Source organism: Maniola hyperantus, chromosome 24 (genome assembly GCF_902806685.2).
Source record: "Maniola hyperantus chromosome 24, iAphHyp1.2, whole genome shotgun sequence".
Lineage (NCBI taxonomy): Eukaryota > Metazoa > Arthropoda > Insecta > Lepidoptera > Nymphalidae > Maniola > Maniola hyperantus.
Genome location: NC_048559.1, coordinates 3,872,041 through 3,943,351, shown reverse-complemented (window position 1 = coordinate 3,943,351; position 71,311 = coordinate 3,872,041). Strand labels below are relative to the sequence as shown.

Below are 71,311 nucleotides of genomic sequence, written 5' to 3'. Positions count from 1 at the left end.
GTGAATCATTTAGTTTTATGGGGTGTCCCTATCACCCAGAGGAGGTGACACCTAACAACCTATGAGACGTCTCAAACCTAGCGCGCGCTTCTTCTCGTCATCTTCAGACCGCCAGACTCGGGGAACGGTCTCAGACCGCCAGACTCGGGCAACGGTCTATGGAGCAGGAACTTGAGATGACCTTCATCAGACCACCAGACTCGGGCAACGGTCTCAGACCACCAGACTCGGGCAACGGTCTATGGAGCAGGAACTTGAGATGAACTTCATCAGACCACCAGACTCGGGCAACGGTCTCAGACCACCAGACTCGGGCAACGGTCTATGGAGCAGGAACTTGAGATGAACTTCATCAGACCACCAGACTCGGGCAACGGTCTCAGACCACCAGACTCGGGCAACGGTCTATGGAGCAGGAACTTGAGATGACCATCATCAGACCACCGGGCTCGGGCAACAGTCTATGAAAGTGCATCTCAACCAGCCACCGTTGAACTTCCCTTGAGGAGTAAAGCATTACCGTGATTTGTTTAGTCATAGCACAAAAATAGATGTCGTGGATCAGTCCGTCAGTAGATAAGTACGTAAGGGAGCAAGCAAGGCCTTTTTAGTAAGGAGGGTGAGAGTTTTGGGGCTATGATTAACAAAATCACGACTTTCATCTTCACCACCACAAAGTAGTCAACAAGCTGAACTCACATTCGAAGAAAGTACCACACGCATCCGGGTACCACTCTCCTTGCCAGGGCACCATGCCCTCCGCCGCCACCTGAGCGGTCTTGCCATACGACCCACTCAGCAGCTCCAGCTCGTAGCAGCCGATTCAGGACCTTGTATGGACCTCACATGCCAGAGTCAAACTTCCCCGTTGACTGGGAATACTTGATCACCAACACCATGCCTCCAGCCTTCAACACGCGAGGCGGACGACGATTCTGGTTAGCATAGGCATCCTGCCGGGACTGATTTTACCTCAGCAGCTTACTTGCCCTGGAGCGTCACGTTTCACGCCATGCCACTCGATCAAGCCCTGCAGTTTCAGCAACCACATTGTTGTGTGCTGGTGAGGAACTCTGGAGACCTGCTTGTTTGATATACAAACCAGGTAGTGAACCGCATGCTTGACTACGAACTCACGTAGCCCAAGAAACTAGAGGTACTTCAGGGTCAGGTCCAGAGTCTTTTCGACAAAGACTTGCAGCAGACTAAGACGGTATCACGAAAACCACGCTTCCGCTCCTACTGGTGAGTAGCGGTAATAGAGCTTAACACTTTAGTACACATACCGATGAGAGTCTAGCTGTCCCACTTACAGATACTCGACGAGCGTGTCCTTATCTGCGACCTGCACCATCTAAACCCAGTTGATCGGCTTGGTGATGCCGTTGACTTAAAGGGTTGCAGCTAAGATAGTCGCCATAACACATCATCGTGCGCTTTTAGTACTCAACGGTGAAGATGAATTCATGGAAATAAATCCACTTACGGGTAACGCGCACAAGCAGCAGCGCTCGGTGGCTGTGAAAGCGTTGTAGTTGGTCACACCCTTAAACTGAAGACAAACCAAATGGTGGCGGAAGTCGCTTCCAGCACGTAGGAGTACTACCTACTCATTGCACCCTGGGTAAATTAGCAAAGATTGCTACCTTGGACTCAGTGGTGAGTCGCTCAGTGATGTTCTGACGTATCTTTTCCTGTTCAGGGCCTCAATGAAAAGGAACCTTTTTTTTTCGTCAAACGTGCAAGGCAGGTTGTCTGAATAGCATACTCCTCAACGTAGCGCCGAAAGTACCCAGCTAGATCTTAGATTGCCAGATTTGTTTAATGTACTCAAGGGGTAAGGACTTTTACCTACGTTATGGCCTTGTCCTAAAGACTCGGCCTCGCCTGACCCTAACAAATGAATCTCATAAAAATGGTAAACTCGGAAACAATCGGTAACGGGAATTATCAGATTTTCTAAAAGAGTTGAATCTACCCACGTTACATTATTTACGAACACACTACAGTGCGTCGCTGGCTAGCATGTCATACGAAACACCTTCAAGTCCAAGACGGTATGCGTAGGTCACGTGCTTTAATACAACACGTGCCTATCGAAATCATGGACACTAACTTTAAAAAAAGAACATTCTCACCAATCAGCTCGTACAAGGGCTTGGCAGCGCTTGTATTGCCCCACGATGCGCATGGCATCGTGCCACAATACCAGTGAGCTGAAACGTTCACGAAGGGCGCCGACGCTTGGAGCAGCATGCACGGCTTGGCACCGAACACCAGTGAGCCACCATGCTCACGAGAGGCACCGTAGCCCGCAGCGGCGCACGCAGCGCAGTACCACCAGCGCGCCGTCTGGCTCGCCAAGAGCGCAGAAAGGCGCGGCAGCGGCGCGGCACGGCGCAGAAAGGCGCGGCAGCGGCGCAGCAACGCCAGCGCAGCGTCACGCTCGTGCAGAGCGCAGGAAGGCATGGCAGCGGCGCGGCACGGCGCAGCAACGCCAGCGCACCGTCACGCTCGTGCAGAGCGCAGAAAGGCATGGCAGCGGTGCGGCACGGCGCAGCAACGCCAGCGCACCGTCACGCTCGTGCAGAGCGCAGAAAGGCATGGCAGCGGCGCGGCACGGCGCAGCAACGCCAGCGTAGCGTCACGCTCGTGCAGAGCGCAGAAAGACATGGCAGCGGCGCGGCACGGCGCAGCAACGCCAGCGCAGCGTCACGCTCGTGCAGAGCGCAGGAAGGCATGGCAGCGGCGCGGCACGGCGCAGCAACGCCAGCGCAGCGTCACGCTCGTGCAGAGCGCAGGAAGGCATGGCAGCGGCGCGGCACGGCGCAGCAACGCCAGCGCAGCGTCACGCTCGTGCAGAGCGCAGGAAGGCATGGCAGCGGCGCGGCACGGCGCAGCAACGCCAGCGCAGCGTCACGCTCATGCAGAGCGCAGGAAGGCATGGCAGCGGCGCGGCACGGCGCAGCAACGCCAGCGCATCGTCACGCTCGTGCAAAGTTCCAAAGCCCGCAGCCAAGCGTGCAGCATTGCGTCGGAACATTCGAGAAAAGAAAGATAAATGTGAGCACTATGTTCGAATCGTGTTCGAATATAAGTATTTCCCAGTTGGTTTAGTACAGTCCTTATTACGACAGATCCACCTATTCATACAACGATCTAACACCATATGAAGACTGATTTCTAATCTTGTTTGTTATCTCGTGGCAAAAATAATTGTTCAGCAAAAACTCATCTACCTACATTACGGTTACTCTTTTTACAAAAAGAACAAACTGCATCAAAACCGATGTTTTTGGTTTTCGATAAGTTTTAACTTTTTGTACAGTAGGTACACTCTGTGATCCTAATTTTCACTCAGAAAACAGCGTGAGTGGAAAGTACTATGACTAAGACTACGCTTTCTAGTCTTAAACTGCGAATTCAAATTGCGGGTATCTTGGTGAGATAGAATAGAAGAATAGAATAGAATAGAAGTTTATTAGTTGATCCGACACATGATAAACACAAACACAAATATTTACAAAAAAAACATTCCTTAAAATCTAATAGGTACCTATTATCTAAAATGTGTCGTGCCAACGAAAAGGCCCGAACTCAGCTGAATGTTGTGGTGATACTTCATGAAGTGACTAATGGACCGACATAGATGTTCTTAATCTCAATGTCTACCTCTCGTGGGCACAGTGGAATAAATTCCGTTTTAAAATTGATCTAAGACTGATCATAACAAAAACCTTTTGTACAAGTTCCACTTTACGAAACTACCTCCCGGCTATGCCATCGGTTGAGGTTACGAACATGATCAACTTTTTTACACCATGCATCAACATCATTAAAAATCGAGACCAAAAATAAAGACATCTACGTTCCACTAATTGTACGACACCGACTAGCACGCCTTTGTTCATTATTCAATTTACGTGAATTACTTTTATACTTAAATCGATTAGTAGATTTAGACGACGGCATTATTAATTCACAAAAACACGTAGGGTAGACGTGAAAACTTTTAGACAAAAATTCAATTTGGATAAACACACTTGAACTAGATACGTTCGCGTGGCCAATACGTGCTTAGCCATAAAGCCAAAGGTTTAGGTACTTGATTTTAAAGATTTAATTGCAGTGACTTCATCTTGTGCGGAACAAGGTGCGGAAACGGGAGTGTTGCATCCTGTTTGAACGGTCACAGTGTTACGGAGACGATAAATATTACACTCGCGTGTAGTTACTACCGAGGTTAAACTATTTTCGACAAGTCTCGACACGTTTTACTATCGCGGAGTATTGAGTGTAACGTTTGGATAAAAACACGACTAAGTGCGTGATCTCGCGACCTATATCTAGGCCCTGCTGTTTCACATCAACGTGGTCTGCTTCGAAAACTTCGAGTTTGATCACGGCACATCACGGCTACGATCGCGGTTACGATACCCGCGATCCGACATTGTACAAGAAAAACAACAAAAATTTAAAGGTTAGAATTTTGTTCCAATTTAAGCAAACTGATTGTCAGTGACTAGATTTTAACTATAGTGGGCTATTGAATAGGAATCCCAGTTCTGAATTTAGGTACAGAAGTAAAATTCAATTAAAAAAAACACAATTTATTAACACAAAACCAAATACTTTTACAATTATCAAACTTTTAATGATTGGAACAAAATTTAACACGAAAGACACAAAAAGTAAAAGTCAGTAATAAAGAAAAACATAATTCAAACCAGACCACGATGAATACAGCACAAAAATCAGTAGCGAAATGAGCCCAGTGCTCGCGCGCGCTCAGCTTTTATAGCTAAGCTCATTAAGAGAGGTGGCGTGACCTAAGAATATTTTTAATATTTATGACTAGCTTATGCTCGCGACTTCGTCCGCGTGGACTACACAAATTACAAACCCCTATTTCACCCCGTCAGGGGTTGAATTGAAAAACCCTTTCTTAGCGGATGCCTACGTCATAATAGCTATATGCATGCCAAATTTCAGCCCGATCCGTCAAGTAGTTTGAGCTGTGCGTTGATAGATCAGTCAGTCAGTCAGTCAGTCAGCCAGTCAGTCACCTTTTCCTTTTATATATTTAGATAATGATTATAAATCCACAAAGACTGTCTCGCTCAATTTAACATAATATTCTCAAACGTTTTAATCATAAACGTAGGGTAGGTAATGCAGTGCAGTAAATCGACAGTAAATTCTGAATTCTGATTGATGCAACATTAAGAGGGGTTTATTTGCAGTGCGCTCCACTCAAACGTAGTTTGGCTCTCATTTGAATTAATAACCATTCAAACTCAAGATATTTGTAGATACGTTCTATAGTACGCGACTGACTCCATATATTTGACCTGGAAACCACCGTTACTGCACAATTCGTCAACCCGGTCTGCTCTTCGATCAACCCCTAGATAGGTACACATGACAGGTTGGGATGGCAATCGGGGTATAAGGCAGGATGCACGTCACTCGCGCTATCCCTCACCGGCTGCTCGATTGCGGTAGAATGACAGCTACAATGCCACGATCGCAATCAGCTCTGATTGGTTGACGCTCTCTCACTATCAGCTACAATGCATTGTTGCAACAAGAATAGCACAAATTCAGCCAATCACAACAATTGAGATTGTAATTGTTTGCGTAATAATTATCACCACTATATCTTAGAAATCCAACATCTGACCATCAAAAAGAGTTATTAATTACCTATTTTGAATAAATCATTTGACTTTTTTTACTTTTAATAATGCTTGATGTAGGTTTTACGAAATTGACCTACGGGTTAGCGCGGGGGCTGTGCGATCGCCATCTCGACCTGTCGCGTATCATACGTTTGTATGGAGAGAGTGACAACAAAGACCGCCGTTAACATATTCTCAAACCTCGTCATAGTAAATGTAGTGTAATGTAGTGTAGTGTAGTATATCGAGCAGTAAATTCTGATTCATGCAACATTAACTACAGTGTGATAGAAAAGATTTTCCCGAGAATGTGCAGCTGTTGCTTTGTAACTTTGTCAATTTTCTAGTTAGTTGACATATACCGGGTAATCGATATCGATAATTGGGTCTTGGACTGTATGTAGTAATAAAATGAAGTGATTTTTTTGTATAGAGATTGTTCATAAAATAATTCTCTTTAATAATTAATTCTAACTCCATAGGGCGAGAATTAAAGAGAATAATTTTAAAAAATCGCAATTTTTATTCGTTTTTTCATTTCTAAAATAAAATTAATTATTAACGTCACGCTGTATGGAAAGTGCGAAAAATAGAAGACTGGCCTTCCACTCCATTCTACGTATATAATTCACGACAGGTCAACATGACAATCGGGGTGGGGACACCCCCCACACCCGCAAGTGACGTGCGAGTGTGCGGGGCATCCCTCCGCCTCATACCCCGACTGCCATCTCGACCGTCGCGAACTATATAAGTACTGACTATACCTACGAGAGTTGCGCCTAAAAGTGCCTGCCTACCTAAATCATCGGCAAATCGATTCCCCCGTCATTTCCCGGTACGCAAGGGCGCTGAGTTGGCATCTATTAGGATTTACTGCCTTATATATCCTCCATTAGCTCTTGACAGCTACGCGTAAAAGGCTAAGAGATCGATGATCCAGGCTTAGAATGTGTTATCCAACTCTGGTTTACTGAATTGATTTATGTAGGTATTATACCTACTAAACTTGTTGACCATAACTTATCTCGGTGGAAACGGCATTCCGAACCAGTGCAGTGGTGGTAAGTTATTTTGACGATTCAAAAGCACTTGTAAAAGTTTATTTGAATAAAGATATATTGTACTAGCTTAATTCCGCGACTTCATACCACTACTTTACCCCTTTAAAGGTAAAATTTTCAAAAAGCTATTATAGCTATCTGCATGCCAAATTTCTAGTAGTAAAATAGTAGCATTAAATAATATATAAAATTGAAATAAATTACAAAGATATAAGATCCAACTTTTCAGACACTTTTCAGTCTTTCTAGCGGATTATAACAAGGTCTTATATATTTTTTAAACATGTTCAAGTAAGGCTTATGTGTTATAGATATGAAAATGTAATGTAGCTAAAACATTAGGCCATGGGGAAATCTAGCGAAAAATTGCGCATGAAAGTTCTATTTCACGCATCCCTAATACTTTCACAATAGGTTCCTCTGCTACATAACAACGAAACCACAGGGCCTGGCCTTATACGGGGTGCCAGCAGGTAACCTCCCAGTGTGCCTGGGTGCTGCTGGTCCCTTTTGGATGCATCGGGCATTCGAGGGGAAGAGTAGGATTCGGGCCGGTGCACCCCGGTAACATGGCTAATAATCTCTCTTCAGGGATATTGTTAGCCATGGCTAATGACCTGGCAGAGGGGAGGTTTCTCCGCGTGTCCCTCTGACTAGCAGAGGCCACAGCGGACGAGGCGGAGGATGGGACGCGGGCGACGGGCGCGGGATTGCATTGTCACCCGTTGGGTCCCCGGGTCGGGAGGCGCACGCACTTTGGTCGGTGCGCCTCGGACGTGCGGTGTGGGGACCTCGTGAGCGGGGTCCCCGGTGGAGGGTCCGCCTCGGCGGATGTCGCTGGCTGGGTCGCGGTGGTTTGCTTCGGCGTTCCCTTGACGCAATCACCAAGCGACGCGCAGGAGCGCCGCTGGGTTTTAGTGGGTATTCCGGTCGCCTCTCGGCCGGCGAGTCCCACATACCTTCTCCCCAGTAGCTTGGCTGACTGGTTAGCTGGCTGGCTTCCAGGAGGGGGGGATGCGTAAACGCATTTCCCAGCGTTAAAAAAAAAGGACCTGGCCTTATACACTTAGATTAAAGTAATATACTTAAAACTCAATCGGTCCTATCCCAACTGACCATCTATTTGTAATCTTTAGCCCGTAAACCAATTCGGCCTAATCCAAAATCTAAGTCCGTGAAATTTAATAGACCTGAACAAACCAAACATTAGCTGAGTTCACACAATATTATTCTTTAAAGTAGATAACAACTGGGTTCAAATTAGTTTATAGTCAATCTTGTTTAAGTCCTTTGGGATTATTTATAGGCTGGTCGTTTTCCTCTTCGATCAGAGTTAAATGTATTTGTAATGCCTACCTTACCTACCTACTATCTATTATCTCGTATCCTGTTTGTTAATTTATTTAAGAGTAAGTACATAATAGCCAAATAATAGCTAGTCATAAAAGCTTCGCTAGAAAGGTAGATACATATTTCGACGAATCAACAAAAGTACCTATAGTCCGCAACAGGTCGAGATGGCAATCGGATTATGAGACGGGGGACACCCGCTCACCCGTAAGTCACCCGGCCCGGCCGCGCTCGCCCGCACCGGGTTAGTGCGGGGGCAGTGCGGGTGTGCGGGGTGTCACCTCCCCGATTGCCATTTCGACCTGTCGCGAACTTTATGTAAAAGTTTATTTGAATACAAATCTTTCTATTTCTTCACTTCTGTCGTCAGTCCCCCACTGACAGCAAAATTATTGTAAGTAGCTAAGTATAGTTCGCGACAAGTCGGGATAGCAATCGGGGTACGAGGCGGGGGGACGGCCCCGCACACCCACGCGCCACCCGCGGTCGCCTGCACCGGGTTAGCGCAGTGGCGTGCACAGGATTCAAAGCCAGGGTAAGCAGTAGTTAGGAAGGTATACCTACTTACATTGAGCATTAAGCTATTTCAACTAGGGTAACTATTTCTTGGGTAAGCAGTGTTTATATGCCTCTATGAGCTGTACGCCACTAGCTGTGCGGGTGTGCGGGGCGTTACCTTCTCGATTTCCATTTCAACCAGTCGTGTATTATAGATGCAGCAAGCTGATGCTACTTTGCAAAATTGATGAAAAAGCTTTGTGCAATAGTATCCTGTTCAAGTAATGAGTATGAAATATGAATTCAAATTGGCTTGTACAAGTTCCTTTGAACGAAGAGTCAGTTTTGAGCTTTTGAATCATACAGCAAATGAGAAGAGCTGGAAAGCGGATGTATGGCACGCGACAGGTCGAGATGCCAATCGAGGAAGGAACGCCCCGCACACCTGCACAGGCCCCGCGCTGACACGGTGCGGGCGAGCGCAGGTGACGTGTGGATGTGAGGGGCGTGACCCCACCTCAAACCCCGATTGCTATCTCAACCTGTCGCAGACTATGCATACAGGTGTAACCAGAACGCTAGCAAAAACTTAGCGTTATTGGGGTCGATTCTGTTGTACACAATTTCTAAACTAAACTAAATTAACAGTTATAAATCTAGTGCTATCCTTTTCCACAAGCAACATTATGATAGGGATACAAATAACCATTTGCCTCATTTTTGTAATTTTAGTGATTTAGTATTTTTCAAACCCGCCATGTAAAGCGTGCAAAACTGGAGTCAATGCCCCACCTACGACGCGGCATTGACTCCGGGTGGCCTACTTACGCAAACTTCGTTGATCTCTAGCGTCAGTCGGATGTTTTATTTGCAATAGTGTCGTGAATTCTTACAAAATATAGGTAGGATGTTATTTTTATTGAAAGAAGCTATGTGTTTTTAAAAATCTCGTGGGAACTCTTTAATTTTCCGGTATAGAAGGTTAATCATGCCACAAGTCATGTATTTAAACTAACTAGATATTCATGCACAAAATCACTTTGATCCGTTGCTCCGTTGCGGCGTGATTGAAGGACCAACAAAAAACAATCAAACGCACTTTCGCATCCTAAAGTAAGTATTTAATGGTTACAAATAATAACTAATTGTCTACCTAGATTAGGTATCTGCTATATTTATATTATTTATGGAATCTACTATAGGTACATATTTTGTCTGTAAAGCAATTCTATCTAATCTAGTTCTGAAATCTAAGCCCGTGACATTAATGGGCCTGAATAGACAATTTGTTGAACAGATATTTTGAAACTATTAAAGCCTTTATTCTTTTACCACTAAGGGCTTAATTCCTGTGAACATTTCTTTATCATGGACGATTTGAAGTTCAATGTTGCAGTTATAAACTTGTTATGTATGATAAGTTTATAGAGAAAGTTTTAAGGCTGCCTTTCCACCAGGATTGTGCGATGTACTGAGTGTACTGAGATGTGTGCTGTGCTGAGGCCGCTGATGGTTGATCATGATGATGATGATGATTTTTTTGTTTAATAGAGATAGCGAGCAAACGAGCAGGCGGGTCACCTGATGTTTAAGTGATTTCCGCCGCCCATGAACATTTGCAGCACCAGAGGAACCGCCGCGCAGATGCGTTGCCGGCCTTTCAGGAATTTGTTGGTCCGCCCCTTGAATAACCCCATGATGATCCTGTTATGGTGCGATCGATAACTCTTATGTAATCAGCAAGAAATGATTTACCTAGCCAAAAGGCTAATAATATTATTTGGATTAAAAGAAAACCTTCAATAATTTTCGGATCAAGTGTACCCAGAAGACCTACAAATTACAAAGAATAGAAAACCCAATAGCCATAACTGAATCATTAGAAATAACAATAACTTTAGCAAATATTATATTTTTTCCTAATATATTTTTGCTAAAATTATTGGATGATGCCCACGGCTTAGTCCGTGTGGATTAAGGTTGCTAAAAACCCCGTGGGATCTTTTTGATTTTCTGGGATAAAAAGTAGCCTTTGTCTATCTGCGGGGTGCAAGCAAACTAATTGATTAAGTGGTAACAGACAGAGAGAGACATACTTTCGCATTTATAATAGGGTCTTGGACTGTAGTAATAACATAATGCATGACAAATATTTTTCAATTTTTTTTAACATAAAATTGAGTAATTTCCGCTGGAAAATATTTATGTTAAAAAATTGAAAAATATTCGTCGTTTACTCATTGTGACGTCATTGTTCGTTTTCCGTACACGCGGTGGCGTTAATAATTAATTTTGTTTAAAATAAATAAGAATCATGATTATTTTAAAATTATTCTAGGCCCCGCCCCATAAACTACCATTATACAAAAATCATATCATTTTATGACTATAGTCCAATACCCTATATAAGTAAACATAATATAACTTGATATAGCACGAAAAGTGTAAAAAGATATAAAATTTCCATATTATATTCAATTTTCTCATACGTATCTATCTAAAAGAAAAATAATAAGATATATACCTCTCCAGGGACCCAGTGCGGGCGTTTTCGATAGAGCCGAAGAAAAATATGCCGATGTTATTCTAAAATACGTTCAGAGCCGCTGTAATCTACGTAACTCCTTCATCCTTTTAGGGGTCCTTACCTCATGATGATAAAACGTAAGGCATCCATTTGACGATAGGTTCTGCACCATTCAATAGGGTCTTGGAATGTAGTAATAAAATTAACGGATTTATTTTTTATAGTACACTAATGATCGAATCTTGACCATAAATGACCCACAGCATATCAGAAAATCTCTGTAAATATCAAAACATTCCACGTCATTAAACTACAGACCTACACTTTAAGGTTTAAATTAATATGATTTGGTTTACGGTCAGAGTATACTTATAAATAGAAAAGCTAACGAGACAACATTTGATTGCCGATTCGGACCAATTGAGTTGCAGCAAAGGACAACAGATTGCATAAAATCAAAAATCTCTGCAAATATCAAAATTCCATGTCATTAAACTACAGACCTAGACTTTAAGGTTTAAATTAATAATTTGGTTTACGGTCAGAGTAAACAATATAGATAAGCCAACGAGACAACATTTGATCCCTGATTCGGACCAATCGAGTAGGGATAGAGGACAACAGATTGAATAAATTAAGCCATACGTTAACTGAATAACAATTGTGGTAAACTTTTTAGTTGACCTAAAAGGAGACGGTCCATTTTTTATTTACTCTTGTACCCTATACCGTGAAAAGCGAAAAATACAGAGACTTCATCTAAATATATAAAATGACAAGGCGACTGACTGACTGACTGACTGAATCAACGTCCAACTCAAACTAATGTAGGGATCGGGCTGAAATTTGGCACACAGATAGCTATTATGACGTAGGCGTCCGCTAAGAAAGAATTTTTGAAAATTCAACCCCTGAGGGGGTGGAATAGGGTTTGAAATTTGTGTAGTCCACGCGAACGAAGTCGCGAGCATAAGCTAGTTTAAGCCAAAATTGTTGTTGATTTACCTATTAAAAAAATTGTAACATATTTTTTTTGTGATGAAGAATACGATGCAGTGAAAAATTATCGATAACTAGCTGATGCCCGTTGACTTCGTTCGAGTGTATTTAAGGTTTTAAACACCCTGTGAGAATTCTTTGATTTTCCGGGATAAAGAGTATGTATACCTACTATGTCACTCTCCAGGTCTCTGAATCATTCCAGGATCTGTGAAAAATCATCTCGATCTATAGGTCCACCTGCCGCATGATTGAAGGACAAAAAAATAATATTTAAAACAAAATTTTGCACATTTTAACCATTTATTATTATAATAACTTTTTATGCAGTATGTATCTACAATAATATTACGACATTCAATATTGCAACAAGACTCGAAGATAATTTAACAATATTTTATTTTCAATAATAATTATGATAATAATATTTTAAATATTATACACAGATATTATCAAGCTTAATGCGGTACAATTATTGCTTTTAATTTCTCATTTTTACATTATTTACAATTTTAGATATTAATTTCTTTACATAATATTAAGATCTACATTTGCATAACTAAGTTACTTACTTACTTATAAGGTTAGAAGAATAGTTTTTATTTCAACGTAAAAAAAATTGCCCAAAATAAGGACTAAGCTGCAAGAGACAAAGCCGTTTCAAATAAATTAGATTTTTCTGAGTTACCTTTATATAGTTCTTCTGTAGGTAACTCTGAGAAGGTAAGAAGAATGTCAAATCTAGGAATGATCTAGGCTACCTACATGTTTTTATCCCAAAAAACAAAACTTTGAAGAGATTTATAAAAAAAAATCTTAATCCAAGCGGACGGTCTGGTGGGAGGTTTCGGCCGTGGCTAATTACGACCTGCCGGAAAAAACGTGCCATTGAGTGTTTTCGCGTCCCAGTACGATGCCGCGTAGAAATCGATTAGGGGTATGAATAGGGTATTGGTATATAGGATATGTAGTAATAAAATGAAGTTATTTTTTTGAATAGCTGCAGTTTATGGGGCTGGATGTAATCTACACTAATATTATAAAGAGGAAAACTTTGTTTGTTTGTTTGTTTGTTTGTTTGTTTGTTTGTTTGTTTGTTTGTACTGAATAGGCTCAAAAACTACTGGACCGATTTTAAAAATTCTTTCACCATTCGAAAGCTACATTATCCACGAGTAACATAGGCTATATTTTATTTTGGAAAAAAATAGGGTTCCGTAAGATATTTGGGTTTTTCGGACACAAGGTGTAAAAAATCAACCAGAAAAGTTACTTATTTTGCGTACGCTGCCTAAACTATAAAAGATAGAACCATAAAATGTTCTAATTAATTGTAGATCTTATAAATATCTACAAAAAAGTCCGCGACACACTATACCCATCTATGTCGAGTGAGGCACAGCAGCCATTTTTTTATTTAAAAATCTTGAATTTTTTTTGGACTACATTTAAACGCGTTTATTTTACTCATGCTATTAATCCTTATCAAAATAAATGATTTCATCACTAAGAACAGTTTATGGAGATAATATTTGGTCTTTGAATGATTAAAATTGGACGTTTGGTTTTGAAGTTATGGCGAAATTAAAATATTACGATTTCTGCTGCACGGCCCGTTGTATTATATAAAGAGGTAATGTCGTTAAGTTTGTTTGTAGGGGGTAATCTTTAGAACTACTGAACCGATTTTAAAAATTCTTTTACCAGTAGAAAGCTACATTATTCCTGAGTGACATAGGCTATACGGGATCTTTAAAAACCTAAATCTACGCGGGCGAAGCCGCGGGGATCAGCTAGTTAATTATTAAAGAGAATAATTTAAAAAAATATTATTAAATTTTTTAACATAAAAATATTTTTCCGCAGAAATTACTCTATTTTTATGTTAAAAATTTTAAAAAAATTGTTGTCTGTCGTAAAATCTTTGACACGCTCTCCTTTAAAGTTACAAAAAAATGAGATACGATGTTTTCCGTTGCAGATGTCGATATAAATGACAATCAAACAACGGACATAAGTGAGTAGTCGTAAGTATCTATAGCTATATTCCAGGCATTCTGAAATCATTACTTAAGGAACTATTGAAGTATAAAGAACTCACTTTAATAAGACTAAGTACCTACCTACCTATACGTTTTCTTAGTTGGCTTGTGGAGCTGTTGTTACTACTTGACTTGTAACTATAGTTGACTTGAGATTGCAGGCAAACTTTTTAATAACTAAAAACGTACTTACTTAGGGTGAGATCTATAGAGCGCACTCTGACTTAGCTTAGACTTAAGACACAGTTAAAACGAGACAGACCTATATAGCTTTTACATTGAATCTGTCTCGTTTTAACTCAATCTTAAGTCAGCAAAGTCAAAGTGCGCTCTATAGATCTCAGCCTTAGCCACAGGCAAGAGCTAGTTCTATAATTTATTTCTACTTACATAATTAATTATTAGGCTATTATTTATTTTTATTGTTATTTACAATTTGCGTGCTTTTTAAACTCTGGTTATGCTGTGCAACCATTAGGATTACAATAAGGACGAAACTTTGTATTATGGAATTAGGTTATAATTATTATTGTAATCTGTTTTGGATGCCAATAAATAAATATAAAATATAAATTATAAAATATAAGAAATAATTTGAGAATGTCTGGAATACAGCTTTATTTACGTCCACCCGTTCAATTATTTGTCTAGCTTACGACTATACGAGTAAGAAACAACGTCCTTCACTTTTCTAAGCCTAGTCCCACCCTACTCATTAAGGAGAATAAAACCAAGAGTCGTTGACGATACCTACTTGAGACGGTGTTTGTTCTGTAACAATTTTATTTCTTTAGTAAGAGGATTTATTTGTTACACGCAATTTGTATTAGTATTAGCACAAAATGGGCTGGGTACTACCATGTTATATTATTTAATCACTAGTTAAAAAAAATAATTAAGAAATATGAATTTATTTTTAATTAAAGAAGTAAATTAAGGTCGGTTACAGACTAGCGTTTTGTCTGCGCGTATAACGCTCGTTTTAGCATGGGTACGCGCTTATGAATAGCCTGCAGTGTGCTATTTTTCAGACTGAATTATTATTGGACAAATGTAGCGGATGCGAAACGGGATAAATATATCTTTTTTGACCTACATTGGAATAAAACCGTTCACATCAAAAATTCATGCCGCTGAGGGCAGCCGCGGACCAAGCCAGTTTGAGGCCCGGGCGACTTGACGGCTTCACTAAAAGAGGGCCTGTTGTATTTTCGGGGCTTTGACTGCAAGAGTTCGTAAAAGCAACTATAAAAACAATCAAATACAAACGCGATCGAAGCAAGCCCGAATTTTCCCTTATTTTACTTTACGAGCAAAGTGAGCAGGATTTGTTATAATATCTAAGTTTTGCAGAATAACCGCTAATTGGATTTAAAAATGAACGAGAAATATTAGTAACTATATCGTTGAATTTTTTTCATTTATTCCACAGAATTAATTTTATGAATTCAATTTTTTTACGTATACTTTGACGAGCCAGCTTTCAAATATTTTTTACGTATACTTTGACGAGGCCCTCCAACTGAAAATTTACTCTTATTTACTGGAAGTATTTCGGTTATTTAGGATTATTTGACTAAAGGATTTGTATGTAGGTCCCTTCATCAGAGGCCTGGAACAGACTGCCTTTTCCACTCCACCAGTCCGCCACTGGCTGGGGGACTGGAGAATTATTGGTAAAACCGAAATAACGAAGATCACGAATTTCAACGCTGCGGGATTCGGGTCTAGATCAATTTGGAAATGGTCGCACCCTAGAGACAATGATTATATCTATAGGGTTTCTATTGCATATTTAATGTCTTGACATTAATATCTAGATATTACATTTTAGTCTAGGGACAAATATAGTGAAATTGATTTGTACCTAAGCTTATTTGGTTTTTGTAAAGGTCGTAATTTTTTATATTACGATACCTAGTATTATATTTCTTCTCTTATTCTTCTTCAGATCATTATTTATTCTTTACATAACAGAACAGATATTTATTTTCGCTAGTGGGCTACGTACGCAGTGTTAAACAAAGAAGTAAAAATATTTACACGAACTTCCTAAAGTATTTCCTAAAGTATAATAAGCTTTGATTTACTTAAAACTTAAGCGATTCAATACAACGACTACAAAAAAATAATACTCTCTACTTTTAATGTAAGAATCTGGTTGCTAGGAATAAGTATGATTTTTATATCTATGATAGTAGGTAATTATAAGAAACAGCGTTCATAATATTCTTTATAATTCAACTATATGTACACTGAATCATAATAACTACAACAGCCAATAAGTGAAATATTATGTTATAATATACTATATTCTATTCGTTATTGATTCCACAATTTATGTAACTTAAAACGTTCAATCAACGCTTAATAATTACGTATTTGTTTTCCCCTTTTGCAAATCAAACAAAATAAACTAAAATTCCTTAATTTGTATTTTAAATTATTTTCTAGGAAATTACCAATATTTAGCTACTTACAATATGAATGAATTTTTTGGACAAAAAAATAATACTTTTTTTTACTACAGCAGAAAGATTAAATTAAATATACTAAATACTTACAATATTTAACACAATTAGGATATCACAACACGTATTCTAAGTTAATTCTAACTACAATTTTATACATACCTACATTATTAAGTAGAACCGTTACTTAATCACGCTTAATTAGTTTTGGTGCAACTGGCCCGATTCCCTTAGGTAAAAAGTAAAATAACTTAAATAACAGTTACTATGAACATACATTATTTAGTAGAACCGTTACTTAATCGTGGTTAGTTAATTTTGGTGAAACTTACCCGATTTCCTTAGGTTAAAAGTAAAATAACTTAAACAGTTTGTTACATATTGATATTTTTAAACATTTTACATGTAACAATTTTCAAACAGTTATTTTATAAATTGTTACAATATTTCGTGTAGTGTGCGCTAAACTAGAAATTCAATCTGAAATCTGAATACGAGGCTAAAGACTGCGTATAACAAAGCCGGGCTTTTGTATTTAATCATTTCGTACTTAATAGTTCAGTTGATCATGATGATGATCAACTATCTATTCAACCTTATATGCTTTGCCAATGCCAGATTAGGAAAGTTTATTGATGTTCATTAGAGGTAAGTATCTTCAAGATACGAGTCCCTAGAGCGAAGGCGGTGATCAAAGAAAAAGATAAAATACGTCGTAACTTCAGTAGGCATAATCTTTGAGTGCTATTGGTAACTGATTTTCCTAACGGCCTATAAATAAATCATTTAAGGTATTGATCGCACTGCCGACGGTCTAGCGTTCTGAGTTCAGAGTTCTGTTGCTTTAGTTGACTGTGTGCTCTGAAAAATAGGTATCTTGCGGTTTTTGTAGTTAATTTTCTAGAAAACTTCGGCTCAGAAATACCTTGCATCCTGAAGACGGATATATACTAAGTACAGTACGCGGCAGAAAATAATGTACATCGGCCTTTAAAATGGCATTTCGGCTTTGTAGAGCCTTGTCTCTATCACTCATACAAATGTGACGTTTTGTCGGTCTGCAAGTTACTGCCAGTGCTAAGTAAGGTTAGCCTGGCGATCCTGAAAGAAGAATATCATAACATAAAGCACCTAACTTGTAAAGAGAGAAACAGAAAGCTGCGCATCTTACCAAACTACAAGAAGTTTAAATTACCTAAGAATAATAATAAGTATGGAACTAGAACATGTTCATATATCTTAGCAAATATAATGAATAACTTACCTTTAACTCTGCAAAATACCTACAGTAAAAGAGCGATTTTTATAAGAAATTGTAAGAGGCACTTCCTGGATCTAGGTGCCTCTTTGGATGCCTAGTCTAGGTCTAGGAAGTGCTTCATGTAACGATATTTTATATGTACAAATATGCACTAATTTACAGCTTTTAATTTTTATAAGTTTGTTACCTAGATTTTATTAAATTTGTAAAACGCGAACTCGCCATCCTCACATAAACTTTAACAGTTTCTAGAGGATGGCGAACTGTTTATTTTAAAATGTATTTTTGAAATTTACGTGATCAATAAAAAAAAAAAAAAAAAAAAAAAAAACGACAGAGACAATGCTCTACAAATCCTCTATTTCCTTCTAAAGGTCGATATACATTATTTATTTACTGATGCGTACTGTCATTTTATCCCGGAAAATCAAAAGGTCTCAATGGGATTTTTAATCACCTATAGGTACCCACGCGGACAAAGTCGTCGGCGTCATACCTACCTTCTAATAAAATACTTAGTCCGAGAAAGCTTCCATCAGCCTCTTTCTATAACAGGAAAACTATCTATCTCAGACTGGAATCGATTTGCAAATGTGCCAAATCCGGCATTCGGAACGAAATTGTACGTCTCTCTATCCTCTGATTGCCATAATATTATGTCCGATGAGACTAGCTTATGCTTGCGACTTCGTCCGCATGGACTACACAAATTTCAAACCCCTATTTCACCCCCTTAGGGGTTGAATTTTCAAAAATCCTTACTTAGTGGACGCCTACATTATAATAGCTATCTGCATGCCAAATTTCAGCCCGATCGGTCCAGTAGTTTGAGCTGTGCGTTGATAGATCAGTCAGTCAGTCAGTCAGTCAGTCAGTCACCTTTTCCTTTTATATATTTAGACTAGCTTTGAGTAGATAAATGGCAAAAAGTGCTCTTACGTAGATATACAGCTTAGCGATCCAACCATCCATCCAGCTAAGCTATCGACATTTTGTGATTTTTCTGTGTACGCAAGTATTTTTGTGATTTATCCGCATATAATGTTTTGTACGCAGAAAATAATGTACATCGGCCTTTAGAATGACATTTCGGCTTTGTAGAGCGTTGTTTCTGTCACTCATACCTATATGACGTTTTGTCGGTCTCAACGATAGAGACAATGCTCTACAAATCCGCTATCTCCTTCTAAAGGTTGATGTGCATTATTTCTGCCGCGTACTGTAAACCTACTTAGCAGGTATGGATGAATGTGCAGCACCCGGACATTAGGATCCATTTAGGAACGTATGTATCAGTAATGTCATGATTTTCAAAAATATTTCGAAATTCACATGTCCAAAATCTAAATATATAAAAGGAAAAGGTGACTGACTGACTGACTGACTGACTGACTGACTGACTGACTGACTGACTGACTGACTGACTGACTGACTGACTGACTGACTGACTGACTGACTGATCTATCAACGCACAGCTCAAACTACTGGACGGATCGGGCTGAAATTTGGCATGCAGATAGCTATTATGACGTAGGCGTCCGCTAAGAAAGGATTTTTGAAAATTCAATTCCTAAGGGGGTGAAATAGGGGTTTGAAATTTGTGTAGTCCACGCGGACGAAGTCGCGAGGATAAGCTAGTATAATATAATTTGGTGAATAAACAATTTCGCCTTGTAAAATAATATAATTTATTAATTTTAACATTAATTCCAAGTGCTGATAAGCTAACTTATAATTCCTTCAAATCCTTAAATTATTGCCAAGTTACTATTAATACCTACTATAACCTCGATTATTATCTTACAATTTATCGACATATTATACATTAATTTATTTAATATAATTTTTATATAATTATTATTAATCTAATAGATAGGTAGGTACCTAACTATCACAACGAAATTATTAGTAACCTGTGTAATTTATACAGGCTGTAACTATATGTAAAATGATGTAATTTGAAATTCCTTGTAAAATGTGCGATTGTGATTGACGTCCTCCCTGGCGCAGTGGTAAGCGCTGTGGTCTTATTAGTGGGAGGTCCCAGGTTCGATTCCTGGCAGGGATTTGGAATTTTATAATTTCTAAATTTCTGGTCTGGTCTGGTGGGAGGTTTCAGCCGTGGCTAGTTACCACCCTACCGGCAAAGCCGTGCCACCAAGTGATTTAGCGTTCCGGTACGATGCCGTGTAGAAACCAAAGGGGCATGATGGGTTTATTAAAAACTGTCATACCCCTTCCAGGTTAGCCCGCTTCCATCTTAGACTGCATCGTCACTTACCAGCAGGTGAGATTGCAGTCAAGGGCTAACTTGTATTTGAATTAAAAAAAGCCTCATATTATACTTAGTTCATAAATTTTGAGAACTCGCTCGCCATATTATTTGTTCTATGTGTCAACTCATGTCATGTCAAAAGTACGATTCAAGTCCTTAATTTAAGGATGAACTGTACTTTTGACACGACAGTTGACACATAGAGGATATAAATTATGGCGAATGAGTTCGCAAAATGTTTGCATTATACCCATTATACCAATATTTTGGACTGAGCTTTGTTCAGATATGATCTATAATATTATAGTCACGGCAAAAAATACAATTCTAAAAGATGGTCTATTATAATTATTATTGCTTTGACATTTACATTGTTACATTATAAATACTTTTACTTTTTACTGTTCTAAAAGTAGTAATTGTAATTACTTACTCTTAGAATATTTAGGTACCTACTATGGTCATGGTCTTTGAAATGCAAATAAAATTCGTTGTGTTATTTAATTTTTTAAATTGATAATAATATTTTATTGTAATAGTGAGTAGTCCCACTGTATTGTGTGAACGTTTAATCATTTTTATCATGGAAAATTAAACTAAAATATTTTTTCATCGATATATTCATACTAGGTTAGAACCTCCGTAAAAAGCTTTCTAATAGGTGAATTTTTTTTTGTTAAGTATACCTACTTATTTAAAACACTACCAAAGATATGTCCAAGAATATTTTGTAATTCAATACTACTTACTGTTTCAAAAACCTGTCTGTTTTATATGTAGCTGACAGACTCACAACTACTTTATTATATTCAATCTACAAAACTTATAAACACGAAATCAAATCAAATAAAAAAAAATGATTTTTAAATAAAAAATCTGTACCTATCAAAAAATTATACTAACATACCACTAAGTTAGTTAGTTAAACTTTATCTTTTGGCTTTACTACATTCCAGGTATGACAATAAGGCGCCATTTCCACGGAGCAGAGAATCGCAGCGCAATATTCTCGCCGTGTGACAAAATTCGATACAAACTATCGATACGATATTATCGCCCTGTGGAGATAGGCCCATAGAGTTTGTATCGAATTTTGTGACGACTATCGCCGCGATTCTCTCGTCCGTGGAGATGGCGCCTAAGGCTGAAGCCAGACGAGCGTCATTTTGCGAGTTGTGTGTACTTACTGACTACTGACACGCAATTTGACACATGGACAACAAGTAATAAGCTCCATCTAGTGTAATAAATTGATTAGAGAAAGACAAGGTTTCAGTGTGTGGCTGGCTTTGTGGTGGCACCGCTTTCATAGGATACCTACTCTAGCTTTAGTTTATTCACAGCTCATAAAATTACGCTCGCCATAATTAAGTAATATTCTACAAACTTCACAGTCCTCATTTACCTAAAATAAACCTATAATATACATTACTGAGGACTTAAATGCAAGTCTATCACACAAAACCCACTTAGACCTGTCTTTCCAAAACCTTAACCAGTAAGACAGCACATCAGCACGATTTTAACGCGTCCCGAAACTGGCTATTAAAATACGCATAAATGATCGGTTTTAGAACTGAGTTAAAAGTTTGGCTTTTAGAACACTCGAGATAATAAAATTTATATCAAATATAACAAATATTATAATTATTTAATATTCACCGAAGTTTACAGTCTTTATAAAATATTTTTTATCACACAAAAGCCGTCGCGCCCGTGTCTTTCCAACAGCTGAAGCAGCAAGGCAGGGCGCACATGAGCGTGTTTTTAAACGCGTCCCGAAAGTCGCGGTTGAAATATGCGTAGATAAGTGGGTTCAAAGCCGAGTTGAAGTAGCCGATCCAGAATAGTACACCGACTACCACGTCTGGTGTCTCGCATGGTTCACCGCATACATTTGTTGTCACGTACCTGTAAAAAAGGTTTTTGTTATTAAAAAATTGGTAACAAGAGATTTATGGTAATAAGAGATTTGGTATATGTGAGTGTAAAAGATGTTTAGAATGGACAGCTAACGCAGAACAGAAACAAACAAACAAACGCGGTGATGAACACCTCATTGACTTCTTCTTTCTTTCTTTATAGTTGTACTCCTCATTGCTGAGGGTCGTGATCCCTTTCCATTCATTTAAAAGACAAAAGAGAGAAAATGCAACAGGCAGCGCGTGCTTCCTATATATTTTCATGCTCTTTAATTCGTTTCATATTACAATGTGTAAAAACTTCACTTCAATCAGGTATCTCATAACTTTCGTTTTTTTTTTGCTAGCTATATTGGTCTTTTAAGCATATCGTGGCAAAAATGTCGTAGCTAAAATGAAGAAAAATAATATTTACCAAAGAAAAAATGGCAGCCAACACAACAAGAATGCACCGACTATGATGCCCAGTGTGCGCGCTGCCTTATGTTCAGCTCGCCACGACTTGCCGGCCGCGCGAAGACTGGCACCTGTAAATTTTAAAATCTTTTATATTATGTCGCAGACAAATAATATCTATATACTATATCCAAGGAAAGAAGTTAGTATAGGGCTCTCTCTGATACAAATGACAAAGACCAAAACTGTAATAAAGCTGCATTGTTAGTTAGCGATAAGAACGTCTATGCTCGCTGATGTGTCGCTTACGAGTTTCTGTGAGAGACTTGTTTACCTTTTAAGTCAGGTAAGGAAAAATAGATGTTGCCCAACGTGTAGGTGTAATAAAGCAAAACCTAAAAATATTTCAGTAAAACAATTTCACACAATGCGTAGAAATTGGTAACTAGTATTGCTACTAGTACTTGTGGCAGGCGACCCCGCTCTTCCATAAACTGTAATACAGCTGCATTGTTTAGTCGCCATCAGATCGTCCTATGCGCCGTGCGTGGCGCGTCGCTTACGTGTTTCTAGTAGAAGCAACTTGTTTATCTTTTAAGTCAGATAAAGGAAAATAGATTGTGCCCTACGTGTAGACGTGTAATAAAGCGTTACCTATTCATGGTTCCGCTACAAAATTGCACGATATCGATAATCGATATGGAAATCGTACAGCATCGCAGCTTACAAATGAAGCTAGACATTTATTATTGAATTCTGCAGCTCTCTCGTTATTTACCGGTTCCGTGCAGAATGGAAAGAGCTAAGACAATAGAGTATGTACTTATGTAGGTACCTAGTCTATAACATTAGTGTTCTTGACACACACTTTGTGTAAATAAATCTCTTTGTATAGTTTTAAACAAAGCCCATTAACCCCATATGTTGAAAATGTTACCTATGTGTTGCAACTGAGAATGGCACCGCCCGCCGCGCCGAGCTGTGTTTGAAATGTTATATTAATTTTGTTAATAAATTCAAGATTTCTTTATTATTTTGGTTATATTTTGTTGCTTTTCTTTAAAAATAAAAACATCAAAACAAGTTAAAAAAACCGGCCAAGTGCGAGTCAGGCTCTCGCAATGAGGGTTCCGTACTACAGTCGTATTTTTTCGACATTTTGCAGGATAATTCAAAAACTATGATACATACAAATAAATAAAAATCTGTTTAAGAATGCACAAGTGAAAACCTTTCATATGATACCCCACTTGATATAGTTATCTTACTTCGAAAATTGAAAATACTAATTGTTAGTTCATGACCACAACTTAATTTTTTTTGTGGAATGTATCGACAAATTCACAGTTTTCAGATTTTTCCCGAATGTCAGCTATAAGACCTACTTACCTGCCAAACTTCATGATTCTAGGTCAACGGGAAGTAGCCTGTAGGTTTCTTGACAGACCGACAGACAGACAGACAGACAACAAAGTAATCCTTTAAGGGTTCCGTTTTTGATTTTAAGGTACGGAACCCTAAAAAAAACAGTTTCAAAGGAGAATTATATTGTAAGTTACCTACTACAAAGCATTTTCTAAATTGAAATGCATAGTATAGTATTGTGTTTTATATTGCAACAGTTGACAAGTTTCATTTCAATTAACCCAGTGATATTTGTGTGTGGGTACACAAATTAACAAACAGCTCACAAACTAGTATTTAAATAGGCGATCGGTTGGGTGGTTGTATGATAGAAGGTTAACCGATTTAGTCGAAAGGTACAAGGATAGTAATTTATATCCCGAAGACATTATATAGGTTTCTTTTTATCCAGGAAAAGCAATTAGTTTCCACTGGATTTTATTATCAACCCATCGTCAGCTTATAACTGAGCATGGGTCTCATCTCAGAATGAGAATGGTTTGGCAATAGTCTACCACGCCAGCCAATTGCGGATTGGTAGACTTCACACATCTTTGAGAACATTATAAAGAGCTCTCATACAGGTCCGCAGGTTTCCTCACAATGTTTTACACCTTTAAAGTAAGTTACTTACTTAATTGCTTAAAGCACAGTTCCGAAAACTAAGTGGGCGTACTCAGGATCGAACCACGGGCCACTAACTTACTTAACCACTAGGCCGTCATCGCTTATTTAGGTACCTACATGGGATTTCTAGAAAAGCTAAACTCACGCGGAAGAAGTCCCGGGCATACATTTGATTATAATAATATATTATTTCCATTTGATTTGCAAAACTTCTGAATAAAACATAATGAATTCCTGAGGGTGATGATAGGAAAGTCAAAATGTTGAGTTCATTTGGTCGGATAAATCAGTTTGTCATTTCTCGAGCGAAATCCTAACTTGGATATGTATGGAATAATTGTAACTTCCCCAAGTCTATCGAGATTACGGTCTTGGATAATATTATGTAACATTGCCACTTCAGCTTCGCAACCCGTTGAGCTATGTCGGTTACTCTAGTTCTCCTACGGATCTCCTCATTTCTGATTTGATCACGTAGAGAAACTCTAAGCATAGCTCTCTCCATCGCCCGCTGAGTGACTCTGAGCTTTCTTATGAGGCCCATAGTTAGCGACCATGTCTCGGATCCATATGTCATCACTGGCAACACGCACTGTTCGAAGACTTTGGTCTTCAAGCACTGAGGAATTTTGGACAAGAAGACATCTCGAAGTTTCCTGAACGATGCCCAACCGAGTTGGATTCGGCGGTATATATAAGTATAAATGTTGTTAAATTCCAATTACATGAAATGTTGTTAGATTAGGACTATTGTCATAAGAAATTGAAAAACATTGGGGTGCGAGCGATGGGAACGAAGATAACAGTAGGTATTATGCTAAAAGACTGTAGGAAAATTCGGGGAGATGCTTGATAAAGTTATCGGGCATAATACCTACATATTGAAAAATGCGCAGTTGTAATCGATACGTAGATCCAAAATAACCGACATAGCCCAACGGGTTACATCATCATCATCATCATAAATAACCCATCACTAGCTCACTACAAAGCACGGGTCTCCTCTCATAGTGAGAAGGGTTTTGGCCGTAGTCTACCACGCTGGCCATGTGCGGCATGGTAGACTTCACACACATTTGAGAACATTATGGAGAACTCTCAGGCATGCAGGTTTCCTCACGATGTTTTCCTTCACCGTTCAAGCAAGTGATATTTAATTACTTAAAACGCACATAACTCGGAAAAGTTAAAGGTGCGTGCCCGGGATCGAGCCCCTGACCTCCGATTAGAAGGCGGACGTCCTAACCACTAGGCTATCACAGCAGCACGGGTTGCGTAGCTAAAGTGTTTAGTTGTAGTTTTTGTTTGTAGTCGACTAGCAGACTTTACTTTTTATAAACCAAATCACAAACTTTTTTTATTTATTTATTCAGATAAGTACAAGTAAGCCCGTGACTGCAATCTCACCTGGTGGTAAGTGATAATGCAGTCTAAGATGGAAGCGGGCTAACCTGGAAGGGGTATGGTTTCTACACAGCATCGTACCGGAACGCTAAATCGCTTGGTGGCATGGCTTTGCCGGTAGGGTGGTAACTACCCAAGGCCAAAGCCTCCCACCAGACCAGACCAGAAATTTAGAAATTATAGAAATCTAAACCCCTGCCGGGAATTGAACCCAGGACCTCCCTCTAATAAGACAACAGCGCTTATCACTGTGCCAGGGAAGTCAGACTCAGTTTTTGTCAAGCAACTCTTAAAAAAACTCTATTGGCTCTTAGGCTATATTATGTTAGAGCGTTGAATGGATACCCTGACATTTAACATCAACATCAGATAGACTCACTTTGATGTCTGTTCGTATAGTTGACACGATCATTATCTCTATGTAGTGAATGTGCTGCTCTTGATTAAACTTGTACGGGATAATGGATTGCTCGATGATACCAGACCGACAGACCGAAACAATGAGTTTCTACTTTAATTTGCAACATGAAGCGAATCCACATCGGTGGCTATTGAAGTAATTAGGTCCTTTTCACGGAACTAATTACCTCATCATCATCATCATGATCAACTCATCGCCGGCTCACTACAGAGCACGGGTCTCCTCTCAGGGTGAGAAGGGTTTTTTGGCCATAGGGCATAGACACACCTTTGAGAACATTATGGAGAACTCTCAGTCATTCAGGTTTCCTCACGATGTTTTCCTTCACCGTTAAAGCTAGTAATATTTAATTAATTAAAACGCACATTAACTCCGAAAAGTTTGAGGTGCGTTCCCCGTATCGAGCCACTGACCTCCGATTAGAAGGCGGACGTCCTACCCACTAGGCTACCACAAATTACCTACTTTGAGAATTTTATTCGCGTGTAAGTTGATAAGCGTGCATTTCAGTAGCAGATTTCGTGAAATAAAAAATCTATTTTAATTTTTAGGGTTCCGTACCTCAAAAGGAAAAGGAAATCTTATAGGATCACTTCGTTGTTTGCCTGTCTGTCTGTCGTGTCTATCAAGACGCGTCAATGGAATCAAAAACTTCGCGTTGATATAGAATCATCAATCAGGAAAGTTGGCAGGTAGCAATGCAGATAGCACAAGAAATGGGAAATATCCGAAAAAAATGAATTTGTGATTAAAACACAACACACAAAAAAAACAGTTTTTTGTACGATGGTACGGAACCCTTCGTGTGCGAGTCCGACTCGTACTTGACCGGTTTTTATTTTTATAAAAAGTGCAATTATATCATTAAAATGCTCATTCATGAGCTGACTTACCTCTTTGGTTCGTCAGGTTTAGACATTGGGCTAAACAAGCGCTAACTTTTGTATTATCTGAAACGTTGTGACGGCATTAGATTTTTGTCCGATTTTTCGTTTTGTAAGTATATCAGGTAAAAGGTAAATCAAAACATGACTAATGTACCATGCATCGTCAGGTTTGAGGAGTTCGAACTTGGAGTGTAATCATGATGCCGTTGCTTGATACTTAAAATCAAAAACATGACTATGTCTTTCCCGTCTAACTACTTAATCTTTAGAGTAGGTAGGTATAGCAAGAGTCTAATAAATTTTAAAATTAGCACTGGTATCTTCGAAAATCGACTACTTTAAAGCTTGGTAAGTTCTAAAATTCGACCCTGTTCCACAGAAAGCGTCCAACTCACATAGAAGCTAGTTATGGGTAATCAACTTAAAGCTCAACTTAAAGTTGAATATCCTGGGATCCTTTCTGCGTAGCTGGACTAAATTGGACTAATTAAGAGTTTCGCATTTCTCTCCAAACTAAATGAGCTGAATGAACTTTATTATTTCATTAGTTTTAATATTTCAGTTTTTAACAACTAAGTACATCTTTTAGAAGCTTATAACTTCTAATCGGTCGTGAACTGGCAAAAAGCATCGACCAACCTGTGAAAAAGTAAATACCTATTGCCTGCATTTTAAATCTATTTGGTCTTAAAATAAGACCAAGAGACCATGCGAATAACAATAGCCCATAAAAAAACTCAGTGGCGTGCAGCTCATAGAGGCATAAACGCACTGCTTACCCTCATTGTAATAAATAAATCCTTATTTTTCATTATAACCTGCCGTAAAATAAGTTCATACCTAAATGCATACCCTGGCTTGAACTCCTGAAGATACTAGCTTATTCCGGGTCCGCGTGGACTACAAATATTTCAAACCCCTGTTTTACCCCTTTAAGGATTGAATTTTCAAAAATCCTTTCTTAGCGCATGTCTATTGTCTACGTCATAATAGCTATCTGCATGCCAAATTTGAGCCAAATCTGTTCAGTAGCTTGAGCTGTGCGTTGATAGATCATCAGTTCATATTAATATTATTATTAGTAAGTAGATTGGATAGTCAGTCAGCTTTCCTTTTTATATATATTTAGATTTCAGATCTATTTAAATATTAAGGAATGTTTGAGTACCTTGCGAATTTAGCTCTGTTGCTGCTCTCGCTAAGTCCCTAGTTGCAACAGCGGATGTACAACTGGGTCTCCATCCAATCGGAGGCTGTCCACTTGACGACCTCTTGTTAGATCCACCAGAACAATACCCCGAACTCGCTGTATCACAGCTAATGTTTACTGATTTCCTTGGACTTGCTTCTTTGCTTGGACATATGTCTCCCAGCGCCATCACAACTTCTCCACTAAATTCAGTCTCTTCAGGTCCTACTTCTGTAAATGTGCTGTAGTTAGGACTTATGTCTGACGGCCTTCTATCAGGATGTAGGTAATGTGAATGGTGCGCACTGTGCGATGTGTGCTTTATATGGACAGAATTCAAAAGGATATTCGATGACGTTCTCGTCAGAGCTTCCCTTTGTCTAACCGCTTCTCTAAAAATCTTACAGTACATCGATATCATGACTATACTTGGTATCCAAAAGGACACGCTCGACGATATAATCGCATACACCATATTGGCTTTAAAAATACAAACTTCTGGATGCATTTTTCTGTATTGCCGGTGTTCTACCGTCGTGTACCATCCCATGAATATTGGAACGAAGCTGATAAATGCTGGCCATAACCAAACATTGGCGAGCATGAAACAAACAGTTCTGTGCGTCATTGTCACGGGATACTCTAAAGGCCGGACGATAGCGTAGTACCTATCAACCGATATACAGCACAGATGGAGGATAGAAGCGCTGGAGAAGTACACGTCGAGGGAATTGAAGATATCACAGACTAGAGGCCCGAACAGCCAGGCACCTGTTAACTCAGCGCTCGCATTGAACGTCATCGCGCATAGTGCAACCAGCATGTCCGCGACTGCGAGGCTGACGACGTAGTAGTTGGTGATGACGCGGAGCTTCCTGTGTCGGTGGACTGATATGATGACGAGGGCGTTCCCGAGCAGTGCTCCGAGGATGATGACGATGAAAACCAGGCCTTTGAGGATGAGCGAGATGGTGTGCAGGGTTTCGGGCGCGGCAGGCGGCAGCGTTGAGTGCAAGTCGTTGAGTAACGCTGGCTCCGTACCGCGCCCGCGCACTTCTACCTCCCCCCGAAGAGCACCATCTGTTGACAAAAAAGAGAAGCATTTAGTACCTTAATTACAGTATTGTTAACGTGTCCGGGTGAAGGATAACATCGTGAGGAAACCTGCATGCCTGAGAGTTCTCACTAATTTTCTCAAAATATGTGTGTGAAGTCTGCCAATCGGCCCTTGGCCAGCATGGTAGACTATGACCAAACCATTCTGATAACCCATAAGTGATCAGTAGAGAGCCGGCGACGGGTTGATCATAATGATGATGATGGTGAAGATGATAATTGTTATCAAGAAAGACGCCGCCCCTCAGCTCTGTTGGTTTGCATTTCTCATAGCATTATCATGCTACAGATAGGTAGAGACAAACAGACAAAGTACATAGTCAAACTTATCACACCCCTCTTTTTATATCAGTAGTCAAACACAAGGTTCTCTACGACTCTACCAGTACTACTGACCTAAAGGATTTCTTGTTTTTGAGAGGTTTATGCATATTCAAAAATCCATTACCCTGACGTTTGCAGAAACGTCGTCAAAGTAAAATCTGCATTTCTGTGTAATTCTGGACTATGAATTCTCAAGATTTATCTTTTTTAGGGTTCCGTTCTCAAACAGTGCCAACGGATATCTCTTACATACGGGCTATCTTCTTCTTTTAAATGGGCTTCCATTGAAAAAGGACCTCGGATGAAAAATAAAAAAATCTAAATCTACCCCTAAGGGGCTTAAATAAGGGTTCGTAAACGCGGGCGAAGTCGCGGACATCAGCTAGTCTATACTCTATATATATAAAAGAAAAGGTGACGGACTGACTGATCTATCAACGCAGAGCTCAACCTACTGGACGGATCAGGCTAAAATTTGGCATGCAGATAGCTATTATGACGTAGGCATCCGCTAAGAAAGGATTTTCAAAAATAGGGGTTTGAAATTGGTGTAGTCCACGCGGACGAAGTCGTGAGCATAAGCTAGTGACTTATAAAATGGTATTTTGTTTAATGTAAATAAAGTCTAAGCTTTCAGAAAAGGTCATAAAATAAGATATTTTTAAAGCAGCTCACACAGAAACTCGGGTTCCATGGAGAGCGAGTTTTAATGAGGGCCTTAATTATAGACTAAGAGACGAGCGGAAATTTCTTATCATTAGTAGAATACATCGACGAAGGGTTGCTTCCCTTAGCCAATGTATTCTAATGATAAGAATTTTTTTTTTGCAGAGATTTTGTTTTCTAAGTGAAAATAAATGTGAGTAGGTAAGATTTGCTTTAAGTATAGATATAGATACATTTTACTTGTATTACTTAATTTAATTTAATTTATTTATTTTTATGGTTCTTATCGCAATAGGCAGTAGGCATTCCGAACAAGATTTTTATGGAAACAAACAGTTACAATTACATAAATAGTTAGTACATATTACATAAAATTTACTACTTAATCTACTTAACATATTACTTAAACCTAAACAGTCTCCAATGAAAAATTAATACTTGTTACAAAATTATGTCTACAACTAAACAATAGGGTATAGCACACGCATGAAAACAAGAATGATAGGTTTTTGGGTAATTTGTTTTAATATTTTTTGTTCTTAGGTAAATAAATCAAAACATGCAAACTAAAAAAAAAAATGTGGCTAATTCTATTGTACATAATCTTAAAACTAAAATGGCAGATATTACAATTTTGTTAAAATATTTTAGCTACGCCACGGTCTTGCGCCACCTAAACCCTGCGGCTCCCTGCGACTCGTTTGATCCACTCGTCTGTCCACCTAGTGGGCGTTCTTGCAACTTGTTCATTCGAGCACCTTGTGGGACCCCAACGTCTATCGGTTTTTCAAACTATGTGCCCTGCGCATTGTCACTTCAACTTCGCAATCCGCCGAGCTATGTGATAAGAGAATAACAATACATCTAGAGCTGTCAATTTAGTGTAACTTATTCCTACTTAGATAGTTTGTAACAGAATTTGTTTTGAGTCAGTAATATAACTTAGCTTCTTAACTTAGATAGAGTATACCTTCCTAACTTAGATAGAATACCTACTAGGTAACAACTATCAAGCTTTGCAAGCAGGATGGCTTTACAACTCAAACAGAAACTCACGTATACATCTGCCGACCTATGTTTATGTTTACCAAACTATTATTAAAATCTATACTTTCATACCTAGCACCTTTTCTACACAAACATAGTTTGGTTCTCATTTGAATATAAAAGGAAAAGGTGACTGACTGACTGACTGACTGACTGACTGACTGATTTATCAACGCACGTACGCGACAGGCCGAGATGGTAATCGGGAAGGGAACGCTCGCACAGCCCCCGCGCTAACCCGGTGCGGGCGAGCGTGGGTGACTTGCTGGTGTGCAGAGCGTCCCCTTGCCTCATACCCCGATTGCTATCTTGACCTGTCCCGGACTATAGAATCATTTTTATCTATATAATGTATAAAATTCAAAGTCCTGACTGACTGAGTGACTGACTGACTAATAAATCAACGCATAGCCTAAACCGCAGGTCCATGAAATTTAGAGGGTGTGTTCTTTGTAAAGACTAAGAAAGGATTTTTAGAATTTCCACCCCTAAGTGGGTTTAATGGGGGATGGAAGTTTGTATGAAAGTCCGTCATTTTTGAAGTTACATCGATGAAAATTGGTATTTGGGTTTTTGGTCACAAATGAAGAAATACGAAGTTTCAGGATTTTTGGAAGTTCAACCTCCACCTCGATTTTCTATATTCCACCCGAGCGAAGCCGGGGCGGGTCAGCTAGTATTTTATATAATTAGAAGGATCCATGGTAGTAGAACTGCGACGGTAAATTCACGACAAATGTAACGCTTATCTCTTAAACTATCATGACGTGGCGGAATACTATTCAAAACTATCTCGGGTCAGTGAACTAGGAAATATGAAAACCCACTCCCGACGTCTGACGTATTACGTAGTGGATTTTTTGCTGCACCAAGCTACTATAGCAGAGGCGAGGTCGAGTAATTAGATTAGGAATGCATACATTTGCCGTCAAAAAAGTCATTCTGAACCTATCGCCGGCGCACTACTGAGAACGGGTTTCCTCTTATAGGTATGGCAGTTTTTATTAAACCCATGCCCCTTTGGTTTCTACACGGCATCGTAATTCGTACCGGAACGCTAAATCGCTTGGCAGCACGGCTTTGCTGCTAGGGTCCTCAAGCCTCCCACCAGACCAGATCAGACATTTAGAAATTATAAAATTCCAAACATTTGCCAGGAATTGAACCCGGGACCTAATACTACCAAAACGCTTACCACTGCGCCAGGGAGGTCGACGGGAGGTATACGACGCAGAGAAGGAAAGAGTGAAGAGTAGGTACGATACGAAGCTTAATACCTACTTAATATAACTCAAAATGGATGTCAAAATGAAATAAAATAAACATTTTTTCTACTCACAAAGCTCCAAAAAAGCTCACAATGCGACCGCAAAGCTTTCAACAACGAGTGCTTTTAATCCTGTTAAAGTGCTTCGAGTTTTCAGCACCAGTTTACGGCCTAACTTATTTTCACAGATGTATTTAACATTAATATGTTTAGAACATAACTAGCCTTCACTGCCGACTTAGTAAACGATAATATAAGTCCCGCAAATTGCTAATGCCCGTGGCCGCCATTTTAGTGACGTCAGCACTAGACTGAAGTTTCGAGCTGATGCACGAGCTGATGGTATATTTTAATTTCGGGTGACGTCAAAATGTCGTTTTTTTGATGTTAATGAGACATGGTTCCAGCGCAATAGCAACCTAATTTTTAAAATGATTGAAGGCAAGTTTGGCTATCGTAATTCGTAAGTGCCAAATTATAGTCCGTAAAAAATGACACCTCACGCGCCTTTTTAACTCTATGGGTCAACTGTCATTTCAAAAGTACGATTCACCTTTATAATAAGGACTAAAATCGTACTTTTGACATGAAATTTGTCACAAATAGTTAAAATGGCGCAGGAAGAGTTAAAATTACTTCACTTACGATAACATGTTTCGCTGCTTACGATAAAATTTCATGTTGCTTACGATAACATGTCGTGTTGTTTTTGCTTACGATATTAATTGATTTAACACTTACGATATCTTTCATTTTCAACTCTGAGGGTCATGCTATTATCATACTGTTTTAAAGCCTTTTACGACTAAACTCGTAGCTGGCATTTTTTGAAGATTGCAGTTGTTCGTAGTTGAGTTTATTCGTAATTATTGGTATCAATGGGAGTCAATTGGTTAACTTATTTTATATATTAAACATCTGGTACCGACAGATTTAGTGGACATTGAAACATTATTTATTTGGCAAAGTGAGACGTTATCTAACCGGGCGTTTGGCTCGACAGCTTGGCAATAAGCCAGAGGTCAACTTAATATCACGGGTAACAGAAAAACTTGAAATCGATTACCGCCCCAAAAATTTTAATAAGCTATTTTCCACATTAAGTTATTACTGTCAGATGATTGCCTTCAATTAACTGAAAAATTATATTACGGACGTCTTTCATACTTAGGGCGGTTTCAGACTAGCGTATTATACGCGCGTAAAAGCTCGTTTTTGGAAGCGCATGTAGGCGCGTATAGGCGCGCCTTTTGGTACACGCTCAACTCGTACGAGCGTTGACGCGCCTAAGCTCGTAATAAGCGCGAGCCGCGAGAGATCACTACCCACCGAGCCACACACGCCGAAATATGCCCGTATGCGTGCGTCCGGTTTTTTGAAGCACATATGTAGCGCGTGTAAGCGCGTATGCAGAAACGACCGTATACGCGCAAAAAAATACGCTAGTCTGAAACCGCCCTTAGTTACACTCGACGTAACGTTTAATTTTGAGTATAAATATATAAAACTTGTTATCATCATCTGTCACCGGCCGGCCCACTACCGAGCACGGGTCTCCTCTTAGAATGAGTCATAATAGATACACATCGCTGGCCAAGTGCGGAATGGCAAACTTTAAGAACACCTGTGGCCTGTACGTTTGAAAGCCCCAGCAAAGCTATTAAAACTTGATTTAGTTTCAACTGCCGCGGCTCCCGGTCTTGATGCTCTCTTCCTGATATGACACGGGGCCAATGTGTCAACCCAAGTTGCGTCCCACATTAGCGCCCGTCCCCGTTCCCAGGGAACCAGCGTCAATCCATCAGGTCTCTTGCCATCATTCCGACTAATCCCTGTCGGCTCAATGAGCGAAGGAATGTTTATGGTGGCAAGAGCCCTTTTGATCTTATTGTTATTTAAGAGCCATGCCTAAACAGCCTACCAGAGCTCCTCTGGCATGAGAGTCTGTGATTTCCAAATTTATTAACCTCTTTTCCACACGGACATCAGCTGTGCTGATGGCACAGTGGTGTTCCCAATCTGAGACCTAGAGCCACACAAAAACTTCCGTTATCTAAAAGAAACTTTGCCTTACATTTTAATATTTTTCGACATTGACTTATACTTATTTGATGGATATCACACCCTCACATGATTCTGCAGTTTGGCTAAGCGCCAAAGGTCAAGTTCAGAACACGGGTCACGAAACTGATTAGCGTCAAACCCAAGTGGCGCCTCGTTGACATTGTTATCAACAAGATAATTGATTAATATTTTAAAAGGTTAAAAAATTTGACTTTTTCAGGAGCATACCTACTTTTAAATAAATAAATAAACGTTTATTTCAGACCTTCATAGATCCATAGTTTGTTAATATGTTAGTTACAATTTTTCCTTAAATAGTAAGTTAGTATTGTTAGTTCATTAGTAGGTAGGTACAATTAATTTTATTTTACTGACCCAATAGCTACCGCCACACAGTGGTGTAGTATGGGACAGTCAGGCCTGGCAGCAATTACTTTTAGGATGCCGTTGTCGCTGGTACGTAAGCGCTGCAGGAGAGATGTCGCTTTTTTGCGCATTATGGCAAAAAAGTCACTGGTGTGAGCGTCTGCAAACATTTTAGATGCGCTACAGCGCCACGGCAACCTCAACAGCATCCTAAAAGCGTTATTATATTGAACACGCAGGGCGCTGTAGGCTCGGCGTGTATATGTCACCCATAGTGCACCGGTATAGAAGGACTGACAGAACGCTTTAAATAAGGTTACTTTCACGTCTGCAGTGCATCGGGCAAACCTACGGGCGAGCATATTGCCTCTTACCGCCAACGCCCTGCGTTCTCGTTCAATATCCTCATCATCTCTTAGGTCACTCGTGACAATATGACCAAGATATTTAAACTTATCCACGACCTTAAGAGGTACACCACCGAGACATACGGGTGGAACATGGCGTGGCCGTATTTTCGGTGCCTTAAATACTAATAATTCACTCTTTTTTGAGTTATATTTTAGGCCATGCTCCTCCGCGTATGTTTCGCAGATGGAAAGCAGCTTCCTAAGTCCTGCTATTGAAGGACTGAGCAGTACCATGTCGTCAGCATAGCTTATGTTGTTGACACATATGTCATCGATGTGTCAGCCGACATGTGTGCCACTCAGTCGTTCAATAAGTTGGTCAATATACAGGTTAAACAGCAAAGGAGAGCTTAACTTTTAATAGATTTTTTAAACTTGTGTAAAGGTAAGGTTTTAGGGTCCAAATATGGATTTTCTATTTCCTCCAAGCCTCAGAAAACTCGATAACCCGTCGGTCCCTGTTATTATCAAAATAATCCCACAGTTATCGTTAAAAACCGCTGAGATCTAAGTAAATAGCTTACTTTGACTTTGCTCAAAATTGTTAATCGTATTCTCAACACAGAAACAGCAGTTAAAACGAGATAGATTAAATAACTGATCACTGAAATCTATATCTTTTTCTTCTATCTATACTATATGTATATACAATTCAAAGTCCCGACTGACTTATACAGGAAGATTTTTTAGATTTTACACATTTTTTTTATGTTGTATAGAAACGAAATTTAATTAACACGTATTTTTTATTTATTTATTTTACTTAAGAATACCAAAGTTATTGTTTACCAAAGATATCCACTTTTGAACAGATGATAAGGGTCACCCTACAAACGTTATCTTCAGCTGTTGATTAAAATACACGCACTCACACCCGATGACGCGCGCGGCGGCCATTGACCTCTGCGCGCTGTAATACGTCTAAGATGCAAACTTGGTACTTTTTTTAAAAGGGAAAACGTCAGAGTCAGCTAGCGTGCTTACAGCGTGCTTTGCTTACGAATAGTATGACCATGATTTGCTTATTTTAAGGTAAAAAAAATATTTCAAAAAAGGTACAAAATTATGAATGGAAATGTGTTCTATTAACCAAAAAAATCTTCCTGTATATCAACGCACAGCCTAAATCACTGATCCTAGAGACATGGTAGGGTGTGTTCTTTGTAAAGAGTAGGTAGGTATCCACTAAGAAAGGATTTTTCGAAATTGCACCCGTAAGTGGGTAGCCGTGGGCATAAGCTAGTATTGTAATAATAATACAGATACGAACTTAATAATAAGGCTATGTTAAATAATTGTTACAGCTGATCGTTATCGTAGCTAAGCTTGACTTTGCTGGCTTCGAGCCAAAGGTCTAAGTTTGGAACCAAGGTCTCGGTAAAGTACAAAATTGTTATCGAACTGCTATTATGGTTGTTATGTTATATACCTACTAGCTGATGCCCGCGACTTCATCCGCGTGGAATTAGGCTTTTTTAAAAATCCCGTGAGAACTCTTTGATTTTCCGGGATAAAAAGTAGCCTATGTCACTATCCAGGTCTTTATCTATACCCATGCAAAAATCACATCAATCTGTTGCACCGTTGCGACGTGACTGAAGGATAAGCCAACAAAGCAACAAACAAACACACTTTCGCATTTATAATAGGGGTAGTGATAGTACGCGATAGGTCGAGATGGCAATCGGCTATGCAAAAAATCCGTTTGCTCCGTTGCGACGTGATTGAAGGGCAAACTAACAAACCAATAAACCAACAAACAAACACACTTTCGCATTTATAATACGTATTGTGATAATATGGGTAGTTATAAAACGTATAAAATGGAATGATATGAATAGGTAGAGCCTCGATCGCTCAAAGGTTAAAGGAGCGGACTGTAACCCGAAAGATCGCTGGTTCAAACCCCACCCGTTGCACTATTGTCGTGCCTACTCCTAGCACACGCTTTACGTTCAATTGGAGGGGAAAGGGGAATATTAGTCAACATGGTAAACTTGGCTAATATTATTTAAAAAAAAACACTGAAATGTAAATAACAAGTTTATCTTTTACTTTTACGGCGGTCATCAAACACAAATTCACAGTAAAATGGATCGTAAGATGGATTCAAACTTTATAGTCACTCCAATTCAATTTTAAGAGATCAAGATAGAGATTTTTAATAGACTACTAGCTGATGCTTGCGACTTAATCCGCATGGATTTAGATTTTTCAAAATCCCGTGCGAACTTTTTGATTTTCCGGGATGATGAGTAGCCTATGTGTTAATGCAGGCTATAATCTATCTCCATTCTAAATTTCAGCCAAATCCGTCCAGTAGTTTTTGCGTGAAAGAGTAGCAAATTTACACATACACATATAAGTACACACACAAACAAACTTTCGCCTTTATAATATTAGGTAAGTGTGAAGTGTGGTGTGATAGTGTGATTTAGAATTTCAGAGGGCTTAGATTATTTTGTAAGCTTAATTTTTAGTAGTGTTATCAGTTTTAATATCTTTATTCTTTAGTGACCCGCCCCGGCTTTGCAAGGGTAGGTATAAAAGTCAAAAAAGTTTATTCAAAATAGGTAATAAATTACCCTTTTTGATAGGATAGGTTAGTTAAAAATCCCGTGGGAACTCTTTGATTTTCCGGGAGAAAAAGTAGCCAATGTCACTCTCCAGGTCTTTATCTATACCCATGCAAAAAATCACGTCAATCCGTTTCACCGTTGCGACGTGATTGAAGGACAAACCAACAAACTAACAAACAAACACACTTTCGCATTTATAATAAGGGTAGGTACTGATTTTGAATAAACTTTTTTGACTTTTGACAAAGCGTTGCAAAAATCGCAAGAAATCTTTATCGTACTGATTTCACTTGGGCTGTTGGTAGAGAGAGTTGATTCTGCATATTACTTAACCTATGTAATATCCCTCAAGGAAAGTTAATCCCCATTTATTAGACTGCCATATGGGAAGTCGATCGAAACGGAACGTGTAAGCGGCAATTTGGTACAAGTCAAGTTCGCATATTGGCGTCCAACGAGCATAAACTAGACCCCTGGCGTGCTTCCAAGCTGTGCCAAGATAATGACCTTCGACTGCGCTGAATCAATAACAGCTACCCCTTTACATGTTGTTATGAAAACACATTTATACAATACTAGCTGCCCTGGCGAACTTCGTTCCGCCTAACAGTCGATTCAAATTTTTTAAGTTTTTCTCTCCATAATAACCATCCTCGTACTTCAAGGAATATTATAAAAAAAGAATTAGCGAAATCGGTTCAGTTGTTCTCGAGATTTGCGATCAGCAACATATTTAGCAATTCATTTTTATATGTAGAGAAGAGAAGATATTAAGTTCAATAAGATAATGACATAGATATAATGTTATTGCAAATACGAGAATATAGAAAACAGTTGCATAATATTTAATTTAGTAATTAATCTATATAAATAATAATTAATTTAAAAAGTTTCACTCGCACGTACATACACACACACACACCCACACACCCACACACACTCACACACACACTGCACACACAATAAAATGCCTTAGTACCACCTACTTAGTTGTTTATAATTTTTTAGTAGTCATTGTTTAATATAAATAATATTATGATTATGGGAAGACACTGCCTCCTGAAACACAGTTTACACTACCTCAGGAGGCAGGGCCTTACACTAAAGCTTGTTAAACTACATGTTTGTAAATATATTAAAGATTATTATTTATTTATTTATATATATTTAGCCGAAGGTCTAGCACTCGCTGGCTCTTAGTACACAACAGAAGTTCGGACAATCAGCTCATAAATGACAATAATTACAAGTCGTCTAAGAGTAACTCAGCAAATTGTCTAAGGCATAACTTTAATAGAGCACCGATTAAGTCTAGACGTCTACCTAATCTGAGAAGCCCTTGGGAATTGTAAATTAAATTAGAGCTGTCGGCAAATTATTGACGATAAATGGAGAAATACTTTCTTTGATAAAATCTTATTCCTTTTCAGGGTTCTTTGCTTCAAATTGGTAAGACGGATGGTATCAAGTTGATATTTATACTGAACTAGCTTATGCTCGCGACTTAGTCCTCCTCGACTACACAATTTTCAAACCCCTATTTCACACCCTTAGGGGTTGAATTTTCAAAAATCTTTTCTTAGCGGATGCCTACGTCATAATAGCTATCTGCATGCCAAATTCCAGCCCGATCCGTCCAGTAGTTTGAGCTGTGCGTTGAAAAATCAGTCAGTCACCTTTTCCTTTTATACATATATTGACGATAATTGTGGAGAAATACTTTCTTTGATAAAATCATATTCCTTTTTCAGGGTTCCGTGCTTCAAATTGGAAAGACGGAATCCTTATGGATTTACTCTGTTGTTCGTCTGTCTGTCGGTATCAAGGTCCACTGATCGTGCTGAATGCGCAACTGAATTTGAACGTCTGAATCAGAGCTACGTATCCTCATTCCACCGTGTCTCCAAGAGTTGATATAGTACAAGACAGGTTGAGATGGTAATCGGGGTGGGTTTAGGTTTTAAAAAAAATCCTTTTCTTTAAAGAACTTTTCGATTTTCTGGGATAAATGGGATTTTTTAAAAACCTATACCCACGCGGACGAAGTTGCGGGCATCATTAAGCAGCTAAATGTTGCCCGCAACTTCATGTATTTTAGCATAAAATAAATTAGTAACTAAGTAAAAAAAAATGAAAGAAAAAGTTCTACCAACTATTTTCCTACTGTTACACAAAAATAGAAAACCGTCCCACCGTTCTAAAAGGACCGGGATATATTGCCTTTGTTATTGTCATTAGTAAGCCTAAATAAAAGAAGATAAAAGAACTTTTTTGCATTTAAAATGGAATAAATTCGTGGGACACAAAAGACTTGACTTCCTCCGTTTATTTTTATCTTTGCATTATTGTCCGTGATCAAAAGGCGCAAAGCTTTATTAGGAAAAGCGTGTATAAGCTATGTCAATGCTGGTTTTTACTTTTCATTAGGTTAAAGAGCAGTGGGGAAAGAATACATCCTTGTCGGACTCCTCTCTTTTGATAGGTTTCCATCCCGGCAGCTTTCCTTCTACCTTGATGGCAGCTTTCCTTGGTTCAGACACCAACATAATCTAATATAATACAATGCCGATTAATTTCACAGGTCAAGATAGCGATCGGGGAGGTAGCACCACGCACATCCGCACAGCCACCGTCCTAACCCGGTGCGGGCGAGCGCGCGTGACGTGCGGGCGTGCGGGGCTTCCCCCGCTTCCGATTACCATCTTGAACTCTCGCGGACTATACGCTATTTCTCGAACAGCCCTTTCCATTCTCGAACCTCCATTAACTAGTGTGTTGGACATGGTCAAACGTTTTCTCATAATCTATTAAACATAAATTATTGACATATTGCTGATGCTCAGTCGTATACTCTGCTAGGGTATTTAGTATTTACTATTTAGAGTAAAAATGGCTTCCCTTGTTCCTACGCTACCAAATAGTCGATTAACTTCTCTATAATATAAAAATGAATCACTAAATGTGTTGGTCATCGCAAATCTCGAGAACAGCTGAACCGATTGCGCTAATTCTTTTTTATAATATTCCTTGAAGTACGAGGATGGTTCTTACGGAGAGAAAAATTTAAAGAATTCCTGAAAAAGAACCGACTGTTAGGCGGTACGAAGTTCGCCGAAGCAGCTAGTTGTTTATAATTACTAGGCATCGGTCGACAAGTTACATCTAAGGAAACATCGATACCTACTCGAATATTCCTTATTGTTCAGTGACCTAGTCAAGGCCTTCTGTTTGTAGGTAATCAAGTATGAATCAAGTTTGTATACATGACAGCGGATTTACATTCATTTATCAAAATATCAAGCTGTCATATCACGAAGTTTGGTCTTCCTTGGGCCAATTAATTGTATGGTTAATCCTCTTGCGGTTCACGAGATACAACCCGCTGACAGACTGACGCACTGACGGACGGACGGACGGACGAACAGACAGCGGAGGCTTAGTAGTAATAGAGTCCCGTTAGCACCTTTCGGGTATGGAACCATACCTATTAAACAACGTTATACGGAAGCGGTTAAAAATTATAACCGGTGTAGCAATAATACAATACAACCAAGTTATTCTTTGCGCTTTATACAAGTTTCTATTTATAGCATAAGTGAGGACTCGGAAAAGTCGGAAACAGTCTGAAGCAAATCTCCAACCGAGGTTGTCGCGGCCTTGCACGCTACGCCCTTGAAAAACACCCACCCTTGACTTATTGTGAACTGTAATAGCCACCGAAATAAGCCCTTTAGTACCCGATAAATCACTACCCCTATTATAAATGTGAAAGTGTGTTTGTTTGTTGGTTTGTCCTTCAATCACGTCGCAACGGAGCAACGGATCGACGTGATTTTTTGGGTATAGTTTAAGACCTGGAGAGGGACATAGGCTACTTTTTATCCCGGAAAATCAAAGAGTTCCCACGGTGTTTTTAAAAACCTAAATACACACGTACGAAGTTGTGGGCATCAGCTAGTAAACAAATATTTTTTTAGTTGGAACCAACAGAAATATACAGAAAAAATAACACAAATACTTAGTCCTAAAATACGGCTTTCCATGCATTTCAACCTAGAACACCACCCCCATACGTAGCTCTTAGGTCTATAAGTACCTAAGAACTACGTATGGGGATGGTACGTAGCAAAGACGGCCATTTTCTATCCGACCAAAGCCAAAAGGAAGGGTATAAAGGGATTTTAGACATTCTATGCATGTTGTCTGCATTTATGTATGTTCAACCGTAGCGCCTCAACTACTGAAACTGAAAGCCGGGCAAAAATTTGATTACAATATTTACTTAGTTTGAACAAATATTAAAATCCGGTTAATAAGCGTTAAAAACGTTTTTTTTTCAAAAGATAAGAATATCGCATGATGCTGTTTTCTAAAAAAAAATTGAAAAATTCAAAAGTATTTAAAAAAACCCCGGCTAAGTGCGAGTCAGGCTCGCACAACGAGGGTTCCGTACTACAGTCGTATTTTTTCAACATTTTGCACGATAATTCAAAAACTATGATGCATAAAAATAAATAAAAATCTGTTTTAGAATGCACAGGTATCCCTTTCATATGATACCCCACTTAATATAGTTATCTTACTTCAAAAATTGAAAATACTAATTATTAAGTAGATGACCACAATTTAATTATTTTTTGTATGATGTAACCACAAATCAGGGTTTTCAGATTTTTCCCTGAATGTCTGCTAGAAGATCTACCTACCTGCCAAATTTCATGATTCTAGGTCAACGGGAAGTACCCTATAGGTTTCTTGACAGACCGACAGATAGACAGGCTCAACATGTTAAGATTAGCCTCAACATTGTCCTCAACCCTTCAAAGGGCATGAACAAGAAGAAGATAATAATATTAAGTTAAAATAAATATTAAAAATCCAGTTAAGAACAGTAAATTGAAGTTTAATAAGCTTTTATATTATGTCGCAAGATGCTCTTTTCTAATAACATTAGCAAGATCTCTAATTATTTGAAACACGCTGCAACGCAGTTAGGTACCGTTCTCAGAGAGCCAGACACTTATCTCTTCTGATAAATTAAATTTCCCCACTTATAGCAACAAATGAAATTAACGTAAAAGTTGGTACAATTATATAAATGAAACTGAATTTTAGTACGCGACTGGTCGAGATGGCAATTGAGGAGGGAACGCCCCGCATAGCTGCATAGCCCCCACGTTAACCCGGTGATGTGTGGGTATGCAGGGTGTCCCGCCGCCTTATACCCCGATTGTCATCACTACGTGTCGCGGACTCTAGGTACCATTCTCAGGAAGCGAACTTAGCTCTTTTGATAGACTAAATTTCCCACTTATAGCAACAAATGAAATTAACATAAAAGTTGGTGCAATTATGTAAATGAAATTGAATTAAACTCAAGGCTAATTTCTAATTTTGTCTGACCAAGAAGGTCAACTGAAAAGAAATCCAATTTAGATTGATCTCTTCTAATACAAGTACTACTTCTAGTAGCTAGACTTGCCATTCCCGACGTTTTTTGAAGAAACTCGCAATTTTGGTGCTGATAGCGGCAGTGACCGTTATAATATTATTCATAATGCTGCTATAATGATTTGTCCTTCAATCACGTCGCAACGGTGCTACGGATTGACGTGATTTTTTGCATGGGTATAGATAAAAACCTGGAGAGTGATATGGGCTACTTTTATCCCGGAAAATTAAAGAGTTCCCACGGGATTTTTAAAAACCTAATTCCACGTGGACGAAGTCGCGGGCATCAGCTAGTGATAGTGATAAATAATGTTGCGTCTGAATGGCTATTCCAGTTCATCGCAACCATTTTTTTTTTCTCTGGGAAGCAACGCAGATTGACCACGGTGTTGCCGGGGGGATATGTGGGACTCACTGTCAGACTAGAATACCCACAAAAACCCAGCGTAGCCGCCTCCGTCACAAGCGTGACTTGTGTCAACTGTGCGTTAAAAAGACGTAGTGTGTATAGACCCTCTGCTTCACAGTACATACTTACATATTTATTACAAAAACCATTTACAGTTTAGGTAATACCTGTTACATTGTGAGCTTTGTAAGCGTAACAAATGACTGTGATAAACTTTAATCCACCGCGAGGTGCACTGTAAAAGTAATACCTACTGCAGTTCAAGCACAACCAGTGTGACAACGCTTTGTCGCAGTATCTGTTACATTGTGACTTTGTAAGCGTAACAAATGACTGTGAGTAACTTTAATCCACCGCGACGTGCACTGGAAAAGTAATACCTACTGCAGTCTAAGCACAACCATCGTGACAGCGCTTCTCGCAGCTTTTTTATCGACACAGTTGATAACTCGAATTCAAATAATTTATTAATTCAGCCTTTATGAATGTAGACTTATCGCTTTGGAAAGCAAATAAGAGCCGGCAAAAACTCAGAAGTCATACTTTTTTTTTTCAAAACTAAGAGTTACAATTGTTAGTTTTAGAGTTGTGTTTTATTAGGAAACTTGAACGCCTGAGGCACTCCGCACTTGACGAGCGAGGTAGAATATGACCAAACCCTTCTTATTCTAAGAGGAGATCAGTGGTCAGTTGTGTGCCGGCGATGGGCTGACGATAGAATAGAATATAAATTTTTTCAAGTAAACTTTCACAAGTGCTTTTGAATCGTCAAATAATTTGATTTACCACTCTGGTTCGAAATTATGCTGATAATAAGCTTTGTCATTTTTTTTTATTCAGATACAGGTTAGCCCTTGATTGCAATCTTTTGACTTGAATGTCATTAAACGGTAAAAAGCCGTGAGAGTGATTTGTCCCTCTGATTGTGCTAGGTCGGTTGTGGTTTTACTTCTCTTTTGTAGTATTTGGTCTGATATAAAAATCCTGAAGCGCTTCTACGTTGCAATGGAGCGCTTTTATATTTCTCTCTAAAACATCACAACCTTTTATTTTCTGAGTATATATGTATTGGAGTAAGAGTCAGCGCGTGCCAGACCTTCGTTATTTTATAACAGCTAAAAGTTTCTCTGTGTATTGTCCCCAACACGGGATGGAACGATCAGCGACTATCAAGTTTGGATCATAGTGGCTTTGAAAGATAACAGGTAATAAAGGTGTAAAAAATCTTTCGTCAAAGTTTAGAGTCAATTTTTTTTATATTTTCTTCAAAATAGTGTCGTGGTGTCCCCCTGTTAGACACTCTTAAACTTTAACGGCTTCTGGCAGGGGATTGCCACGACACTAATCGTCAGGCAAAGCATGACGTGATTAATTCTAATACTATTTCGAAGAAAAAAAAAGAATTTATTACGTAGACATCGAAGTAAGATTTTTTACACCTTTATTGGATACTGTAACGTTGTCTCATACAAAACTAAGAATTAATATGAGCTAGCGGAACCCGCAAGCATCTAACGCCGGGCGACGGTTTACTGCATACATAAAATCGATACGCGCGCGTTCGCTGATCCCTAAATCAAAAACTGGTCTTAGCGAAGTTGCTCTGCAGCGCCGCAAACTACCGAGGGCGCGTGCGACGGTTTCTGGATCATTCGACGCGCGGACCTGCGGCCAGCGGTGCGTTTACTCATAGCGTGCTGCGGGCGATCTTTTCGAAGTTACCTACTTAAAGTTCTTTTTTTGTTGTGCTCCTATCGGAACCCGTAAAGGGTGAGTTCCAACTTTCCTATCACTATAAGCTGTTCTCAGTGCGCTGTAGTGCTGGAGTCGCTAGGCTGCAGAGCTATTGCGCACGAGATCGTTGGGCTATCCTGACGCCAACGCTCTGGGGTTCCAGGTTCACGGATAGGAATTTCCACGGACTGAAGTTCACCAGAAGTACCCCGGAACCGGAGTCCGCGAGGGCGTCTCGTCGGAGCTTCCGGATTCCTGCTTCTGGTGTGGTGTGCGTGCCTGCTGCCGTGACCCTCCTACCCTGAGGACCTACCCTGAGGACCTCCGTGCCTGGACCTGAGCGTGCCGGAAGGACCCTAGCTACGCGCGTCAGGCCAGTCACTCGCTTACTAGCTCAATTCTGCGGTGTAGTGCGGTGGAGGAGTTGATTAAAGGCAATTGATTCACGACCCTGGTCTTTTCTTCACTCTCCTCACTACCTGTGACGGCCTACCCCGTCACAATACTTACCTGTTATCTCCCAAAAACCATCATGATCCAAACTTCATAGTCGCTGATCGTTCCTCCCTTTGTTGGGGACAATACGCAGATAAACTTTCAGCTTATATAAAATAAGGAAGGTCTGGCACGCGCTGGCTCTCTCTATATAATATTACGTGAGAGATAAAAGCGCTTTACGCTTTTTGTGTTACAGAATATACCTACTACAAGAGGCACTTAATTTACTTACAACTTTAAAATTCATTTTACATTTTACCGTAGTATTTTTTTCACAAAACATTCACACGTTTTGTGAAAATCTTGGATGAATACAGGCTAGAATGCGGTGTGAGGCAGGGTGGTTTAAGCTCTCCACTGCTGTTCAACCTGTATGCGAAAGTGTGTCTGTCTGTCTGTCTACCAGCTTTCTACGACCCATCTGTTTAGCCAACTTTGACAAGATTTTGTACAGAGATCAAGCTAACTCCATATGAAATGTCCCGGGAATGGACATACGTTACTTTTTGCCCCGAAAAATCAAAAAGTTCTTACGGGATTATAAAAAAACCTAATTGCACGTGGACCAAGTCGCGAGCATCATCTTTTTGGTACAGAGATAGCATGCATTCCGTATACGGATACTTTTAACCCGGATATTAGATGAGTTTCCTTAAAATTTAAAAAAGCAACCTAAACCCACGCGTATGAAGTTGCAGGCATCATGTATATTCTGTGCTTATACCTAGTCTATATATGAAAGGAAAAGCTGACTGACTGACTGATCTATCAACGCACAGCTCAAACTACTGGACGGATCGAGCTGAAATTTGGCATGCAGATAGCTATTTTGACGTATACGTCCACTAACAAAGGATTTTTGAAAATTTAAGGGAGTTAAATAGGTGTTTGAATTTTTTGTGGTCCACGCGGATTGTTAAGTCGCAAGCATAAGCTAGTTCTAAATATAGCGGTATTGACTGTGACCGTGAATAAAAACTTTGAAGGGGGGTAAAAAAGAAATCTGTTAATTTCCAGAACTAAATTAAACCTTAAATCAATGTCAAACAGCTTCGTTTCCGTTCCGTCAGTTTGTAATTTGTCGTCGTTAAAGCAAAAAGGTACAAGATTTATTATGTTCAAGATTACCCGACTGCCACTGAGAAGGGTAAAAGTCACAGATTAGAGAAGTAAAGGCAAAAGTTATCTGGTGTCTAGGACACTGAAGTGATTTGTTTGAGAACATCTTTTATTCTTATTCTTTAGATGTTTTGAACAATGTGGTGGGTATTAAGAGTTTCTCTAACGCCTATTCTTTTTCAATACGAGCCCCAGCGTTCTCCATACAATTAATTTAGTTTAGTTATAGCAAAAAGGTACAAGATTTATTATGTTCAAGATTACCCGACTGCCACTGAGAAGGGTAAAAGTTATCTCGTGTCTAGGACACTAAAGCGATTTTGTTTGAGAACATCTTTTATTCTTATCCTTTAGATGTTTTTGAACAATGTGGTAGGTACTAAGAGTTTCTCTAACGCCTATTCTTCTTCAATACGAGCCCCAGCGTTCTCCATACAATTAATGTAGAGTAGTTATAGCAAAAAGGTACAAGATTTATTATGTTCAAGATTACCCGACTGCCACTGAGAAGGGTAAAAGTCACAGATTAGAGAAGTAAAGGCAAAAGTTATCTGGTGTCTAGGACACTGAAGTGATCTGTTTGAGAACATCTTTTATTCTTATTCTTCAGATATTTTTGAACTATGTGGAGGGTATTAAGAGTTTCTCTAACGCTTATTCTTCTTCAATACGAGCCCCAGCGTTCTCCATACATTTAATTTAGTTTAGTTATAGCAAAAAGGTACAAGATTTATTATGTTCAAGATTACCCGACTGCCACTGAGAAGGGTAAAAGTCACAGATTAGAGAAGTAAAGGCAAAAGTTATCTCGTGTCTAGGACACTGAAGTGATTTGTTTGAGAACATCTTTAATTCTAATTCTGATGTTTCTGAGCAATGTGGTGGTGGGTATTATAAGAGAAGTTTCTCTAACGTTTATTCTTCTTCAATACTCTTTAAATTTCCGGGATAAAAAGCCATTTCCGAGTGCAATCTCTGAATAGTACCAAAACTTGATTAAGAATATAGGCTATGAACAGAAAAAAGATAGATATAGAAATTTTCGCATTTAAAATATTTGTAGGTAGGTACCTATAGGATGCGAATTTCTCATTAGAAAGCACTTTAATACATAAAATTTTGCTATGGCCGAGGTCGTTTCCGTATCGCTTTAATTTTTTTATGTTGAAATAAAAAATTGCGCTCGCGCTTCTGTTTAGGATTCTTGTATGATTAATTGATTGATGAATTTTTTATTATTTATTTTTATAGCGGCAATAGAAATACAAACTCTGTGGCAAATCTCTACCTATTACGGTTAATGACAAACGGACAGACAGACGGACAGACGGACGAACAGAAAAGCCTTAGTAAAAGGCCCCTATTGGCACCCTTCGTGTACGGAGTTCTAAAACAGTCTACTTAGAAACTACAAACTTCGTAAGGAAAACGAACTAAATAGAGAAAATCCATCAGAAAGGAAACTGAGTATACCAAACTATCGTATAACCATTACTACAAACCTCAGCCTCAGTGTTATCGACTGTAGCCATGAAATTGCTTTTAAGGAAGGGCAGAAAAGAAATCTGTTAATTTCCTCAAACGTCAACATAATTTAAACCGTATCCTAACTACTACAAAGTTTAACATTGCATACGTCAGCGTATAATTCGTCATCGTTAGAGCGGAAAGGGACAAGATTTATTATGTTCAAGATTACCCGACTGCTATGAAGAGGGTATGCGTTATCGGGTTCCTTAAGGAGTAAAGTGATTTGTTGAAGACACTCTTTTGCGCCCATACGCTCGATTGTCTTCGGCTTCATGCTGATCGGACGGCCGAGCCGTACGGGCCGAACGTCATACATTTTGCTGCCATCACGAGACAATGCCGTCACGATTGTGCTTGTGGTCATGGATATAGTATATACTGTTTTCGCATTTGTGGTTGTCGCCTTTTGAAACGGAAGTCACGTGATCTGTTGCGGGGTAGCCATCTTGAGTCGATTGCCCTAGGGCTCACCCATCAGTTTTTATTGTTGACACATGCAACAGCTACTAACATCATTTGTATTTTCAGCAGGCTTTGTAGGTATCTACAAATTTCTTACTAGAACTCGACATCATTGATGTATTTCGAGTATCATAATACTTTAGCTTCAAAGAAAAATGAAAAACCTTATCTGCCTTGTTTACTGGTTCATCCATATATTATATTCCCAGACCGATACTATACGAAAAAAAATATAGGTTGGCTCAACTTTCAACTTCAAAACAAAGCTCTTTAGGTTCATTTCACTATGACTTTATAGTGCTTTAAAGGGTTAATACAAAGTGAAGTGTTGAGGATCTGACACCGTCGAAACGTGCGGCTTATTCGTAATGTGCGTTCAGCATTAAAGCCTTTACGTTCCATTTTGTTCAGCGTTAGTAGATTTTAGTTGGTCCGTGTCATTTTTACGGTTCACTGGTGCACATAAATTCGAGTAGGGTACATAAAAGGGTTTGATGAAAAATTGTAAACGTTAGCGATTCATATACATAGTACATACTATGTTTGTCATCTAATGTTCGTTGGCTTTTAGCGATAATGTAGACATAGAGAATGGGGTTTCGTTGCCGCTCGTTGAACAAAATATATCAGGATGAGTTAATACAATATGACTATTAACCTAAGGTATAGCAAACTCGGTACTCTAGGCGAATACATGAGTTGCGCCCCCTTGTAATACAATAAACTATGTGACAGGTACAATATAATTAATGACGTCGCTAACTATGCGTCTTATAAGAAATCTCAGAGTCACTCAGCGTGTGATGGAAAGAGCTATGCTTAAAGTTTCTCTAGGTGACCAAATCAGAAATGAGGAGTAGTAACCGACATCGCTCAGCGGGATTTGACTCTGAAGTCGAAATGAGCAAGGCACATAGTCCGAAAAGCTGATAGGCCTTGGGTCCTGGAATGAAGACTTTGCACCGGAAAGCGCAGTGGGGGAAGACCTCTCCACTAGGTTGACAGCAGATGACCTCAAACGAGTCGCAGGGAGTTGCTAAATTCGGGCGGTGCAAGACTGTGGCATGTGGAAGTCCCTACAATATACCTGTGTCCAGCTGTGGGCGTATATTGATTGATGATGATCATATAAAAATTTGTGATAAAACATGTTCACAGTCAATATTTCTCTTTATAAATACGATTATACGTAACAGAAATGCCATCCATCATTACCAACAGACTACGGCAGAGAATAAATAAGCGCAGAATGCCATCTAAAACCGATAACCACGTAAAGAAACAAACATTAGAAACTCCTTTGTCTAACAGGAAAACAAGTGGATTTTGTAGAGAAAAGCAATCTCCCCGATCTTCCCCCGGGTGAGAAACAATTGTGTTATTGAGTATTTACATCAAATCCGAGGGACAGTAAACAATGTGAACGTTTTTACTTTCACATTGTTTACTGTCAACAGACTCCCTGCAGGTTTGATATTGTGGAGTATGAAATAGCGTAAAGTGAAATCGCAAAAAATTTAAATAGGATGTGTTATCAATTCACAGTCAATAATATTTCTCATTATAAATACGTTCACACGTAAAAGAAATACAATTGTCTATCATTACTGACAACAGCTAGAAGACAACGCGGCAGAGAAATAAAGCGCAAAAGTGTCATCTAGAACAGATAACCACGTAAAGAAACAAACATTAGAAACCCCTTTGTCTAACAGGAAAACAAGTAGCTATTGTAGAGAAAAGCAATCTCCCCGATCTTCCCCCGGGTGAGAAATTGTCTATAATTACCGACAACAGCTAGAAGACAACGCGACGCGCTACGCAGAAAAATAAAGCGCAAAATGTCATCTAAAACAGATAACCACGTAAAGAAACAAACATTAGAAACCCCTTTGTCTAACAGGAAAACAAGTGGCTTTTGTAGAGAAAAGCAATCTCCCCGATCTTCCCCCGGGTGAGAAACAATTGTATTATTGAGTGTTACATCAAATCGCCTCGGGGGACAGTAAACGATGTGAACGTTTTTACTTTTCACAGTCAGTAGGTAGACCGCCTGTTGGTATATTCGATTGGAATTTGATTTATGTGCTATGTGTCCACGACAGGTTAAGATGGCAATCGGGCGTACTATGTATATACTCTGATTGATTTGAAACTCTGTTTTTTTTGTCGACGTTATAAGGAACCTACTGTTTAAATTTCATGTTTCTAACCCAAGCGGTTTTAGGCTGTGCGTTGATAGGTCAGTCTGTCAGTCAGGACAAGTATTTTATTAGGTATTTTTGCTTAGCAAACAATTAAAATTCAAGAATCGAAATGACATAGAGAGCCTGTCTGTTGAGCGAACAATAGAACTATCCTCAGTTGAACTTGAGCAATTCATTGTTGTGTCTGTATATAGACCACCCTTGTCTAACTTTGATCTTTTTGAAAAGGTAATGGATGAAGTCTTATTCAAAATCTCAAAATCAAATAAAAAGCTGATTGTGTGCGGAGACTTTAATGTAAATATTTTGGAAAGTAGCCCTTTAAATGGCAAATTATTAAATCTTTTCAAATCCTACAACCTATCCAACATGTTTATGGAGCCTACAAGAATAACTGTAACTAGCGCCACATGTATAGACAATATTTTTACAAATATAAATCCAATTACTAAAACCATAATTAGCAAATTGGATTCGGATCATTGTGGACAGTTGATCCAGTTTGAAAATTTGAAGAAAAAAAATTCTAAACGTAGAATAACCTTTGTACCAGTAACGTCTGACCGAATTGAGAATATGAGACTAAGCCTTATAAAACACCTTCCATTTTTGTCAAATGGGTTTAGTCCTGATGAAATGTATAATACATTTTTTAATATATTCAATACTATATTTAACTCAATATTCACCAGTAAATCGGTCTTGACTACTGATGCAAAAGTTTTTAGTGAATGGGCAACAGTAGAACTACATAAAAGTAGACAAAAACTATATGAATTGTATGCGGAGCGACAATATGATACTGGTGACGAATTCAAGCAGTACGTTCAACTGTTTCCAAAAAGTTTAAGAGAGATTGCATTGCAGCCAAGTCAAAATATATCCAGGCAAAAATTAAAAACAGCTCCAATGTAGTAAAAACTACCTGGAAAATAGTTAACGAAGAAACAGGAAGAGTGACACATAAAACTTGTAATTTTGAACTAAAATATCATGACAAGTTGATTACGTCAGACCCCGAGGTTGCAACCGTTTTCGAGACCTTCTTTACAGATATTCCTGTTTCTACTACAAAATCATTGAACTCTTCAGCAGCCGCCGCTCTCTCACTATTGGAGGATAACGTGCCTGAATGTAATAAAATGTTTGAATTCAGTCACGTTAGTTGCTCTGACGTTATCAAAGCTTTTAAATTAATTAATAATAAGAAAACAAATGATCTGTGGGGCATTTCCGTTAAAGTTGTGAAATCATTAATTGATATTGTTGCACCCGAGTTAGCATTAATATTCAATAATTGTGTTGACTGTGGTGAGTTTCCAGACTTAATGAAACATAGTAAAATAATTCCATTATTTAAATCAGGTAGTACTAGTGACCCCACTAACTTCAGACCGATATCTGTACTACCCACTTTTAGTAAAATCTTTGAAAAAATAATTTTAACTCAACTGCTTAATTTTTTCAACATTAATGATTTATTTCACACCAAACAGTTTGGTTTTACACGGGGTCGCTCAACAACCGATGCTGGTGTTGAGTTAATACTAAATATATTTGAAGCCTGGGAGGAATCACGTGATGCGCTTGGCGTTTTATGTGATTTATCCAAGGCTTTCGACTGCGTTGATCATGAAACATTGGTCGCGAAATTGCACCATTATGGAATTAGGGGTGCAGCATTGGAATTGATGAGTTCTTACCTAAATGATAGAATACAAAGGGTAGACGTGAATGGAAAGCGATCTCCCGGATCCGTTGTAAAAATGGGGGTGCCACAAGGTTCCATCTTAGGACCTTTTCTGTTCCTTATTTACATCAATGACCTTCCTTACCTCGCTAAGGACAATTACGGGATAGTCTTGTTTGCTGATGATACATCACTTTTATTTAAAATCAATCGATACTTAACAACTTTTGATGAAGTAAACAATTCTCTCACCAAGTTAGTACAGTGGTTCGAAGCTAATAACCTGCTTCTCAACGGGAAAAAGACAAAGTGTATTAAATTCACTTTACCAAATGTTAAGCAGGTGAAAACCACTGTGCAACTTAATAATGAGGAATTAGATTTAGTGGATACCGCTATTTTTCTTGGAATAACGTTAGATGCAAAACTTCAATGGGGCTCTCATATAAATAACTTATCGAACAGACTTAGTTCTGCCGCATATGCGGTAAAAAAGATTCGCCAGTTGACAGACATAGAAACTGCGAGACTAGTATATTTTAGTTACTTTCACAGCATTATGTCATATGGTATATTATTATGGGGTAATGCTGCTGATATTAATTCTATTTTTGTGCTGCAGAAAAGGGCTGTTCGAGCCATATACAGTATGGGGCCACGAGAGTCGCTGAGAACTAAATTTAGGGAAGTTAAAATTATGACAGTGCATAATCAATATATTTTTGAAAATTTACTGTACGTACATAAAAACATAAATAAATTTAAAAAAAAAAGTGACTGTCATAATATAAATACTAGAAATAAAAATAAACTTGTAATTCCCGCCTCTAGGCTCAGTAAAGTTAGCAATTCATTTGCTCGTAATTCCATACGTTTCTATAATAAGCTTCCAGAAGACATATTGGAGATGTCTCTCAACAAGTTCAAAGTTTTCATAAAACGTAAACTAATTGAAAAATCCTATTACAATGTAAAGGATTATTTAAATGATAAGCAAGCTTGGGAATGAGTTGCTTAACGACTTTGTGATAGTTCTAATAAGTTTCAATAAATTTGTAAAGTGGTGATAATAAAAAGAATACCCGGCTGAGTTTGTTGTGGGCTCTTCTCAGACCTGGGCGCGTTTGGAACCCTCGTAGCTTTAGTTTTAAGTTTGCGTTATAATTATCACCACTATATTATCTTACAAATCTAACACTATACCAGACAATCAATAAGAGTAATTTATTACCTATTTTGAATAAATCATTTGACTTTGACTTTGACTATATACTAGCAGTTCCCCGCGACTTCGTCCGCGTTAACTTTCTCCGAAATATATCCTTTAGAATACCGACAGACAGGCAGCTTTGCGCTGATGTTCCAAACTTTAGAATTGACTAGGGATTGATGTCGGAACCACAGCTCTACGGGCTACATTGATGGTCTAGAAGGCAAATTAACCATAGGTTAGTATGTGTTAGTATGGATTATGGGAAAATATGAAGTTTCCCTGAGGTATTTATTATTATACACTTTATCTGTACTACCACAAGAAGGATTACAATAAAAGAACAAAAAAAAACACACACAGAAGGAAGATACAAAAGGCGGCCTTATCGCTAATTAGCGATCTCTACCAGGCAACCATAAGAATAGGAAAATATGAGGAGAATTAGACTGCAGATGGTGCAGATTTCAGAGAAATCTAAAGGTAAATAATTATTGTTACCGATTGATTTATTCACGCCCAAACTGTGTACATCCCCTAGAGCTAACAGTAGAGAGTTGTGTTATACCGTGCCACGTCGTTAGCATCTCCCGAGGCGACTCGGTGTGATACATTTGTACTTTTATACGGACCGAATAAAAATGGGCAGGTTTTTATCTTAAATTCGTTATTTTTGAAGGACTTCTAAAATAAGAAATTTTCAGCTCTAAGGGTAAAAATACATAGGTACATTTTAAGATCTCACTCGCCATTTTATATCTATGTGTCAACTGTCATGTCAAAAGTATGATTTTAGTCCTGAACTAGCATTTGCTCGCGACATCGTCCTCGTCGACTACCCAAAATTTAAACCCCTATTATACCCCCTTAGGAATTGAATTTTCAAAAATCCTTTCTTAGCGGATGTCTACGTCATAATAGCTGTCTGCATGCCAAACTTCAGCCCATTCCGTCCAATAGTTTTAGCTTTGTGTTCATACGAGTAGATCAGTCAGTCAGCTTATCCTTTAAAGGTACACTACAGATTTAAAGGCGAATCGTACTTTTGACAAATGATACAGAGCTAAAAATCCTTTCTTAGCGGATGTCTACGTCATAATAGCTGTCTGCATGCCAAACTTCAGCCCATTCCGTCCAATAGTTTGAGCTTTGTGTTCATACGAGTAGATCAGTCAGTCAGCTTATCCTTTAAAGGTACACTACAGATTTAAAGGCGAACCGTACTTTTGACAAATGATACAGAGCTAAAATGGAGAGTTAACCAACATACCACTAAAGTAACAACTAACAGACTTTCGCATTTATAAAATGGGCAGTGTTTAATTTGCAAACTGTACATGCAAGGTAAAATAAAATGTGAAACATTATTATGAAATGAAAATACGGTTAAAACCGTGCATTTTTAATCTCCGTAGAGACGGACGCTAGAATGAATCCAAGCCGGAATAACAAAAATGTTTTATATCTTCCTTTAATACACGTGGCGGGAATTCGTTTCGTCTGTTATTGTTCCGCACAATTTTGGGTTAGCCAAACGCTTTTAGTTTTTGAATTAGGTGCTTATGTTTTATACCTTGTGTGATTTTAATCAATTTTACAGAACAACGCTGTGCGGCTTTTGGGGTATTCTAGATAGATAAACAGATAGATAGATAAATAAACAGATAGATGTACCTGAATATAACAAAGAAAAATATAGCATTTAATGGCGTGGATACTGATGTCTTTCTCTAAACGAAAGTTAGAGTATCTGCATCTTTTTCTTTTTAAGATTGCTAATAAAGGACGAATAATGAATATTAAGTCAACTTATTACTGTACTTTAAACACTATGCTCAAGACTGGCACCTAAAGCCACGAGGTTTGACAGTTCTAAATTAAATTAAGTTTGTCTGCCTTTTTTTATAGTATATGGTAAGATACTTACTCCAAAATTTTGTTGCCATCAGAATTGTAGCATTCATTGTTTTATGAATAGCGTTTTGGCCGAACTGAATTCCGTTTCAGCTAAAATTCTATGTAATTTTTATTTAAAGCGTTAAAAATAGATTTCGAAATGTGTAAAATATTTGTTAGGTAAAATTTTGACTAAATTAAAAAATAGATATATCATAAATTGGTAATTAATTAATTGCTAATTTATTTTAAAAGACATGACAGGACTGTCACATAATAATATGTGTTGTATAAAAGCCTGTAAAAAACATCACACGGTCTAACTTATTAGAAGTTAGATCAGCCTACTGATTCGCTAACCTCAGTGTCTAACACTGAATGATAGCCACCGAACACAATTTTAATCTATTGAAGGTTTTCTACGAAAACTTATTTCAATATTATTCGGTGAAGCAGCAATGTAGAACCAAAAAATGTCAAATGAGCTCGGTGGCTATCATTCAGTGGTGAGTGGTATCACTGAGTTAGCGAATCACCTAGCAGGTCATTACCTACTGTGGTTTTCCTTACAAATGTTACGAGCTGTAGAAATGACCTTTAATTGAATCCACATAGTTCGGCGTTCAATTAAATCCTCGTACAGTGAATTACGGGAAGATAAATGGTCTTTCTAATACAATTATTTTACTCTCCGTCTTACATTTAGATAGGGTTTTCGGTAAAGGTCAGATGGTATACAAATGTTACAGTTATTGAACTTGAGTCTTAGTAAATAGCGTTCATCTATATCCATACTAATCCATATTATAGTCTACATAAATATAAAAGCCGTGAGATCTTAATGGTTAAAATGTCCGCTTCGAGAGGTCGTGTACCGGGCACGCACCTCTAACTTTTAAAAACTCCAAATCTCACTTGTTTAACGGTGAACGATAACACCCCGAGGAAACCTGCATGCCTAAGAGTTCTCAATAATGTTGTCTTTTTGAATTTTGCAAATGGCCTAAGCAAGCGACCTTGAAGTTTTCACACTCTTAAATCACCTAAGGAAGTTTTCACTTCCAAAAAAGAAATTCAACTAAAATAATATCTCCTTTATTCCCTAACTCGCAACTTGAATATGTAAACAAGTGTTACAAATTACAATAAGTACTTGCTCAACTTTCAACTATATTTGTGTGCCGACATGGCTAATATGCTGGACTATGTTTATTAGATTTAACACCTTATGTACCTATACACATTATGCAAATAAAGAATTGTATTGTATTGTACTGCTACAAAAAAATAAATTGAGACATCACAAAAATATATTTACAAAAAATATTCACCGTCCAATTAATGGTTATTAATGGGCATTGTGCCCATTAATAACCATTAATTGGACAGTGAATCACTCGCGCTATTACCTCGCTGAAAAGCTCGGCTTAATCGTTGAGCTAAATTAGCGCCAGCTCTTGGGTCACCATGCAGACGCATCGATCAGCTTTTGTGGTACGATTTTTATAAAAGAATACCTACTGAAATATTGCAATATCTACACGCACCACAAACCACTGGGTCTAGGATTTCTCTATAATCTTTTGCTTTTATACTCGTCAGTATCAGAAATTCTAACCAAGGAAAGCTGAATCGGGTCAAAAATGTGTAGTTATTTCTGCTAATAGGGTCTTGGACTGTAGTAATAAAATTTGATGTGATGTTTTGTATAGCGGTAGCTTACCTATGGGGCTAGAATTCATTATTAATGAGAATAATTTAAAAAAATCTACAGTTCCTACTAATTGTTTCTTGTACTCAATCACAAAACAATTATTATAAAGTAAAATCTGACAGCCAAACCAATTATTGAAATGCCAATTAAAATAAAACCAAGTTCAAATGGTAAGTGGACCGTAAAATCAAAGATTTCAACCAATTTGCCTATCAAATCAAATCTATTTGCCTTGAGTTTTCCTTTAGCTTACCAATTTATTCAAACGATTGAATTTTTAACTTTTGTCTGTTGTTACAGATCAAAACATTCATGCGTAATAAAGGGTAATTATTGAAGAGTACACCCAATGATATTATGTTTAGAGAAGTAGATATAAGTACGTTACAACGCGTCGAAGGCCAGACCTTCGTTATTTTATAAAAGCTGAAAGTTTATATGCGCATTTTACCCAACACGGAAGAAATTTATAGCCTATAGTAAGTAGATGCTACAGGATAATGCAGCAATCTATCAGTGAAAGATTTTTTAGGATCGGATAATTGATTCAGAAGATTACTTACCCCCTGTTCGAATTAATTATCTAATTTTATTCTGTCTTTGGTTGGTCACCGAATCTATGTTTGTTTTTTTTTCGTACAGCTTTCTGCCATTTTGTCCTAAAAATTGCTGTGTGACACATTGTCCCATTCGAGAAACAAAGTTAATTTTGTACCGTTAGAATAGTATTAATCAGTGTAAAAAGTGAAAATTAAATAACCAGCTATCGAAATTAAAACTTTGTATTTATTCACCCCCTACATCCCAACCCAACGTTACCTCTTTTTTAAATTATGACACCCTCAACTCTCTCATTTTCTGGGATAAAGAGTAGCCTATGTTAATGTGTTAGTCAGGATATAAGCTATCTCCATTCTAAATTTCAATCACATAGTTTTTGCGTGAAAGAATAAAAAAAATATACACACACACTCACACACACATACCTACGAGTATTATAAACTTACGCCTTTTAATTTCTAACACGTGAGATCGCAGTCAAGGGCACTTGTCATCAAATAAAGAAAAGCTTATGTTAATAAAGCTTAGTTTTTACGTATGATATTGACAGCAAAACATTGCGGTGCAATGAATGAATCATAAACTCCAGGAGATAACCAAAACCTTTGCATGGATGAATGAGCTATATGATTACCCGATCACTAGCTTGCTTGATTTAGTTTGGACAAATATTTGACCGTCTATTCGAATAGACTTTGTGTTTGCTTATTGGTAAACATGGTATATTTGAGAAGCCTTTTATGTTGTTTAAATAAAGGAACCAGACTCTTGTTATATAGGTGACTTAATTTGCCAAATTGTTTGTGACCAATTCATTGGTACTGCATACATATTAAGTGATAAGCGGTGATAGCCTATTGGTTAAGTCGTCGGCTTCCTATTCGGGAGGGTCAGCGGTTCGATCTCGGGCGCACCTCTACCTTTTCTATACAGGGTTACAGGAAAATAGGACACGATCCCGTTAAGGGGTTATATTATTCTTTACAGAATGTGTATTTCTTTTGCCTCTATAATAAAAAATACTAAAAATTACAAAATGGCTGCCATAAAATTAAAAAAAATTAAAAAGTGTTATTTTTTGTACGATGGTACAAGAAATGAGGGTGGAGGAAATGAAGAATGAAAGGTGTTTTCCTTCACCGTTAAAGCAAGTGATATTTAATTACTTAAAACGCACATAACTTGGAAAAGTTAGAGGTGCGTGCCCGGGATCGAACCTCCGACCTTCGATTAAAAGGCGGACGTCCTAACCACTAGGCTATCTCAGCTTAGCTTCTAACTATTTATTCAGCCATAATAAGCGTGTTAACTTAATCTCTCATAATTCAGCGAACACTGCATTATTCATACACAACGGTTAACTTTGTTGTCTTTCCTATTCAAACTTCAACTTAACTGGCTTTACTTAAGTCGTTACAAGATAAAATATTTAAGTCATTTTTTAAAATACCACTGCTGGAGTAGCACTGGGCAGGGTACATCGTTTGAAAACCAGCCATGTGCTAGTCAGGTTCGCGCACCGAGGGTTCAGTCAGTCAGTCAGTCAGTCACTTTTTCCTTTTATGTATTTAGATAAATAAAGTTATAAACTAGGGGAAGGAAGGGGGAGTAGAGATACAGTCCGCTTTTTAAGTCGGCCTTATCTTCACTGACACAAATTTATATGTAGGTAAGCTAGGCCATGCTTCCTTCCAACCCAATAGGTTTTATAGTATTATGATATACGTACATAATATATTATGACAGCGGTGCTAGTGAATAAAAATTCAGCCAAGTGCAAGTTAGACTCCCGCACCGAGGGTTCCGTAATACAGTGGTATATTTTCGACATTTTGCATAATAAATCAAAAACTAGTGTGCGTAGAAAAAAATAAATAAAATCTTTTTTAGAAAGTACAGGTAAATTCCCTTCATATGATACCCCACTTGGTATAATAATCTTACTTTGAAAGTCGAAAATACTAATTATTTTTTCATGAATTTTTTTGTGATGTAATCACTAATTCACGGTTTTAGGATTTTTCCGTTTAGGTACCTACTTGTGCTATGAGATCTACTTACCTGCCAACTTTCATGATTCTAGGTTAACGGGACCCTATAGATTTTCTTGACCGACGCGATAGACAGATGGACAGACGGACAGACTAATTGACGGACAGACAACGAAGTGATCCTATAAGGATTCCTTTTTCCTTATGAGGTACGGAACCCTAAAAAATGGGTTATGGGCCACAATCGGTTTGTCCCTCGCAAAGTTCGCCTCTGTGAAACGAAGACCCACTAGGATACCCACGCGGCTGCGATATAAGCCACTAGGGGACGTTCATTTTAATTTATTACAAAGTAATCTCTATATTATATTATATAGAAATGAATCGCTGAATGTGTTGCTGATTGCAAATCTCGACGACAGCTGAACCGATTTCGCTAATTCTTTTTTCATAATATACCTTAAAGTACGGGAATGGTTCTTACGGAGAGAATTTTTTTTTTAAATCATGAAAAAGAATCGACTGTTAAGGCGGTACGAAGTTCGCCGGGGCAGCTAGTAGTTGATAAAGAAAGAATGATGAAGATGGAGTGGAGTGGTGTGCTGCAGAGGCGCTACTCTACTCTACCTGTGGGCGTTGCGTCATAGAATTATTACTAAAGATAAATAATAACATATTGTATTCTTTTTCCATAAATTACAATTTAAAGGAAAAAATAAAATTTCAAAAATATTTTTGTCAATTATTTACCATTGCATTGAATGCATGAACAAACAGCTAAAACTGTTGAAAATATAAACAGTTCGATATAAAAATACGATATAGATTTTTAAAAAGTAAGTCTTTGAAAACTAGTTTTAAATAAAAGCAAAAAAATACAATACCTTCCAGTCCATAGAGTCCGCTCGCATTCCCTCTCACTATGATATTGTACGTTTGCTTGTCAGACAGAAACTTATCCACTTTTTACATAACAATATTACGTGCGGAACAGTATAATACAATACTCACTCATACCCGTAATATTTACGTATATCTGTTCTTGAAATAATATTGCGTAGACGTGCTACGCGATCGGTCTACGGCGGAGAACTGCCGTAGCAGCTACGGAGTTACATAGCCGCTACGAGTGCTAATATCTCTGTTATTTTTGTCTCCTTTCCGCTTGTGAGCATCTGTGTGTTTGTTTCTGTCTCTAAATACGGCATCTCAATACAGTGGCTGTAGCAGGCTGTTTGCTGAGGGCTTCAACGGGAATCATTGTTGCCGTTTTGGCGTAAAGAATTTTCTTTTGTCGAGCGTGTGATTTCTGCGTGTGACGGGTTAAGATCGGGTATTTTGACTCTAGATTTATAGCTCGCTTTGTTTTTGAAACGTCAAGATTTATTTGTGTCACTTCTACTTATTCAAGTACAAGTAAGAACAAGGTAAAGTTCAATCACTAAACACAAAATTCAGAGACCCCCCCTACTTTTCTGAATGTAACGTCCATTTTATTAATTACTTTGTTTGTATAAGATGTAGCTTGTCACCTATTCGATCATAATAACGAATCGATTGACACCTCATTTATCAAAATGACGGTGGAACATACACAAATACAAACATAAATACATAATACATGTCTCACGCCCGGCTTTAGTGTTTAATCGGCGCCAGCCCAACTAGTTTCTAACCCATCAGTCTCAACCACGAGCCGTGCGCGAACTGACACTCTTTGAAAAAGGACTCCGGATGTCAATTTTTTGTACCCAAACCTAATACTGTCTTGTAACGTTAGTTTGACTCGACTGTCAGGTTTTTTTTGCGAATTCCTTATGAGTGTTATATTACAAGTCAGTGCAGGTCTGCCATTTTGTGTAATGTGTAAAAATGGAGCACACTTGAGCCAATAGCACGAATGATACATTACAAATATGCGCTACAAGTCAGTCATCTGTGTCGCCGTATTGTAACAAGATCGCCTCGAATGGTATATTACAAACAAACGGTACAAGTCAATCTCCAGCTTAATATTAATGAACGAGAGTTTACACAAGAGCAGGAAATTAATATTCCGTTACGATATTACGTATATAATATTGTTAACGGATATAAATATACCTACTTCTACACTAATATTCTAGAGCGGTAGGTACAGTATGTAAGTTCGTAAGATGGAATGTAGGAGGTATTCTCAGAAACAAGGTTAGCACGCTTCATCTTAGGCTGTACCATCACTTACCACCAGGTCTGATTGCAGCTAAGCGTTAGTCTATAAATAAATAAAAACTCATTTGAAAAGATTAGCTTCTTAAGATCGTCAGTCCAGAGGGTTGGAGTCACGAACCTATATTGGAGTACATTATCTCTGGCAAATATGTAATATTTGACAGTTCAAATACGTAATATTTGACACTTATTTATTCAAGATCAAACCGAATGCTCTTTCACTCTAGTTCACTCTGCTTTAAATTGAAAAAGTTGAAAAATGAAAGCGTTTTAAGTTGACATATCGTCTTTCCACGTAAGTATGAACACTTTCTTGAACTATGAGTTATGACCCTTATATTAAATGTGTTAAGAGCTATATTATAAAACTTTATTAAACTCTAAGGTCGAACATGAATAAGTGAAGGAACCTTGACCTTTAGATTGTAAGCCTTAATGACACGGTTTATGTCCATTGATAAAATATTACTGCGTTCATTTATAAAAGGGTGAACCGTTGAAGCCTATAAGCTAAGTTATAATGTCATTCCATGTTATACTAATACATACATTCCAAACCATTATATTCACAAAACTACAACACACACAACACACACACACACATACACACAAATAAACAACTACTACACAAAGCCATACAAAAGTATAGTTCACGACAGTTGTGAAACTTTTAATAAAACGGCGAGGCTTCACCTACACTGGCAGGCGTTACCTATTTTAACGCTAGGTAGGCTATGAAACGACTAGGTAATGTATGTATGAGTCGGGATAGGTCTGCCTTCATGAAGATAATGATGATTAACACGGATAAGTCAGAATTATAACCTTTAAAATTAACCGAGCCTTCTTGGGCGCACTGACAATATTATCGCACTACGAGAGACAACACAGACTACCCTCAACAACAACTATAGCAACCCTCATTTATGAGTCATGACGACAACGTCTCCTATGACTAGACAACCCTAACTAACCCTACCTAGGTCCCTATCTACACCGGCTCCTCCATCCCCATACCGACCAACCAATACCTAACTATTACAACATCAACTAGTCCAACCAACAGGAACCACATTAGGTTACAACAACAATTATAAAACCTACAGTATGACACCCCGTGTCTACTGAGAACTGCCTCTGGCCGAAGCCAAACGAATAAGGAATCACTACGCACAGCATGTCCGATTTTATAGCCTCACAACGACGGTAGGGACGATGATGTGATGTTCAATGAGCAATCTGTTTCCAACTAAAGACGGCGCTGCCGACATATATATGTATGTATAATATACTTCATTGCACCACAAAACACAAATAAGAGAATTGTGTTTCACACAAATTCACACAAGAAAGAGAAATGTACTAACATTTAACGCCTGCCAATGACGTCGAAGCCTCAACGTTTTGTTAGAAGTTCCCTAAATGTCGGTAACTGTGTTGGTAGCTATAAGTCCCGCAAATTGCTATTACGCTGGAACCATGTCCATTAACACCGAAATGACGCCATTTTGACGTTAGCCGAAATAAAATATACCATCAGCTCGAAACTTCTGTCTAGTGCTGACGTCTCTAAAATGCCAGCCACGCGCATTAGTAATTTGCGGGACTTATAGTCTAATATTAATTGATAGATGTCGATTCAGAATCAAACCGAGCGGTTCCTCGCTCAATTTCACATGGACAATGGGTTCTACATCAGTTAAATCCGTTCATCACGAATGAATGACTGATCTAATCGAGGATTATCCAGATATACCTACTTACGTCATGTAAACGCCAGTCATCGTTTTATATTACCATCAAAATGAGCCTCAATAGCTCAACGGTTAAAGGAGCGGACTGAATACCGAAAGGTCGTCGGTTCAAACCCCACCCGTTGCACTATTGTCGTACCTACCTCTTGCACAAGCTTTACGCTTAGTTGGAGGGGAAAGGGGAATATTAGTCATTATGACGAACTTGGGTAATATTCATTAAAAAAATATCAATCTATCTCTACAATGCGATGCACGGGTGTAAAACTCCGCTAACTTAATAAATCTGGGCTAGTACTTACTGAAAAACCTAACTATTTTTGGTCCGACCCGGAAATCAAACCCCAGACTTCGTCATTTGCATTTGAACGTGTTAAACACTAAACCAATGAGGCAACTTTAACGAAATTATAACTAACTAAGTAGATGATGCCCGCGACGCGTGGATTTAGGTTTTTAAAATTCCGTGGGAACTCTTTGATTTTCCGAAATAAAAAGTCACCTAAGTCACTGTCCAGGTCTTAAACTATACGCATGCAAAAATCACGTCGATCCTTTGCTCCGTTGCTACGTGGTTAAAGGACAAACCGACAACCAAAAAACAAACAATATGGGTAGTGATAAAGTACTGTCTACTGTATCTGCATATTATAATGAAACAAGATAATATTCAAAAACAATACGAGTTGAAACAATGGATTTAAAACTTACTGACGAGGGTAGGTATCTTTATATGTCATGTTACAATCTTCTGAACCAGAAACTTTATTTGAGCTTGAGAGGTCTTAAGCCATGCTCATTAAATCCGAGTTTAGGGATGTAAAGGGTTCAATATCGATAACCAGCTATAGGAATTTAAGGCGAAATGGGATTGAAGTTGTAATACACGGGTGCTCTTTAGAAATATTTATATTTAAAATTCTATGTGCTCTGTTACCATAAAATAATACCGTAATCCCTTAGTGTATTAAACGTTGAACGTAAATACGAAATTTTATTTAAATTGGTTTCATATCAATCGAATAAAACTGGTTTTTCTCCTAATGGTCGTGTAAAAAATGTGTATTTTGGGGAATTTTCGCAATTTTTTTGTATCGAGCAAAAGTGTGCCAATCTTGTTTTGGCTTTCGTAATTCACTAAAGAATATGTCTAGTTTTTATAATATTTAAAAAAAATAGTTTTTGAGGCCACAACTCATCACTTGCCACCAGGTCTGATTACAGCCAAGCGCTAGTCTATAAATTAAAAAAATGTTCTTTTTAAGTTTGCTTCGCTAGCTATTATAGCTATTATGTGTCGTTAAAAGAAGAGTAAATAGACACATTCTAGGCAGGCCTGGTGCGCTCCACCTTAGATTGTCGTCATGCCTTATTATTTGGTATGATTGCAGTCAAGTGTAAGCCTGTATGAGTTAAAAATGGATGTTTTCCGGGATAAAAATATATGTTCATCTCCGGGATACAAACTACCTCTTTACCGAGAAAACCGCTATTCTAAAACCTTCGGATTCCGATGTCTGTATTGGTTAAAATATTATCTTGTGAAAGTAGAATTCAAAACAAAACGTAGACAGTAATTTTAATTCCTGAATAGAAAGGAAAATACAGAGACTGGAGCCGAGATTGTCCAAAGTTCCTTAAAAATTCATGTAGACACAATGCTACTCAAGGAAAGTAAAGAACTGAAGGAAAGTTTTGAAAGTTTATTGTATTGTACAAAACAACGCGCTTTTATACCAAGATATAAAGTATATTAGGTTTTTATCTAATTTTATAGCGATGTGATTCTGAATTTTTGTTCTGAAACAATCCATACTTTCATACTAATATTATAAATGCGAAAGTGCGTATGTCTGTCTGTCTGCCTTTCACCCACCATTCATTCAACCGATTTTGACGAAATTAGGTACAGAGATATCTTGCATCCCGAAGAAGGACATACAAAGAGTTCCCACGGGATTTTTAAAACTTTAAACCACGCGGTCGAAGTTGCGGGCATCATATAGTACATAATATTCCTTCTCTTGTTACAGAAAATGTTAAGTAGGCACCTACCTTTATTAACTTTGTGAAATACGTGATCCCGTAGCTAATCTAAAAGTAGAAGTAACTTAGTTATTACTCTTTATCCTTCCTAAGTAAAACTCAATTATTTTCCATTAATCTTTTAGATGCCGCTAAGCCGAGTATCGATAAAAGTTAGGAAAAGTCTATTAATACCCACTTACAAACTTTGTAAATAAATAAACGTTTTTCGTGTAAAAGGCTTTATATTATACTAGCTAGTGCCCACCGACTCAGTCCGCGTAGATTTAAGTTCGTAGAATTTCTTAATAGAACTAAGTAGTTTCATTAAAACCGTCTGTCCGTTTATGTGTCACGAGTCACGACCATTACAAAAACCAGTCAAGTGCGAGCCGGACTCGCGCATCGTTTTGTAACTATCCATACTAATATTATAAATGCGGAAGTGTGTCTGTCTGTCCGTCTGTCTGTCTGTCCGTATGTCTGTCTGTCTGTCTGCTAGCCTTTCACGGCTCATCCGTTCAAACGATTTTGATGCTAGCTATCTCTGTACGAAATTTGGTACAGAGATAGCTAGCATCCCGGGGAAGGACATAGGCTACTTTTTCTCCCGGAAAAGAAGAGAGTTCCCACGGGATTTTTGAAAACCTAAATCCACGCGGACGAAGTCGCGGGCATCACCTAGTACCAGTGGCGTGCAGGTCATAGAGGCATAAATGCACTGCTTACCCCAGTTGTAATACCTCAATGCATATTTTTCATTATGACCTGCCATTAAACAGGTTCCTACCTAACCAATGCCTACCCTGGCTTCGAAGTCTGTGCACGCCACTGCCTAGTACTAAATATTAGTTACAAGTTTTTTAAATTAAATTCAAAATAATTTATACCAAGTAGGTATAATATAAGCCGTGAAAGCCTAGTGGTTACAATGTCCGCCTCCTAATCGACAGGTTTCAGGCATGCACCTCTAACTTTTAGAGTTACGTGCGTTTTAGGTAGTTAAATATCACTCGCTTTAAAGGTGAAGGGAAATATCGTGAGGAAACCTGCATGCCTGAGAGTTCTCCACAATGTTCTCAAAGGTGCGTGAAGTCTGCCAATCGACAATTGGCCAGCGTGGTGGACTATGGCCAAACCCTTCTCATACTGAGACGAGACCCGTTCTCTGTAGTGAAATTTGAGGCTACGGGTTGATCATGATGAAGTAGGCTGTAGGTATATATTGTAACATCACAGATTTAAGTAATTAAAAATGTGTTTATCGATAAAAGTGTAGCTATGAAACTTGGACATCCCTCATTGTCAAACAAAAGTGGAGTTAAGTCTTTAAAATAAATACAGATAGGAAGAGTAGGGTACAGACAACAGCATACTTTTAAAACACATCATACGAATTTAGCCTTTAAACAACATGTAATAAGAAAAACAGAAAATTTACCCAGTGTACACTTCCACTTCAGTTTATATAAAGCCGAAATTGTGCTTATTCTACATCATTATTTAATTCGAATCGCTATTCTAAGATTTGTTGAAACATGGTTATATGCATGAAAAACATTGGTATAAGTCCCGCAAATTGCTATTGCGCCGGAACCATGACGTCATTTTGACGTATATTTAAGTAAAAATATACTATCAGCTCGAAACTTCAGTCTAGTGCTGACGTCACTAAAATGGCGGCCACGCGCATTAGCAATTTGCGGGACTTATAGTAAGTACAATGGCAAATTGTTAATGCTGACCGACAAAGGGCGATATTTATTATTAATCCATACTAATATTATAAATGCGAAAGTGTGTCTGTCTGTCTGTCAGTCTGTCTGTCTGTCTGTCTGCTAGCTTTTCACGGCTCAACCGTTCAACCGATTTTAACGAAATTTAGTACAGAGATAGTTTGCATCCTGGGGAAGGACATAGGCTACTTTTTATCCCGGAAAATTGAAGAGTTTCCACAGGATTTTCAAAGACCTAAATCCACGCGGACGAAGTCGCGGGTAGGATATAGCCCATGTCCTTCCCCGGGATGTAAGCTATCTCTGTACCAAATTTTATCGAAATTGGTTAAACTGTTGAGCCGTGAAAAGCTAGCAGTCAGACAGACAGACAGACACACTTTCGCATTTATAATATTAGTATGGATGTGAAAGTTTAGATGTTTGAATGTTTATTACTCCTTCACGCCGCAATGACTGAACTGATAGGCTGGAGATAGCTTGTAACCTGACTTAACACAAAATCGATAGTAAGGGTAAATCGATAACCTAAATCGATGTGGATAAAGTCGCGGGATCAGCTATTTATAAATATTACATTCACTTCGAAAGCAACACCTCATTAGAAGATGAAAAGAAATCGAAGCGAGAAATTACGAGGCTCGTCGATGATCACAAAGAAATATAGAAATTATTTGTATTGGGGTACGTATTTGAAATAAAAATGAATACAATGAATGCTGAACGAGGGATTTTTGATTTCTTTATTTGTCTGTTATTTTAAATGTTTGCAAGAGTCTATAATATTTCTCATCCTACCTATTCAGACATTTCAGATATTATTTTTTATATTTCTATTAATGAAATCGAACAATTTTATGAACAGTCACGAAGTTCGTTAGTTAGATATAGGTATCTACCTACCAAAGTCAGTTTGCATTTTTAATAAAAAAGTTTTGTACGAGTTTTATTTATTAACTTGATAAAGTATTTTTTATAAAAGTAATAGATAGCCAGTTTTATGAATGCCTTTTTTGCATTTTATTGAATACCTACCTGACGGTGACGTGTGGTATGCTCCCTGCCTCACACCCCGATTGCCATATCGAGCTGTCACGTACTATAGGTACATAAGGATTAAATGTGACACCTGTCGTCTTAATGGTCCCCTAAAGAAAATATCTTGACTATGAATTCCAGTAACATCAAAATATTACCTTTGTGCGACAAGTAGGTAGTGTAAGTAATAAGTATGCCTTTCTTATCGAGAGTTACATTTTTGTTCCGTTTGCCGTGAAGACCCTGGGACCATGGAGTCTTAGTGCTATATTTTTTTTACGAGACATTTCTCCGCGATTAATAGCCTCATCTGGTGAAGGGCTGGCTCATTTCTTATGTAAGGGATCAGCCTGGCTATCCAGCGCGGAAATGCGGCTAGTATTCTTGGCACCATTCCACACGGGCATGATTTGTATAGTAATTAGATAAGGCCAGCTTTAAGTTTTATTGTAATATTTTCATTAAAAAAAGTAGGTAGCAAAGTTCACAGTTATTCATTAAAAAATCGTTACAAATGTTATAATCAATGGAGGTTTAGGTTCAAAGCCAGCCCTACAATTTTCGCAAGGACAGTCGCGATCGATGTCATAGGAAATTCTGAGTGACCTTACCTATTGCCTATTCGTAGAAGCCAATTAGTTCTACTGTGCCTACTACCGGTAAGGTTTGTCGATATTTAAAAAAAAGAAAAATAAAACCGGCAAAAATAAAAAGGGCTTCATAGTTCGTACCATGGTACAAGATATCACAAATCACTTTTTTTTTCTAATTTGAATTTGGAAATTCACCATCTCAAATAAAATCGGCGATAACTACATATTAGAACAACAGTTTTATGGTAACTATAATGGTTGTAGGCCAAACACTAGATGTATCGCTATAGGTACTAAGTATAACATAGCTACCTACTCAAAGTCCGAAGTTTACAGGAAATACTTTGAGGCAAAATTCGATATTCTATCTAGAACTCTCATTAAGCATAGATACTGTGACATATTCTAAGTCTGTAAGTTTCTACGTGGTTTCTACAAACAACCCAGTACCTATTCATTTAAAATTTCTTGAAAAATGTAGGATTTTTTTCGCATTCATGTTAAAAATGCATTGAAATAAAAAATAAAATTTATCACGTAGCTGCCACAGTTTTCTTGGAGGGAAAGAAACTTAATCCGCAGAACTGAGGAAAAACATCAACGAAATGAACAATTCAAGACCTTCTACACCGTGAGAATAAAATTTCATTACCAACTTACTTAGCATTCAAAAACATTATTTAAGACGATACTAACTCTTAACTTCAGAGAAATAATGTTCGATATCGTATTAAAATAAGTTTCGGGATGGTAAACCGTAAATTTGTTTTGGCCTCGTGTAACAGGTCCTTAATTTGCAAAATGGTTTTTATTCTGATTGGAGTAAAGTCCATTTCGAGGGTACTCAGTAACGAGGGGATCATCTAAACGACAAATGGAACCTCCTAAAAGTTTAAATAGAGGACTGATTTATGTTGGCGATTAATCCGCCATATCTTTGAGTATTATCCAATTTCTTCATTAATTTCGCATTTTGGCAGTATTGTACCTAATTATAATTAGAAACCATTTTATTTTGCCTCAAAAACGAGGACCTAGGAGACCGGTAAAGTCGTTTTGCTAAGTATTTCAGCCGGAAAATGCTAGATAGGGATCGACTCCTCTAATCGGTATGGGTTTAAAAAAAAACAAGTTTAAAATATTAAAAACTTTTTAAAGTAAATATTTTTTTTGATGATATCGTACCTATTATGGTTTGAGCTAGACTTATCAACATATTGTCTTG

General features: G+C 38.2%; 1 protein-coding gene across 1 annotated transcript; it reads right to left on the bottom strand.

Annotated features, from left to right (window-relative positions):
- Nucleotides 1-18,228: 18,228 nt before the first annotated feature.
- Nucleotides 18,229-61,695, bottom strand: LOC117993402 (octopamine receptor beta-2R-like; the record flags this gene model as incomplete). The annotated part of the gene is made up of 4 exons (XM_034981195.2): nt 18,229-22,079; nt 22,506-22,617; nt 28,398-29,498; nt 61,614-61,695. Coding segments are annotated over 4 exons (1,512 nt in total), but the record flags the coding sequence as incomplete, so codon positions are not given.
- Between the last annotated feature and the right edge of the window lie 9,616 nt (nt 61,696-71,311).